The sequence below is a fragment of the Lygodium microphyllum genome, chromosome 15, assembly GCF_053477565.2.
Source record: "Lygodium microphyllum isolate KBCC chromosome 15, Lygodium_microphyllum_v1.1.10, whole genome shotgun sequence".
Lineage (NCBI taxonomy): Eukaryota > Viridiplantae > Streptophyta > Polypodiopsida > Schizaeales > Lygodiaceae > Lygodium > Lygodium microphyllum.
The window spans coordinates 46,348,487-46,420,575 of record NC_141149.1 but is presented as its reverse complement, the minus strand read 5'-3'; the positions used below and the strand labels follow the sequence as shown (position 1 = coordinate 46,420,575).

General features: G+C 40.4%; 1 long non-coding RNA gene across 1 annotated transcript; it reads left to right on the top strand.

Moving 5' to 3' along the window:
* The first annotated feature begins 28,461 nt into the window (after positions 1-28,461).
* On the top strand, positions 28,462-64,334 carry LOC148024484 (uncharacterized). The gene is made up of 3 exons (XR_015693245.1): positions 28,462-29,281; positions 29,536-29,603; positions 64,138-64,334. It is a non-coding gene; the product is annotated as an uncharacterized LOC148024484 (long non-coding RNA).
* The last annotated feature ends 7,755 nt before the right edge of the window (positions 64,335-72,089 follow it).

Genomic DNA, 72,089 nt, shown 5'->3' with positions numbered 1-72,089 from the left:
AGATGGAAACATGTCTCTCTCTCTCTCTCTCTCTCTCTCTCTCTCTCTCTCTCTCTCTCTCTCTCTCTCTCTCTCTCTCTCTCTCTCTTTCATAATCTCATGTTATTCCATGATGTCTCTATGGAGAGGGGAGAAACGCTTTTATTGGACGGGTGAAGGGGGAGGGGAGGGGGTTGGATCATCGAAACATGTGGGAGGGGGTATGCCAAGTCAAATGGTACCTTGATAGGATGCTAGCCTTCCTTATGCACTCCCTTATAACAATACAAATGATGATGATTATTATTATATTTTCCTTGTTATGATTAAAATTATTACTAACATTACTATCTTTTAAAACCTAACCTATGATTTGATCAACTAACCTATCTAACTAGCTTACTAGCTCTTCTAATGATAATATTGGCCTTATTACTATCTAGACATCATTTAACCTGAAATGATATATTAAGATGTTTAGTTAACTTTGTATGTTAAGTACTACATTCCAACTGATAATAGGAGGAGCTTTGTGGACACCCATAAACCTTAGCAAGACTTTTGCAAAAAAAGAGTTCTATGTCTTTTTCAAGTTGCCTACTTGAATATTGTTATACATGTTAAATGAAAAGATTAATGCTAATTCCAAAAACCAATATGCTAAGAACCCTAAATGGAAGACTTAAGGTTACTTCTAAAGTTGATATAATATTTCAAGGAGAAAGGTAGTCTTAAGTATATCATATATTTGGCTATCAACCTAGGGTATATCACATTCTCTTCCCCTTAGTGGAATTGTGATGTCCTTATCTAGATGCGAATTCTAGGAATTGTCTTTGTAAGAGTGATTTCAAGGTGTGTGCATGTGTGTGCGTGTGTGTGTGCGCGCGCACGTGCGCCCTTGTTGTTAAGTATTCTTTAACATGAATCACGAAATTTGATGCTTAAGATTCTACCCCAAGTACATACCTTCTAGATCATATAACTTATTCTAGTGCAGCTTATTGTAGTAACATTAGTAAGAGTAGGTACCTTGTATCTATTACATCTTTGAAGGGTTGATTTGTTTTCTTTCCATTGGAATTGATGTCTAACTCATAGTATGTGTTTCTTTTCTTGGGCTTTGCCCCCTTGCTTGCTTCATGTTTCCTTTACACATGATTTTCAACTTGAATATGTCCAATTTTTTTGCATTGGAAGCATAGATGATTGGAACTTTGCACTTAAAATAGTAAGACCTAATATGTCCCATCTTGAATCACTTAAAGCACTGATAATTGGGACTTTGCAAAAGGTGGAACAAGAGTGAGAGCACCAGCAAAAGTCAAGCAAGAGGAAGTAAGAGCTATGGAGGTCAACAACAAGATAGTATGTGGGAACTCCAATAATCATAATGTGTGAGGTGCCTTCCCTTATTCTATTATCATAGAAAGAATAAAGAATAAAGTGACAATGATGGGCAACCACCACATACAATATACAGGTGTGTAGGCACTGTGTACAAAGTAAATATAGGTAGGCTAGGTACAAGTAGCCTTTAATCCCCAGCAACCTCTCACTTAAAGGCAATTTGCTTGAGTGTGGAGAAAATAAGAAAAAAGTGGCAAAGTACAATGTGTACATGTAAGTACAACAAGATGAGAAACAAGTGTCATCTCATCCTACACCCATCAACTTCCTAAGGAAGACATAACATTCCAATGGGAGACTTTTAGTGAGAAAATTTGTAGGATTCTCATCTATAGAGATCTTACAAGCTCTATCTACTTCTCCTCAATTACCTCTCTGATGAAGTGATAAACGAATCTCAATAGAAATAGGGCCTTAGACTGAGTGAGGTGGCCCAAAGTTGGTCGATGCTAGCCAACTTCATGATGTCAGAGGTGCATGTAGAGGTGTTTTCACATAGTAGATCGTCCGAAAGGGGATCGCCATCTCCTTGATGTTAGCTTGGGTCATTGGGATTGGGATGTTTGGGTGTTGAGTTCTAACATGGTTCTTGTCTGGCTGTGGCCTCGAGGTTAGGGGTGGTTGGGTGCAGGCTTTGGCATGGTTCTTGTCTGGCTTTGGCCTTGGGCCAGAGGTCGAGCATGGTACGATGCTTTGGAGTAGGGTGGCTTGCAAAATCTTGAGACCAAAGTGAGGAATGTTGACCTTCTTCATCTCTTGGGCTACTTGAGCCTGCACTTCATTTGGGATTTGCCACCAGAGAAGGTCGGATTTCATCTTCGAGTCCTAGTTTAGGTCTAGCAACGCTTCTTGAAGAACCTAGATCCACTCCTTTGCCTTAGCATTATGTTGCTCCAGTGTTTGGAAGTGTTCAACCATCATATGCCACTTAGGATTCGTAGAACTAGTGCTAGTGGAGAAATCAAATAAGTTTAGGACCAGTGACTTGGGTGAAGCATCCCCCTTGCTCAGGGTATTGATGGCCTCCTCCGTGGTGATCTGCATCCATCCAAGGCTACTAGCAAAATATTATTTGTCAAATACTATGGCACCTAAAAGAAGGAGAGAACTAGAACCCATCCATGCCAAAGATATCATTCAAGCCAATGATAGCACCATCAAAATAAACAACAAACGAATAAGTGTCATTTCATCATCAAGCTGACAAGTTCAAGTTTTTCATATTGTAGATATATTGTTAAGTTATTGACCTAAGTAACTAGGGTTTTAGATTTGAAAAGGGATTTGGATGGAGAAAGAGGAAAGAAGAAAATGACCAAAATGTAATGCTCTGATACCACTTGTAATGAATGAACCTAAGAGGAGAGAGGAGAATTAGCTGAAGAGATAAGGAAGAAGAAGAAGAAGAAGAAAGACTAGTAGAAGAGGAGAGAGAAAGACAGAAAAGAGGGGAGAAAGAAGGAGGAAGCCATGGAAGCTAGAGATGAAGGTGAAGAGAATGTTCTTAATAATATCTAGATGTTCTAAACTAGGTCTCTTACACCTTATATACCTTGGTTAGTGTCACTGGGTGTCTAACCCCTAGTTCTTGTATCTCGCTCGTTACATTTCAATGCTAGATCACTTATAAAATGTGATAAAACTAAAAATACACCATTTAGTGACATCTAGCTTCCAAACAAGAAAAGCTAACAAGATGCAAAATGATTTGGATCACAGACATTTCCATGCTAGTCTTGCCTTCTATTTTGCAAATCTTTGCCCACCTTCTTTGCTCAAGGGTGAGTTTTTCAAGAATAGTCTCCTTATTGGAATTCCAAACTTCTGAGAAAAAAGGTCTTATGGCCTAGATTGGGCTTCACATCCTTGTGACACTACAATAGAAAACACTAAGTGTTACAGCATCTCTAGACCATAACAAAAACATAGGAAACACCAACCTCCTTGAAATATCCCTATTACTACACACAACTTCTTGAATTGATTTATAACCACATTAAACATTTAAATTTAAGACCAAGTTTTAGACATAAATCCATATTATAATCATCCATAAAACACCACTCTCTTGAAAAATGTCTGTTAGATTACTATCATCATGACCATTCTTGAATGATTAATTGACACAAATAGCATTAGTTTTCAGGAGACCAAGATAGATTGATGGAATTAGGCATAAGCAACCATATCCAGGGAGTGTCCTAAAGATATTATATTTTCTATGACTAAAAGATTTGTAAAGATACAAATGATAATACCCCAAACATGCACCATTGTTTAAGGTGACACGTGTGATGGGGCAGATGGGTGACTAAGTGAGGAGGCGGAGCCTAAATATATAGGACAAAAATATGTCCTCAATATGATCAGGACAACCAACAGTAAATGCTAAATATGAAAAAAATGAAGACCATAAAAAATTCCTAAAATATCCTAAATAATGTGCCCAACCGTTGCATGCATAGACTCACACAAGAGCTCATATATCTGCTAACACCCTCTCTTAGATCATGGGTGATCTGATATAGTACAATGGTACCACCCATGATCAAGCCACTACCAAGGTGCCTCATGATGTCGAGGTCAATCATACTAGCTCCTGAAAATAGAGAAGATCATAGCATATCTCTATGTTTGTCCCAATGTCTCCTCTTAGTAGTTTACATGACTAGCCTTTCAAAAATGCATGTGGAACATATGTGACCATGGATTCCTCGCCAGATTACCAAAGCATCCCCTCATGTGAGCTCATGAGGGGACACTTTGACTAGGAACAAACTCTGTCAAAGAAACAACCCATCATGAACCTAGATGTCAATCCTAGCTCCAAGATTTGAACTTGCCAGACTTCAATTGATGTGTCAGGGAACAAGCTCCATCTCCAAGCTCCAAGCTTCAAGCTACATAGCCACGTGCACGAGAAAAGAGAAGAGAAGAAGAAGAAGATGAAGTGAGGAGAAGAAGAGCTTTTCCATGGTCCCTCACACACACACACACACACACACACACACACACACACACACATACTCTCTCTCTCTCTCTCTCTCTCTCTCTCTCTCTCTCTCTCTCTCTTTGTTTCTCCCTCTCTCATACACAAGAATGAAGCAACAAGCAAGAAACAAGAAGAGAGCAAGTTTGGCCACACACCAAGAAAGAGCTTTGTCATTCACTTTTTGTCCTTTTGCATGTGTTAGCTCCTCCTTGGGCAGCCATCCCCTTTTTGGTCCAGCCTTTGTCCAGCCTTTGTCCATTTCTCCACTCTTTTTCTCCTCCTTTCCTATTAGCATGACTTTAACTCGTGCTTCTTATTCTTTATGACTTCCATGGGAGAGAGTATTGTTCTCTTTTACAAAATAAATTACAATATGCATGATGCTCTTTTTGCAAAAACATTAAGGTATGCTTATTCTTGTGTGCCTCCCTCTTACATTTAGAATTTCTTCTTGCACTTTGTGTCTTCAAAATTCTCTTAGTTTGCCTTTGTTCTCCATCTTCCTCTTACCTTGGGATAGTCTTTTGCCTTCGATTTTTTGGATTTTCTGTCTTGGTCTTTTAAGGGTTAGCATTATCCCCCTCCTAGCTAAGTGTGCCTAGCCAATGGCACTTGATGGTATGGGTTGAAGATATTGAGGGTTGATGTTGTGGAATGGTTCTTGGGGCCTTTGGGGAGGTTGGTCATATTGGAGATGCTATGTGAAGTAGGTTAAGGTTGGTGATATCAAAGATAGATTGATGGTTGAAGAAGCCCTTTGTAGTTGTTGGCTTCTTGTACCGCTACACAATATACCTGAAAAGAAGAATGAGTGCACATCCTAGGGGGTGTGTCTATCTTACAGTGTAGTGCACTTTGAGTGATGATGGAACTAGGAGATGGGTCAAGCCTAAGGTGTTGTCCCACATTTGAGGACCTAGTTCATATAAAGGGAGGTGCTGTGTGTGACTTAGGGAGATAGGTTGACCAAAAATGTCCTGCACTTGATGTGCCCTAAGTTGAAAAGTGGAGGAGGGGCTAGGGTGGTCCCCATGTATTGTGGTTGTGACACTCATAGAGTACAAATGGAGGGATTTAATTTTCTTTTCTTTTTCACTTCTTTTCTATTTTGTTCTTTTCTTTTCTCTCTCTCTTTTTTGGTTACAAGGGAGCATGTTAAGTGGCATCCTATTCATGGACAGGGGCCAAGCCACAAAGAGGCTTGAGGGATTTGCTTAGGAAAGGTTGGCTTTGCATGTAGCGCTTCAAGTTAATTCTTACATTGAGGGATGCGGTGGACAAAAATAGGTGGTTACACCTAGTAAACCTACAATCTCTTATATCTTCTAATAATCTCATACAGAACCCTAGTAAGAGGGTGGATCTCATCATAAGGTGGGTCATTGCACAACTTTCTATCCCTGTATTAATGTCAAAGAAGAGGGGTGGTAACCACTCTTCCTCTGCATCAGCAGTAGGCTCTTGTTTTCAATAAGATCCTCAAGAGATGGAGATAATTAAAAGTGGTGATGAAGGCATGATCTAGGCAAGAAGATAATTCCTTGAGGAAGTGTGCTATGGATGGGTGGAGTGTGGAAAATCAGAGTTTGTAGCAAGAAGAATGTGCACAAGAGGGAGAAGAGAGCTCAAAGTATTAGAACAAAATCTTGCTTACTAAGTTTCTTAGAGTACAACTTGGGTATACTCTCTCACACCTGATAGTGATCCATAGGATGTTTATATAGCCTTTTCCAAGCTAGGGTTAGGGTTTCCCTTGCCCCTTAAAGCCATTCACATACATCTACCCTCATAGACCCTTGCTTAGGGTGGATTCCCATGCCTATATTCTAACACCCCCCCTCAATGCCAGGGTGGCATTGCATCACAAGACATGTTACAATTTCCCCCCTCAATTAAATGGGATGCCTTTATAAATCAGGCTACAAGGATATTCATAGGTAGAGGATGTTACAAGACTCAAACGAGTCGGTCATCTATAGATTGGGAGGAAAAGTTGGCCTCTGATTCCTTAGCTACTTCTGGAACACTGGGACACTTACTGGTGATATGCCCTGTTTTTTTGCATTTATTGGACTTCATTTTGTCAGGATATTTCTTCCAACAATTGCTTACAATATGCTTTTTTTTTTGTGACAGAAGGAGCACTTAGTAGAATTGGTATGGACTAACACTTGCTCACAGGAAGTGAATGCTGAAGTTCCTTCAATATGGTTTCTGTTCTCTTCATCCAAGCAAGACTGGATGGTACTTGCCAAGGTTGGGTTTGGGATATTAGTTAGGGTAGTCACAAGGGTTGGAAAAACCTTCTTCACAAACTTCAGAAGGATATCAATGGCAGCTTCAGCATGAATGGGTGCTTGAACGGAGGCAAGTTGTGCCATAAGCCCCTTCATATGTGAAATAAACTTGCTTAGATCTTCTCCCTGTTTGTATTCCAAGCTGAAAAACTCAATCTTTAGAAAGATCTTGGAGTTCTTTCCTGTAGCACCGTAGAGCCTTTCAAGTTCATCCCACTTCTCCTTGGCAGTGGAGAGTTGGTCAATATGATGAATTAAAGATTCATCTAAATGAAGCATGATGATTGCTTGAGCTCTTTCATCATCTTCTACATCAAGGGGATTGGATAGGTCAATAACTTTTGTCCCTTTTATGAAGGGCCAGTAGCCTCTTTCCATAATTTTGTATTTTACCAGGACTTGCCAAGGATGGAAATCTTTTCCATTGATCTTGTAAATTTTAGGCCTTACATCTCCATAGGCCATGGCCATTATAGGAAGATCTTACCTATTGCCTTAAGCAATGGCAGTGTCTAGTCCTTTACAAGTGGCCAAGTACAAACCAAATAGTAGAACTGATAGCCTTATAAATTATAACCAACTTTTAAAGTTGTAGAGTTGAAAATGGTTGGAAATCATACATATGCAAAATCTCAAGATAGGATTTAGGAGGTCATGTTCTTCGAAAAAACCTTGATTTAAGCTTTATTATTTTCCTAGGTTTCAACAAGATGAGCTTTGATTGGACTTCAGGCTCTTCCCCTCCTTGAGGTTTGGTATACGAGCATTTGGTTGAGCAGGGTCGATTAATGACCTCGACACTCGATGAAGAGTCTGATGAGATTTCAATCACATTAGTATTAATAGGGTAGTAGTATTGATGTCATTAAATGCCTTTTCAATGCTTAGAAGCACTCAACTCAAGATTGAGATGTTTAGGTATTACTTTGTCAAGCTTGGTGAGACACTTGACTTATTTTCAGTATTGAAGTCACGCTTCTCGGTGAACTTATGATGTCCCTCGATGAGTGTTGGAGCTACTCACTGACTAGCAATACACTTCAGAGCATATGCTTTAGTGATTAGAATCACTGTTAATTCTTAGAAGTTGAAAAATCCGAAAAATGGAAAATCTTGAAGCTTTCTGGCTATGGCTACCAGAAGACCCATAGCTAGGCTTTTGAACATAGAAGACTATAGGAGATGAATTAGGAAAAACTCTCTTAGGTGAGGATGGTCTACTGTAGGGACTACAATAGCCCTATGACACCCACCATGATTGTGGCCACTACAGGCCGCACCAAGGAGCTAAATAGGAGGCTGTGAAATCTGCATCAGATTCATGATTTCTACAATGACGTCTTCCTAGCTGCTCAATCTCCGCATTTGAAGTGCCATGCTAAAGCGCCTTGTGCTGGGGATGAAGTATTCAAAAGGAACCTTGAGATGAAATGCTCTCCTTTGACTTCCCCAGGTCCTCCAAGGTCAGGGGGTCAAGGTTTGGCTATGGGGAGGTAAGAAGGAAAAGATGAAGATGATGGAAAATCATGTGCACTTAGTGAAGTTGAGGATAGAGGAAGCTGAAAGGATCAGAGGAGGCTCTGATACCATGTGGAAAATCAGAGTTTTCAGCAGAAGAATGTGCACAAGAGGGAGAAGAGAGATCAAAGTACAAGAACAAAATCTTGCTTACTAAGTTGCTAAGAGTACAACTTGGATACACTCTCTCACACCTGATAGTGACCCATAGGCTGTTTATGTAGCCTCTGTCGAGCTAGGGTTAGGGTTTCCCCTGACCCTTAAGGCCATTCTCATACACCTACCCTCATAGACCCTTGCTTAGGGTGGATTTCCATGCCTATATTCTAACATGGAGGTCCCTCTTTGTGAAGGTCATGCACTCCTCCAAAGGTGCAACATTCACATCATAGATCATAGGAAAATTGTACCTACCATGCACCTTCTAGTTGAAATCAACTCCAATTCTCCTCGAATAGGGTATGTAGGTAGGATTATTTCTCTCATATAGTAGTGTGTTATAGAATGGTATCCAAGCATCTAAGTAAAAGTCCCAAATGTTTCTCCACCACTTTGGTTGTGCTTCATACCCCTCCACTTTCCTGGGCACTTCCATCACCTTGTCCTCCCAATAGTCTACATGCTTCCATTGCCACCTTGTGGGGTGTCCAATTCTCTCCACCGACCATCACTTCCCTAGCCTTGCCAAGAGCTTTATCACTTCCTCCACTACCCTTGGAGACAACACTCTATCTAATGTTCGAGGGAAGGTGAATGTAAATTCAAAGGGTCGGGGCTGTGATTCTCCCATTGCTCCCATACCGCAAGTTCTTGGTTCCAGTTCACAAGATAGCACTCCTCTCCTTGAGCAATGGCCACATTAGGGACTTGTTGCACCTTGGGTTGGAGTTTTCTTTGTGTTAGCTCTACCTATTCTCTCTGCTTGTGCCTCATTTCCACCATTCTCTCAGGGGGGTATGGTTTCTTCACCTTGCTCTTCTATTTGTGCTTATGTTTGCAGTGGGGGGCTTAGTTCATGCTGCTGCTCTTCCTCATCATGTTCTTGCTCAAAGTCCAATCCCTCTTTGTGTATTGGCTCTCTTGACTCCTTAGGGAAAGGTTTCTCTTGGCTCTCAAACCATAGTAATTCAAGTTTTTGCACTGATAATCCAGCCGTGATCAAATGAGCTCTTTGTCTCTCCAGACCTAAACTGGTGCTCGGTTTGGGCACCTTAGCATGGAGTCCATGTTTAAGTGTCTTCTTGCCATTTTTAATCATCCTTGTCTCTAGAGTTTCACCTTTTCTTTTTGCCATAATGCATTTGCTCTTTGAATGTGCTAGGTGGTAAGCTAAATCTTTAATCCTATCATCATTTTTAGCTACCCATTTTTTTGCCTTCCCTTTCATTTACTCCAATCCTTGGTTTTGGTATTGTGCGAGGGTAGTGATTGCTTGCTCTTGCTCTCGCTACAATGTACTCATTTGTTCCTTCTTTTGGTTCCATCACTCTATCTATTCCCTTTTAGGATGGCCTACTCATAGAGTGCCACGTGAAGTTGATTATGTAGCTCAGCCATCTTCTTCATGGTCTCTTCATCTTTTTGCATCTTCGTAGCTTGTAACTCTTGTTTCAACTCCTCTCACTCCTCTTCAACTCCGTGTTTTCTAACTCTAGACATTTATTTTTCTTGTTTCAACTCCGTGTTTTCTAACCTTAGACATTTATTTTTCTTGTTTTAACTCCGTGTTTTCTATTCCCTTTTAGGATGGCCTACTCATAGAGTGCCACGTGAAGTTGATTATGCAGCTCAGCCATCTTCTTCATGGTCTCTTCATCTTTTTGCATCTTTGTAGCATGTAGCTCTTGTTTCAACTCCTCTCTCTCCTCTTCAACTCCGTGTTTTCTAACTCTAGACATTTATTTTTCTTGGAGTTCAAGGCACACAATTGCTCTAAAGCCATATAGCTTTCCCTTTCTTCATTGTAGAGGTATTTTAGAAATTTTTCACTGTGTATTGCCTTCAGGGCCTCTTTTAGAGCTATCACCTCCCTAGTATATATCATCATTTGCATCGTTTTCTCATGTCAAAAAGCTGCAAAAGTCTCATTTTTTGCTTCTAGCTTGATGGGTGCAACTTTTTTTTGTTATATTTTTTTGTGTTGCATGTTGTTGACAGTACCAAAGTGGTAGATACTTCTAGTCTTGGCACTTTTAGACCTTGGTGGGATTCTACATCTACTATTGCTATCGGTCTCTTGGCTTTGAGCATTGGGACTCCTTCTAATGCCATAGGTGACAACTCCTATACTTGGCCCAATAGATATTGCACCCACGCCATCGTGTTGCTTTTATTAACCACCATTTCTATGGCTTCTTATGCTGGGGTGATTGTCAGGGCTTCTAATGCCATAGGTGACAACTCCTATACTTTGCCCAATAGATATTGCACCCATGCCATCACGTTGCTTTTATTAACCACCATTTCTATGGCTTCTTATGTTGCGGTGATTGTCAGGGCCATGAATAGTGAGATTGCATGTATGGAGGCCTTTTCCTTCCCTTCCACCACCTGGTCTTTTCTTAGCCTCCTCTACAGTAGCACTTGTGCTAGGCACATCCTTATGTTGTTATGCGAGTGGTGATAGAGAGCAAGCCTCACTCACAACCCAATAACAAGATGTTAAGGAGTGCTAGTTGGGGTAATTGAATTTGTCCGATGCACAACACAACACAAAAAAATTAAATGTTTCGACAACCACCACACAAACCACACACGAGACCAAACAACACACAATGCCTCTTGTAGCTCAAAACAACTTAAAACCCAAAAGCGGTAGAGCATCACTCCAACACAAAGTTCAAAAACACCAACAATTTGAAAACAAAACCAAGTCAATAGTATTCTCATACCTTGACAACCTTTGGCCCACACTCAGTGCTTCAACTTCCAAGTTCTCCAACTTCACAAGTGTCAAGAGTTCGCTCTCTCGTATGCGACCCTCCTCTCTCCTCACTCACAAGATACAATCAGAATTGAGGGGGAAGGCCCTTAACTCTTCTCTTGCTAATCCTTATATAGTTTTCATAATTTCTCTCACATACATTATGCTTTTTGCTTTCAGCTTTTGGCTTTTGCTTTTCTACTGCTTTTCACTATTTTCGTTTTTTCTACCCTATGCTTGTTTGCAACTTGTTTGGATCATAACTTCATCATAAGAACTCCGAATATAGACATTTGGGTACTCAAAACGATTGGATCGCATCTGGTTGACAAGCCATTGCAAGCAGAATTGCAAAAATCCACAAAAATGGAAAAAATATTGTTTTTTGTAAATCACATACTTTTTTTTCATCTTTTATCTTGGATGACTTATTCCGTTCCTTGGCCTTTTGTTCTTGTAATTGCACACACTTTCACCACAAATGTCCTCTTCTTCTTCTTCAAGAAATACTCATTGACGATGTAAAACTTACGACATTTTCCTTTGATCCTTGAGTCTTCAAAATAAACATTCTCTAGATACAAACCTGTTTTTTATGTAGTGTGCCCTAGTAGGAATATGGTTTTTTGAAATGAACTTCGTGCCCAATCATTCATGATTTGAAAAAATATGCAATGTTGGATCATGGTATGCAACCAATCAATCGATGCTACACACAAAAATAATGTATGCATTGAAGAAAATGTGCCTAGCCTATCTACATGCGATCATGTGTCATGCAAAGTGCAAACAAAGTTCCTTGATTATTTAAATCCTTAGCCTCACCTCTCAACACTCATCAAAGAAAAATGTCATACCCACTCTACCCACCCATAATCTCATCGTCATTTTGGAAATGATGATCCTCAAGATGTTGACTAGATAAGAACAACCCATCTCACAATTGGCGGAGTCCTTTATGACCCTCTTACTCACCTATCCACCTTACATACTCATCCAGAGGTTCCTAACTTTGTGATGAACATCCTAAATATCCTACATGAAGAAATGTGCATGCTCAATGAAGGTTCTCTCTCATGTGCACGTGCATCTAAGATTTACTGCATATAGCTACAACGGGCCTCATACCATGAAGATGCTCAACAATGGTGTAAAATGTGCATAGTCTCAACCCATAACATGGAAGCATTTGAACAATTTAGGAGATGACCCCCGAGTGCAGTGTATCAACAAATGCAACATGAAGTGCTTATGAACCCATAATCCCTGTGATGTGCAAGAGTCTCGACAAGAAAATATACCTTGTTCCACAATGTTTGGTAGCTACTAGCAAACTCCAGCTTCAACATGTCCAAAAAAATACAAAGCTCAACCAAGGCTATCAAGTTTCACACTCAACAAACCAAACAAAATGATAAAAATAAATCCTACACTAGATGGACACAGAAAATCCAACTACAAAACAACAGAGCAATCAGTCATGCAAACAACTAAGCTAGAGTAAATCAAACCTAACTACAATTTGACTAGGGATTTAACATTTTCAGAAAAACGCTTGACAATGTGTAGGGCTCATCATGGCTAGCTCTTGAGATTGAGAGGGTTTCTCCACTGATGTTTTGATAGCCATGGCCACATGCTCCTCCTCCTCTCGTCTTAATCTCTCTTTCTCTTCCTCCTATTTCTTTTTCTGTTTTTCTTCATATCTTTTTGACTCCTCTTTTGCTCTTCGCAAGAGCTCATCTTGTTCCTCCTGTTTCTTTTTGTGTTCTTCTTCCAATCTCCTTGATTCTGCTTGGGTGGCTGCTAGGTCTTTGCCCCCATCTGTTGTGGCTCCAATATTTCTGCTTGGGATTCTCAACATGTTTCTTCTTCTTTCTCCTTGGCTTGATGGCACAGAACCCTATTCCCTTGTTCACTAGTTGTCCTCTCGCTTGAAGTTTCTTGTCATTGAGTTTAGCAGTTGACTTCTCTCTTCTTAGCAACTTGTTCTACCTCCTCTTGCTAAACTCTATTGAATTATTATTTACCCAAATTCCCTATTGAGAATGAAGTGGGAGGGCTCACTGGAGTGGGTGAGCGATGCTCTTCTTGGGTCGGTGATCATTCAAGGGTTTCCTCCACTATTTCTTCTCTTTTCATCTCCCCCATGACTTCCTATATTATGATTGTCAGCACCCTCCAAACCCTATGGTCGACAACTTGGATGCAGTTTTTTCCTCTTTGATTCTACTATTGTAGCTAGATACTCTCCTCTTGTTGCCCTTGGAGCTATTGCTAGCACCTTTGCCGATGCTTGGATTTTTTTGTGGACATAAGCATTTCAATTTTCCTCATCCAATGCATTTTTTCTATAAGGCTTTCAAGTAAAGGCACTTCTATTTTGTTCATAAGGGCATTATATCTTTGACTCAAGAAGAGAGTGTGGACCATCTTTGCTTGCAATCTGATGGTGGGATGAGGAATATCAATGAAGTTGATTCTGCCATTCATGTAAAATTTCTTCTTATCCATTCCCAACATCCCATAAACATCTCTCTTGGCCTCTTTTCTGGCTTGTCCACTAACCCCAAGGCCTTCTCCACAACCTTCGGGCTAAGTTCACAACTTCCACCCTCCTAGTGGCATCTCCTTGTCTGATTGTCACTGTGCCATTATTCTTCTGGACACCAAAATTTTTTAAAAATTTGGTGCATTTGCTATGATATTTGTTTTGGCCTACCTTCTCCAGGCACTTAGTAAGATTGCACTAGTCTATCATATGTTTGACTACCTCTTTTGATGCCATCAACTCCTCTAGGTTATGGATGCTGTGGTATTTGCTATGATATTTTTCCTGGCCTACCTTCTTCAAGAACTTAGTAAGATTGCATTGGTCTATCATATGTTTGACTACCTCTTTTGATGTCACCAACTCATCTAGGTTATGGATGTTGTGGTATTTTAGCTAGTTGAAAGCACGTGTCTCAGTGGCTAAGCAATATTTTTTGTGTTCTTCCTTGAAGAATGGGAGCTTGTTGCTTTTATCTTGTTGCCTTGCCATTTGGATTCTTGTCACTGCACAATAGCCCACAATGAGACCTCTTTAAAGGACATTTCTTGCATAAAAGGTAAGTGATAAGAAAGGAACACTATTAGATGGTGAAATGTATAAATCATAAAATGAAAATTTCCATATCAATTAATCCATACATTCCACGCAAGAACTTCATGGAGAATTTTTACTAAAAGAAGAAGAAAATTCAAATTGTCATTTTCTTTTAAAGTTCAGCTTTTGTTTCTATTTTTCATTCACCTATTTCAAATTTTCATTCACCTTCCACTTTACCCCCTCCCCCTTGGAAATGAGGAAAATCCTTCCTAGGATTGTGGAAGTAAAGGTGTAAGGACTTGCAGTGTGTCCTTGGTGTGTCGCCTCACTCTTTCACAAGAGACAGTTGTAAAAGGTTGGGTTATACTCTAATGTTGCATGATAGTCCATATCCAGTGGACAAATGTCCACAAGTGTGATATAAGTCAATACGTCAGTCAAGAGGTCACCTGAGTTGATTTGGCTTGTAACATGGAGTTCCTCCTCTGTTAGAATCCTATCCAAGTATGGATATAGCATGATATTATCTTCTAATGGTCGATTTCTTATCATTGCTGATACCCTAAATGAAATTGGGGCCACATGTATTGTCATACTTGGAAGTCTTGATAGCATGTCATTGCTCCACATTGGTCATGATTTGATAACCCTCTTGCCCCCATTGAATGTGCAGAGTACACCACTTACATAAGAAATTAGACTCAAATTAAACTAATCATTGGAGCTCATCAAGTTCCTATGGTGGCATGGAAAATTTATTTTTCTTGAAGGATGTGATTAAGTGTTGGCTTAAGGCCTGTTCTCTTGAAATTTCATTGGCAATTAACTCTTATGAAATGGTGGAGGCCTTTATGAAGATGATCTCATATTCTTCCTAAGAACACGACAAGGAATATACCTCATTTGCTATGTGTTCATCAAGTAGGTCCAAGTCCAAGTATTCGTAGCTTCTAGCAAACAATGTGAAAGGTGAAAGTTGAGTCCAATCATCAAATGCATGCTACTATGTTATCTCTTGTGTTTATGGCCATGTTGGAACCCAATACAAGAATGGATTGCCATTGTTGTGATAGCTTAAGGCCTACTAGTAGCTTTGGATTAATAAGACTAGACAAGTTGGTACATGGTGTTTCTACTTTGGGATTCTCATTGGGTTTGGTGAGCATGGTTTAAGAAGTTGATTGGGTTTGCATTTTGGTTGATGCTTTGTCGTTGGATTGTGTAGTGTTGATCACATTAGAGTTATTAGGTGGGATCTCATTGATGATTGGTTGAGCTTTTGGTCGATAAACCATTGGAGCACTCATGGATTGAGCATCCTTCCTCTTGGCTTTTCTCTTACCTTGTTTTGATTTATGTTTTTAGGCATTATTTTTTGGAGCTTGGGATTGAGGGGCATACATGCCACATGATTTTAGGCAGCCACACCAAAGTGCTACCTTCATAGTAACCTTGGGCACACAATAGGGATTTTGGGACCTCGATTGAGGCTAGTCGCATGTGTACCATAGGAGTGCCAACTCCTCTGTTTAAGTCTAGGATGTGAGATATGAAAACTATGAGTTTCTAACAATTGGCTTTTGTGAGGCTGTGGTCTATACATGGGGAAGCACTTGGTTGTCTAATCTATAGCTTTGGGTGTGGTTTTTAGATGCTAGTGGGACTTCACAATGGGTGTACATTGTGGTGCACTATCCCCCTCCTTAGGGTTGACACTAGGGTTAACTATTGGTGGCACTATAGGATTTTGGATGGCTGTGGTGCCTTTGTGCCAAAAGCCATTACTATTCTAACATTTCCTATGGTAAGGTGGATGTGCTGCAAGTCGTAGTCAACATTACAGTGAACTTGTTTTTTGAATACATGACCCAACAGTGATTCCTTACTACCAACACTTTGTTTGTTAGGTAATACATAAAAGATGATGGGTAGGCTCTCAGTCTCAATCAGAACCATTAGTTTGCATTTCCACAAGAGTGGATAAGACTGCCCCCCAAATGGCCTGAGTTTTTCATTGGTTGGTTGTAATTGGGGTTGACCAATAATGGTCCAATGATCATACGTTAAGACATTATTGTCAGCTTCCTCATCAATTAGTGCACCAAAGGTGTATGTCTTTTGAGTGGTTGTTGTTATATGCAGGTAGACTGGTGCTACTACTTCCACATCCCCATCCTCCATTTCAGCGATAGTTGCAACTCTCACATTCATTGGTGGTTTTATCATTGGAGGTTCCTGTAGTGGATGTGATGAAGGGTAATACTTTTTGATGTGACTTCTGCTAAAAAATCCTATGCCCTCCCCATTTAAGGTTTCGAGTTCTACATTGTCTATTCTACTAATGTTCTAAACCTTGAAAGGTTCCAATCCCCTCAATTTAATCTTTTGCTTGTGTCTCTTAATAGAGTACAACAAGACTAAGTCTCCTTGCTCAAAGTACTATTTGACATGCTTGTCAAAACAATAGTTGTGTTGTGCCTTCTCATAGATTAGGGCATGGGTTGCAAGGGGACGAGTCTCAATAGGTATCCTAGCTCTACCAAATGATTTGTCTATGCTTCTTTGCCCTCTTGTCTCACTTGGACTGCTATTCTCAAGCTTGGAACAAGGAATTCTACTGGTAGAATTGCTTTAGTTTCGTAGGTCAATTGGAATGGGGTCTTCATTTTGTAGATTGTCCTATATGCCCATAAAGTTTCCATGAGCTTGTTATTCCAGTCACTGTGTAATGCAAGGACTACCTTTGTTAGGACATTCACTAAGATCTTGTTCCTTGATTCAACTTGACCATTAGCATGAGGATAATATGGTGAGGATTTTCTATGGAAGGCGGATAACAAAGTGAACAATCACTTCATTGATGGAGTGTGTGCCTTGGTCACTAATCAACTCTATGGGATAGGCAAACCATGAGATTACTTACTCTCAAAGGAACTTGGCTATGGTCCTAGCATCATTTTTGCGAGTTGCTCGAGCTTCCACCCACTTGGTGAGATATAGTTTGTGGCAACAATGATGTGCTTGGCTTTTGAGAACTTTGTCGTAGGGCTGATTGGACCAATGAAGTTAATTTTCCATTTCTCAAATGGTTGAAGTGTGATCATTGTGGTCAACTCCATTTTGTCCTTGTGAATAGGGACTTTGGTCTATTGGCACTCATCAAAATGCTTCATAAACTTAGATACATGATAGAATAGCATAGGACACCATAGTTGAGACTGGAGTACCTTGCATGGTGTGGTGTCACTGAAATGTCCTTAAGTAATTGTGCCATGTGATTCTGTGAGCACATCGTGCATTTTTTGTTTCAGAGTCACATCTCCCTAAAAGTCCATCTTGTCCTTAACCGATATAATCAATCGACAATTAAGTGGTAGGATTGGATCTTCAAAATTAGTCTCTTTAACCTAGATTTTTTCATGGGTCATCCATGCAACCCATTCTCTAGATGTGGGCTATATCATTCTTCCAATACAGTGTGATATATGCTCTAAACAAGTCTTGTTTTGCTGGACATTCAAAAAAGATGTGCATCTGATAGGTCATCAATGATGCCCTGTCTAGTCGCTTCACCTGGGTATGTGAGTATATGATTTTCCATATAGTGCTATTTGTCTTTGCATACTACCACAAAGAAGTCAAATTCCAAAAACAAAACTAACCATTGAATAATGTGTCCTATTGCATAGGGTTTGTTCACAAGATAAAGCAATGCGATCTATGAAGAAGATAAAGGGTATCGCTAGAAGATAATGTCTAAACTTCTTTACAACAAACACCATGGATAACCCATTCCTCTTTGTTGTGGAATAGTTCATTTCTGTATCAGTGAGTTGTTTGCTAGCAAAGCTCATTGGATAATCAAGGTTATGCTCACTAGGTTGGCACAACACTACCTCCATGGAAAGCTTTGATGGATCAATGTGCACATGGAAGGTAATGGACCAATTTGGGGCTCTTAAGATAGGAGCTGAAGTTAGAGTCTGTTTAAGCCTTTCATAAGCTCGCTAACATTCTTTGGTCCACTAGAATACTATCAATAGCTTGTACAAAGGTCGAGCAATTAATGCATAGTTTAGTACAAACCGATGGTAGTATCCTTGTGGCCTAAGAAGCATTGGACTCCCTTGAAGTTGGTTGGAGGGGTAAGGTCTACAATTACCCTGAATTTTGAGGAGTCTATGGCTAACCCATTCCTTAACACAATGTGCCCTAAAATATAATCATGCTTCACCCAAAACTGGCACTTTAAGGGGTTTAGTGAGAGGCCGTATTGCCTACACCATTAAAATACTATTTGTAGCTTTTCTAAGTGCTCTTCCTAGTTGGTGTGGATGCACAAGTCATCAACAAATACCTCCAACCATTGTATGAGCATGTCCTTTAAGATGATACATATGAGGCATTGGAAGGTAGTAGGGTCATTGGTTAGCCCAAATGGCATGACTATATAGGCAAACACCCCCCATTCAGTGGCAAATGGTGTCTTGTGCCTATCATCTAGATGGACTTGCACTTGGTTATAGCCTAGGAAGCCATCCACGAAACTGTAGGCTTCCTTTCCTACCAGTCTCTCTAACATATACTCAATGTATGGTAGTGAGTAGTTGTCTCTCTTTGTAGTTGCATTGAACATTTTATAGTTCACACACTCGAATCTTTCCATTCTTTTTCATGACTATCACTATGGGTGGCACCTATTTCATGTTCTCTATCTCGTAAATGAATCCTGCATTTAGTAGCTTATAAATCTCTTCCTTCATTGCATGTGCATGCTTAGGATTCATTATGTATGGTCATTGCTTAATTGGTATTGCATTGGGGGTCATGGGAATATTATGATTCCTTTTAGCTCACGTCGGAGAAATCCCTTAAGGGATTTATGAGATTAGTCTCTTCCTCCTTCATGAAGTTTAAGAAGGGGACAATCCTTGACCTACGTTAGAAAAAATCCTAGGATTTGCCCAAGCACTTCATGAAGTTTAAGAAGGGTGATCGAAGAGTGGTGTTAGTAGCAACCAAGCAAAAAGGGCAAGCAAGTGAATCCATTGAAAGACCAACAAAAGTTAAGAAAGTCAACTTGGCAAGGAAAGGGGACAAGCCTTGACCTATGTTAGAGGTCCATAATCGCTTTTGGCCTTTGAGTCATCCTTCATCATAGCAGAGATGGCATCTAGGTCCACTAGTGAGGTTTTCTAAGTGTCCATCTCTACTTGGATTGCTTCTAATATATTGCCTAAGAATATCAGGCCATTACCCCAATCGTCTATCAGTCGGGCATTCCTCATCCAAGTTCTGTCTATGCGACTGTGCATGTGGTGATGTTGCCTCTCCTACTCTCAAGTACGTGGGAGACACTAGTGGGATCATGGTTGAGAGTTCATTGATCTTGTCCTCAATGATAGGCTCAGCATCTTGCAAGTGAGATTGTGCTCCTTTTATCCATTCTTTGACCTTATCCACAGCCTCTAGTTTTTGCTAGTTGGGTTTAGGCTACTCTCCAACCTTAGCATTTCCCTTCTCCCTTATCCTAGGAGTAGATATTTCTTCTTCTGCATCAATAACCTACTTTCCCTTCGTTAAAGTGGTTGTGCTCTCTGTTTTGAGTGTTATTTTTGCATCAATCCTCTTTCTTCTCCTCTCTTCTTCCCTATAGAGATTGCATCTAGGATGCTAGGTCCATGCAATGAAATATCGGCCCGCTTTGTTTGGGATCATGTCATGACATTTATGGGGATGGGTGTGGCATTGTTGTTAGGTGATTCAACACAAAATCATCGAAGCGGCACAAATGGCACAATCGCTAAACTATGGAGGGTCTTTGTCGAGGGAAATTGGGGAATAGGTGTGTGACTCTGCATTTGAGACACCTAAAGTTAGCCTTCTCTCTATTTGCTTGCTCCTTTTTAGGGCAGTGGGTTGAGATATCCCCTAGATGGCCACATGCCCAATATGCTATGGGCTTATGGTTCTGACCTCCTCCTCGGCTTCTACCTCTCCCTCTGCCTAAAGCAATGATTGGCATAGGCCTAAATTCCATCAACGTGGGATTACTCTCCTCATCATAAGAGATATAAGGGGTCACATATGAGTCTTTCTCTAGTGGTTCCTCTACAAAGTACATTGGAGCATCGCTTGGTGGATGGGTCACTATAGGTCCTAGTGATCTAGGGTTTCCTATTGGGTTGATGCCAATTCTTGGAGTGGTTGTCTTTAAATCATTAGGTGAAGGTAGAGCCAAAGGGGCTCCTCTTTAAAGTTAGGCTACCTAACTCCTAGATGGTATGGCTAAGCATAGGGTTGTTGGTATGGAAACCATCTTGGTAATCAGCAGTGTATACCATCATTCTTGAATCTTTTGTAGTTGACACAAGGCCGAGACCTAGGATCAGGATACTCAGATGACAGGTGGTTTTCTCCACAATGCACATGCTACATGTTGTCAGAGGGGTTTTTGTCAAAAGTTCGTATCCACCGGGGATCAGAGATAGAAGGAAGTAGAGATAGGAGATGAAAGAGAAGAAAAAGAATAGAGAAGAGGTAAAGACGATAAAGACAAAGCACAATGAATCAAACCAATATGTATTGATAGAACCCGAAATCCCTTGTCTGGTACTACTCAGAAGCAATCTCCAAGCATTAGATCTCATGGAGCTCCCTCATAGACCAAAAACGTGTATCAAGCATTAGCTTCTGCTCTATTGCTCGGAACCCAAATCTGATGGTTCCATTGGCTCCGAAAGGGGGGTAAAACTCCAGGATACTTGGTTAGAAGTCTCGTAGATCACTCCTTCTTCTCCTAATTCAAAGTGTTGTTTGCTGCTTGTCAACTGCGATCGTGACGCGCACATTTTTGCCCATCTTTTCTTTTTCATGAAAAATCCAAAACTGGCTGAAAAAGCAACTTGCTTTTTGCATGCCACCCTATTCTAGAAGTTTCCCTAGCTTTTTAGGATATTTACAATAAATAATATTGAAAATATAAAAAATAGGCTAAAATTATTCAAAAATCAAGTATTTTTGAACCATCCATGCCATGGACACTAGTACTAATGACTTAGATGACATTGACTCTCTAGATCAATAAGAAAGTCGGATAACGATGCACTCTAGAGTTTTTCACATTGTGTCCACGTAGTGGCATGACAACGTGAGGTCGCACTAGCCTTCGCAATGACTTCTATAGCTTGGTCACCTTTGATTTTAGATCTCTTTCCTTTATCTTGCTTGCTAGGGGTTGATCATTCACTAAGTGCTATGGTTCTCTTAGCATTTCTAAAGGTGTTGCTCTGTTGATGCGTAGCCCTAGAGCTTCTCTATCTAAGCAAGTTATCCACTTGTAAAGCCTCCTCAAAGACTCTTGCCAAAACATCCCTTTACACATTCAAGTAGCTCATTAAGGCCTTATAGAGTTCTTCATTGCGGATCCCATGGATGAACACAGTGGAGATACTGCTCTCTCATTGGGTCACTTAGCTATTGTAGCTTTCCTCTTCTAAGACTCCTCATGTGAGTGATGTAGTCTTGTATGTCCTCTTTGTCTTTTTGATAGACATTCATCAACTTAACAATGAGGTTGTCAGAGTATCCTATCTCTGAGAATATTTTGATGAAGAGATCCTTTAGATTGTTGAAATTATTGCATTCAGCATTGTCTAGACTAGTAAACCAAGTCCCCGTCCCTTGTCCCCTAAGCAAAGACCGAATGCTTGTGCCTGTTGAGTAGGTTCCATAGGTTGTTAGCCTTGCACACTTGCTCAAACTTCTCAACAAAGCTATAGGGGTTATTGTCTACTTGTTGATATTTGTTGAGTTGCTTGGCAACAATGGGTATATTTGTTTGGCTCCCAGTATTTGGGTGACACCAGCCTAGCTAGCAATGGTGCTGCCAAGGCTGATCCACTTTCCTCGGTATTGGTGTTGTCTAGTAGTCACTTTGTGTGTAGCTCGCTCATTGTAAGATCTGCTTCTATGGCTCTCTCCCTATTGGCATTTTCTTCTGCTCTATTTCTACTTGAGATTACTAGAATCTCGTGAACCTCATTGAGCTCTCTCTCTTAGCATGACCTTTGAGCTTGTTGCTCCTCTATAGTGTGATCCTTCCTAGTCTCCTCTCGTCCTCAAGATCGGCTATGATAAGGTCTTCCATGATTATTAGTCATATTGTGTGATAAGTTACCGAATGTCATTTGAGTATCCTGCTACGTTAAGGTCAAGGTCAAGGTTGAGGTCATTCTGTTTCGAATTGGTACTTGCCATGGTGGTTGTCTCTTGACCCACTAGTATTTCTATGAGGTTGATTAGGACGGCTAAAGATGTGTCTCTAATATTGGTTAGTCCTTCCTTCCCTTAGTGGTCTGATGGTTTTGTCTTTCCTAGATCTTTGTCTCTGACATCTTGGGTCATTCATCCGATTTCCAAGGTTCCACTCCTACTGGTGGGTTCATTTCTTAGCTTAATCTCCTTTAATGTGTTCCTTGTTAATCCAATCAATCTGCAAATGTACACACACTAGCATGCTTGAGTGGTGCAACTCAATGTGAGTTGTGTGAAATCAAGCTTTCTTGTTTTTACAAGCACTTGTCTATGATGCAGGGTGCAACCTTCGATCAAATTAATCATATCCACACTTTCACTAATTAGTTTCGTGTAGTTGCAGCTCTTTCACATGAATCATGATTACTCTTAATAGTCGATTTTGGGTCCCTTATGGGTTTTGATAGGTGGTCTAGTTAGCCCAAGGTAATCAAATTGAGTCTCTACCAGGGGATGAGCAACCGCTAGTTGGTAATTTTAGTCACTCCTGGACTGTGAAGTTAAAGTTCTAGTGACAATTAGCTCTATGGTCTCATCTATAGGTCTAAGTTTCAACCTATATTGCTCGGTAGCTAAATATTGGTCTTAGGAGGTCCTGGAGTGGTCAAAATGGTCAAAAATTGTGTTTTGGACAATTTGGCTAAGTAGCAAGTTTGCTCCTTCGAGTCCCAGACTTGACTATTTGAGTGGGCTCTGCGACCGTCTAAGTGGTCATTGGATGAGGGGTACTCATTCGAGTGTTCGAGTCTACCATCCCAATGTCAATTGAATACCATAAAATAGATGATAAAGAGTTGATGAAGATCCCTTCTCTAATGATTCTCAAGACATCTCCATTCTCAAAGTGAAGAGGTTTAGCCTCAAGACTTAAAACCCTCGAATCAAGGTACCATTGAAGCTATAAGATTGTTGTAGGAGACCCATTTGCCAAAGATTAAGAGCTTTACTTCAAAATTTCTCAAGATTCAAGAAATTCTTGGAAATACCTTGTTGTCCATAGAATCTTGATGAAGAAAATGGCACCAAATGTGGCAAGAAACTCACCTAGTCTTGTAATGGTGGACATGGAAAGTCATCTCCATGACATATGGAGGATGGAAACCTCAAAGCTCCACAAATGAGAAAATTTATCAAATCATCAAAAGTTACAAAAGATACCAAAATGTTATATCTCTTTCCTTTTATATCTAGCCCTAGTTCTCACAACTTATTCTATTTTCTCTAACTAACAATAATGTAATTATGCTCCATCATAATTATTAAAGTTTATTTTCTCAAGAGTATCAGACTTTTCTCTCTTACATATCAAAAAATTTTAAGATGATGTGATTTTTATTATGTTAAAAAAGGATATTTGAGTACAATAGTTTCTTGATCATGGACTTCTTAGAATGGCACAAGTACAAAAGTAGGGGGTTTCTAAGTTATTCTAAGGTCCTATATGCTTTAGGTAAAGAAGAGTATCCTTTGATAGCATTTGGGCATGTCTCTTACATGCCATGGTATGATCATATATCCAATGATGCAAGGTCATCATCTCAACATTAATGGTTATAGTATCATTAGTATTTTTACCTTTAAACATGCAAAAATAGACTAGCTTTAGTTCTTTCATACATGAACTTCTCCTAAGATCCATTCAAAGGTTTCCAACTTGGTCACGATTGATCATAAAAAAGTTACGATAAATTCTCCATGGTATTCCTTACAACCATCCTTGTTGGATTTGGATATAGTGTAGGATGAGAGGGCTCCATATCCCTTCTAACCATTTTGAGCTTTAAAAGATACTCATGCAATGGTGATGGTATCTCAAGGACAACCCAAAATCCAATCATCTAATCTTTGAAGAACTATTGAAGCAACCCACTTGGAAGTGGACAAACCAGATCAACAAAATTTTGATGATCACAATGACCAGGTAGTGGCTTTAATGGAAACAAATACCAAAAAGTGAATAATACAAACAATGAGTTGATTGATTATGACTCAAATGATCAAAGCATTGAGTAAATCCTTGTGGATCCCAAGCTCTTAAAAATAGAAGGACTATTGTTGGATGCTGGATTGATTGGAATAAACGGTGAAATAGAATGGTTGTGGACTATCTTAAGTCTTAGATCATGAACAATTGGTTTATAAGCCTACAAACCTCATTCCTCCCGCATTCCAACTCTTAAAGTCTTTGCAATAGAAGGAGAAAAAGATGAAAACATTGACCTCCCTTAAGAGTTATAAAATTCAAGTTTAAAGTTCGAGTATAGCATTGAAACAAATCTTGAGATTCCTCAACTAGTCAAGGAGCAAAAATGAGGAGAGATATCCCTATTCATTTGAGATGATGAGAGTAGATTAACACTTAGAAGAGTAAAGAATTAGACAAAAAAATTGAAAGAAACCTCAAGTTCTCCTTAAGTGATTCATGTGTTTCAAGAATGGAGATGAAATTATCATGATGCTTGGCTCAAAAAGGCAAGGGAAATCTAGTGGATCCACATCAAGAGACTTATAGAAGTTAAGTAGGTGAATCTTACTATCTAGAGGAAACCTTTGAAACTAGTCTAGCCACCAAAAGGGAGAACTAATAGCTACACTACACTAAGCACATGATTGAGGGATACATCTTCCTAGATGGATTTTCTAGCTATAATCAAGTGCAAGTCCATCTAAATGATACCTTTGTCATCAAATGGGAAGTGTTTGCACACACTGTTATACCTTTTGGGCTGACAAATGCACCCACTACTTTCATGTGGTTAATGTACACTATCTTCAAGAGCATGTTGCAAAAATTGCTTGAGGTGTTTGCGGATGGTCTATGTGACAACTCTGGTTGGAATGAATACCTAGAGAAGCTAATGCTAGTCTTGTAGAAAGTATCAACTCTCTTTGAAGTGCTAGTTCTAGGTAAAACATGGGCTCATCACCCTAGGTCATGTGGTATCCACGAATGGTATCACTACCAACATTATGAAGGTTTATGTCATCATAGAATTAATGCCACTAGAAAACCTTAGGGTATTCAATGTTTCCTAAGCCGCCATACTAGGTACTATGGGCACTTTGTGCTCAAATATGCCTCTATAGTGAGACCCTTAGACAAGCTTCTAATAATTTGGGAATGGAAAGCTGTCAAACAGCCTCTAATAATGGCACCCATATCACAAGCCTTGGATTGGATTGTAATGTTCCATGTATGTATTGATGTATCCAAATGGCCATTGGAGTAGTATTATGCCAACCTAGTGAGCATAATATGCACTTTCCATGAGCTTTGCTTGACAAACGACTAACAAATACATATGAATTACTTCATTACCCAAAGGGAAGAGCCCATATGGTGTATGTTGTACAAAAGTTTCATCACTATTTGCTTGCTATCTCATTCACTTTCTTTGCAGACCATTAAGCTTTGTTCCATCATCTAGTCAACAAGCCCTATGCCATAAGCCATATAGCTCAATAACTTCTACTATTGATCGAATTTGACTTCATGATGATCATGAAAAAAGTAAAATAATAGTATTCAATCTATCCCATGACTTATGTGATGAATTGCAAGAAAGCAATTGGAATTGATGACACTCTCCCCAACTCCCACTTTTATGAAAAGTTAAAGACTTGATGGGGAAAAGCTATACATTCCCTTCCTGGGAGGTCACCCATCCTAGTAATGTACATGCTAGTGTATGCTAAACTAGAATATTTCCACAAATTGGACGAGCCTATTTGTATCCATATTGTGAAGAAAACCTACATCAAGCTTGTTACAAGATACTTCTTTCATTCTTAATCTCTCTTTCTCATTTCCACTTGTTGAGATGAATCTACTTGTTGGAGAGACCTAAGGATTGAATCTTGCCTTGTAATTAGAGTCTTTTGTGAAATGAATGCTGCCCAACTGAAATTAGTAGTTTGATTGCCTTTATCACTGCATGAGGAATGAAGTTAGTCATGGGAAATTTGATCATTTGGTTGATGCTTACTCCTAACATTCCCTTTTGGTGTATTTAATATCCTAAAAGAAATTATTAAAAGATTGTAAAAGGGTAAGTTGGCATCCAATGAGTCATTAGACTAGCAAGATAGCACCTTCTCCCACCAAACCACTGTCCATTCCATGCACTTCATGAAAAGGCCCAAACTCTATTTTCTTACATGAATTTCATGTTGGTTGATTAATTTAAAACATCTTCCATGTTTATTCTAGATGAGAAAAAAGGCTGATACTAGGCGAGGTGGTAAGCCAAAAGAGGAGTGAACATCCCTTACCAGCTAAGACCCTGAAAAAGGGGTGCACCACCTAGCCCAAGGGAAACTTTGCCCCAGTTCTTGGTGATGCAGAGGCCAACATTTGTATGTAGGTCTAGGTATACTCTGTGATTGCTTCATTTTGATTGGAAGATACCCGAATATGAGGCACATGTATTGAATAAGGCATCTATGTATGTCACTTGATATGCATACAATCAATGTGGGATGTATGGCACTAAGGCCTTCATATGTAGTGCTTGCAAAGTAAATTGATAGTAGGATATATCTGAGATCATGATCATTATGTTATATATGTTAGATACCATGATGCTTAGGCTTTTGACCCCATAAGCTATTCACAATATTGAGAAATTGGGCCAGGATGATAGGCAATGTGCTAGTTGTAAGAAACTTGTAATAGTCATAGAAAGCTTGCTACAATAAATTCTTTATTGAGTTTATGAAGAAAACCTATAGATTCTCTCAAAGAGGATATTATCCCCTTTTATTTGAATAAAAAATTTCCCCAATCAGAGTTATGATCTAGGAGATATGACTATTTTTTTGCATAGGGGTCATTGTGGACGGTGTAGACTATTCCAGGACAGTGATAGAGATTGTATTGCAAAATTTTTGATTATTTTATATCATAAAGCTTAATATCTCATCTCTAAGAGGGCATTGTCTTCTGTGATTTGAATAAGAAAAAGTACTCCAATTGGAGCTAGCCACCATAAGTTATGCTCATTTTATTGACAATGGGTCATGCGGACTACATAAGATGGTAGGGCATAAAGGCAGAGCTCTAGAGGGAGAGTAGGACTCCAAGGTATCAATGAATGATGAATCACGCTAAGCCCAAGATTATAATAGTGACATGTAAGAAGAGGTACTCGATATGGACCCTTTCAAATATGCTCAATCACACTTTATGTCAACATGAGCAATGTCACATGGAGTGGCACAATGACATGGTTTCCAACCATCATCACATGCTCTCTAAGATTGACCTAGTGATTGAGAAAACGGACCTCTTAAACTCTAGGACTCAATAGACCTTGGAGCTGGTCACTACTCTTATAACTTAGTTAGCTATTACTTTGGTGCAAGAGAAGGCAAACGAGTCCAAGTGCAAAGCACGATAGCCTCCACCATTGGAGCCAATACATGGCCCATGTGGTATCCTTGGAGCTAAGGGTATTCCACCTAGCATTTATGAGGGCTTTATGCCAACCACCACTCTTGCCATCACATTGTGCTTTTAGTGATGAAGGCAAGTAATGGTGAATGACATCGTATGCCAGATTTTCTTGCAAGACATCCATGATATATGATCACTTTGTTAGTAGTGCATACCAAGATTGAAACTCATAAGCAAATATCATTACTATATTGTGGTTTACTAATAATTGCTCTCTACCTTTGAACCAGCTTCTCTATTATAATTTGGACTCTTTTCAACCTTATAAAAGCCACAACTTAAAAACTCAACTCTCTAAATATGCCAGCCCAGCATAAAGGACACAGCCTCTTCCCCACCAATCACACTGGCCAGGAACTCCTTTTTCTCTCATGAGCGCCATCATCTACGATGACGACATCTCTGAACAGTGACAAGCGGCGTTCCTCCAAGATATAACCATAGCCAGAGTCTCCTGCAAAACATGCTCATCAAGATGACTTCATCAAAGTTGGCCGCCTGCAACTAGGTCAAGTTTTTGTTGCAGGAACTGTCCTACGGCTCAATATGAGAACCTACCCCTCACAGTCTGCGCAGACAGCTTTCCGGCTGATCAGCACTGCTATCAATTGATGAAGACTTGCTTGTTCTTCTTCTTGATGTGATTCCCAAGCTGGTATCTAAGCTATCCAATCTGCTCCCCTATTCGGCCAGCAGTTCAGTTCACTGCCTCAAGCATGGCATGCCTACCTTGACAACATTTCATGTAGACGATAGCGACTCTTCACAAACGGTTTAGGGAGCTAAGGATGATGAGTGCATTACTCGCATGTGAGGCGAAGGGGAAGTGAATCGGTTAATTGTTGTGGCAACAGGCTGGGAGTTTGCATGGAGGCCTATATTCAATGGCTAAGAGAAGGAGAGAAGTGGTATACGTAGGCATGTCTGATCATGCTCGCGTAGATAGCGGTGATCCCATCCTCCAAAAAAAATCCATCATGACTCCTCCCATGGCCAAGGTCTCCTCTTTTCCTAATCATTTCTCTCTTCCCCCCACAAAGCTTGTTTCATGCCACTTAAGCTTTTTCCTAAAAGCATTGCCCAAAAGTACGTAGAACCCCCAAAATCTTGGCTTTCCCCTCTCTCCCCTTCCCCTATAATTTCCTTGTACATAATCACTCACTCTACACGACACATAAAGGTAATACGATATGTGAGAGTAGGTAACGAAGATCTTGTTGCCGCGTTTGCAGGCCTCCACTTCCGAAATCCAAGTGGCTTCTTTGAGAGGACATCCCTTCCACTTGGTGAGATACTCAAGGTAACATTTGTACTCATGGTAATGAAGGATCACTTCTACTTTGATGGGGTTATTGGAATGACGTAATGGGACGTGCCGCCCCCATTGGGTGTTGATGTAAAACCTATGTAGAAGGCATACATGGAATGCATTGTGGACCCCTCTCTCCCCTTCCCCTATAATTTCCTTGTACATAATCACTCACTCGACACGACACGTAAAGGTAATACGATATGTGAGAGTAGGTAACGAAGATCTTGTTGCTCGGTTTGCAGGCCTCCACTTCCGAAATCCAAGTGGCTTCTTTGAGAGGACATTCCTTCCACTTGGTGAGATACTCAAGGTAACATTTGTACTCATGGTAATGAAGGATCACTTCTACTTTGAAGGGGTTATTGGAATGAAGTAATGGAACGTGCCGCCCCCATTGGGTGTCGATGTAAAACCTATGTAGAAGGCATACATGGAATGCATTGTGGACATAGATGCTTTCTCACAGGTCTAGCTTGTAGGTGACCTCATTTAGGACCTAGGTGATGTAGTAGGGTCCATACTGTCGATGCTTTCTCGTAGGTCTAGCTTGTTGGTGACCTCATTCAAGACCTCAATGATGCCGTAGGGTCCATAGTATCGATGGTGGTTGAACATGGGGCTCATATTCTTTGAAAGGGATATATGTTTAGAGTTGACGAGAACCATGTCTCCTTTGGTGAAAAAAACTGCCTTGCATTTTTTGTTGGCTTGTTTGGTCATGGTGATTTTGCTCTTTTCCAAACTCTAATTGGCTATTTTTTTTCTCTCTCTCCATTTCCTCAAGAAGTCTTTTACATCCTGATCTTCGACTTTGGTAGCTCTTGAGGCTAAGGCTAAGGGTGTTATGACTTCTTTCCCTATGGCTAACTCAAAGGGTGTGTAACCTATTTGTTGAATAGATTGAGCTATTGTAGTGAGACTCGAGCACATCAAGATATAAGGCCCAATCTTTTTGGTCCGCCTTGGCATAGCTTCTAAGATAGTCTTCAATGCCTTGGTTCACTCTTTCTGTTTGCCCATTTGTTTTTTAGGTGAAAGGATGATGAGAATCTAAATTGTGTTTCCAAAGTCTTAAAGAGTTCCTTCCACATGTCACTCATGAAGTGACCATCTTGATCTAATACAATAGCTAATGGTAGCCTATGTAACTTGAAGACATGTGTGAAGAAGAGATGATTTACCTCCTTGGCATTCAATGGTGTCTTGGTGGGTATAAAGTGGGCTTATTTGGAAGAATAGTCCACCATTACAAAGATGATGGTATAGCCATGGGATTTTGATAGTTTCACAATAAAATCTCAATAAAATCCATGCTAAGGACATCCCATGGGTAGCTAGGGACTAGCATTCACCGAAGTAAACTAGGCTTCGAGTGTGGCCTTTCACTAGTTGGCAAGTAGGATAAGTCTCGACATAGTCTATGACTCCTCCTTCATGTTTGACCGACCTATTTAGTTTCAAAGGGCCTCGAGTGTCTTGCTTTGGTCCTTGTGTCCCCCTAACTTCCCATCATGCACTTCATGTAGTATGATTTTCTTCAACTCCACATTATTGGGGATGTACAATCTCTTCTCTACAAATGGAATGCCCTCCTCCAAGGTATATATGCCATGTTGTCTCCTTTTCAGCTCACACTTCTTCTATGGTTTTTTGCATTTCCCGGACATGTTCTAAAGCCTCTTTCACTAATTAGAGGAAGTTGATATTTTCCATAATCATTGCTTTCAAATCAGCCTTGTGACTTAATGCATCTGCTATTTTGTTTGTGGACCCTGGTTTGTGTTTGATTTCCAAGTCAAACTTTGCCAAGAAGTCGAGCTATCTGGCTTATTTGGTAGATAACTTGGGTTGGGACTGGAAGTATTTGAGTGAGATGTTGTCGGTGGACACAACTATTTGTTTGTCTTATAAATAGTGCTTCTATTTTCTAAGGTAATTATTTACTATTAGCATCTCCATCTTATGTGTACTCCATCTAGTTTTTGCGTCTATAAACTTCTTGGATTCATAAGCTATAGGGTGCCCATCTTGAAATAACACTCCCCAATGCCATAATTTGATGCATCTATGGAGATTTTGAAGGGCTTGGTAAAGTATGTTACTTTGAATACGGCTCAAATACGGGGATCTGACTCATACACTCTTTCATCAGAGTCAAAGGCGGCTTGTTGCTCTCTCGACTATGTGAAATTTTAATCTCCTTTGGTTACTTGGGGCAATGAGTCTATTACCATGCTATAATCCTTGATGAATCTTCTACAAAACATAGTGAACCCTAGGAATTCCTGAACTTCTCTAATGGCCTTTAGTACTAGCCACTTCTTTACTACGGTGACTTTCTTGGGGTCTACTTTGATGGATTCCTTGCCTACAGTGAACCCTAGGAATTATAACTTTTTCATTGCAAACTCACATTTTTAAGATTTGGCATACAATTTTTGTTGTCTCAGCTTCCCAAAGACTAAGGCTTAGATGTTGCTTGTGTTTCTCTAAGTTTTGCTATACACTAGGAGATCATCTATGTAGATAATGATGAATACATCGATCTCTAGCTGGAATACTCCATCCATTAAGCAACAAAAGGAACCTAGCCCATTGCTCAATCCAAAGCCTAGGATGAGCAACTCAAAGCTTCCATATCTGGTATGAAAAGCTAATTTGGGTATATCTTCTTTAGCTAGATGGGTTTGATGGTAACTTGACCTAAGATCTATGCACCTAAAGTATTTTGCTTTGACTCTATCAAATAGGCCTTCAACTAAGGGCATAGGATATTTGTTCTTGATCTTCAATTAAGGGCAATGGGATATTTGTTCTTGATATCAATCTTTGACTAAGAACATGATTTATTTGTTCTTGATATCAATCTTGTTAAGAGCTGCATAGTCTACACATAATCTAAGCCTCCCATCCTTCTTCTTGAAAAACATCAATGGGACATCGAATAGGGACTTTCTTGGTCAAATAAATCCTTGCTCTTCCAATTCATGGAATTGCTTCTTCAACTCCACCGATTTGGTGTGATTCATGCAATATGGGGCTCTTGGTGGGATTACTCCTATCTTGTGGTGTACCTCCCTTTTGGGGGATAGGCCTTTGGGTAGTTTTGCGGGAATCACATATGCATACTCCTGAAGCATCACTTCCACTTCTTTGTTGACAACTCATGATTTAGGATTCTTGATGACCTCCTACTCCACAGGTTAGTGGATCATGCATAAATACACCATATCTCCTTGCTTTACTATTTTCTCCACTTATTTGGCACTGCAGGTCATGATGTGAGACTTGCTATTTGTGACTTGTTGAGGCCTTACTTGAATTGGAGCTCCTGGTTTACTAGGTCCTAACTTTGTAGTTTGGAAAGAGACTCTAGGCTTGCTCTCCTTCATCTGCACTTTGATTGGCATCCTGTTGGGGAGTTACACCCTCTGTTTGCATATCTGGTAGCATTTCATTAACTCCTTTGCCAAACATTGCAAATGACATACTTCTCATAGAACTCAAGGCCCAAAATGACCTCAAAGTTTCCATGGGCATTATTGGAAAATTGAGGCTGGCCTTCCATTTCCTAGCTTTCACTTATACTGCAACTACTTGCTTTACTTCCTTTGCTTCTCCTTGCACAAGTCACTGTTAATCATTTTGGGGCCTTAGAAAATTGTGAGTGGCTCTTGTATCTACCATGATTGCTTAATCTCCTTCACTAATTCTTCCCTTAAGGTATAAGTATTGTATTGCTGCTACCTGAGCCGCCATGCATTAGGGATGTGCACTAATTGTCCCCACTCTTGGGTGGTCTAGGCTCTCTTCACTTCCACTAGGGATCTCCTTGATGCAGAGGGGTTGTGGCTCCTCTCCTCCATAAGCACTTGTGGCTATTACCTTGGATCCACTTGTTGAGACTATGTTTTCCATGCGGCATCTATTTTGATAGTGTGGTTCCCTGCACTTGAAACATCTAACCCCTATGGTTGAGGCTTGAGGTCTCCACCATGACGTGTTTGATCTCACAAACCCATGAGATGTATTAGGGGTTGGTATATGGGGGTTGATTCCCCACCATCCAGATGCTCCTATTGGTACCAAGACTGTGGCTAGGGTTACTCTTGAGATTTGACTCCAAATATTTGAGATGGGGCCTCTTCTTGGGGGTTTGGGTATTGAGATCCAAGAGTTGGTGGTGAGATTAGTGTTGAATCTAGCTTGACTCCCTTGGATTGTCCTCCTCCCTTCTAAGTCTACTAATCTTTTAGCCATCCGCATAGTATTTGCCAAAATGGTTGGTCCTTGTCTTTCTACGTCTCTCATGGCCGACTCTTGCATGATGAATAGGAATATGTGTAACTTTATTATGTCTATGTCCATGTTGTGTAGTTGTAGCATTAATTATCTATACTTTCTAATGTACTGCTTCATCTTCCCTTATACTTGCTTGATATTTCTCCACTCATCTCTAACTTTGAAATTTTCTATCTTCGGGATGAAGTAATCTTTGAGTTCCTATTCCAATCTATACTTTCTAATATACTGCTCCTATTCCAATAGGTACCAAACTAGGAGCATCCTCCCCCATGGGTAGATGTTGAATCCCTATACCAAGGGGGGTGTTTTTACCACCGCGGAAGCATGGACCGACTTCGATGCCAAGAGGTCTCCCAGCAAGGATCGTATTAAGTAGGAGGTGGATAGGGTGCGAGTGAGGCTCTGGCTAGTGAATCCTTTACGCACCTAGGAACTACTTGGTACTTGGGAAACTTAAAAATGCTAGGTATAGATGGATTTGATCTTGGTGACGTGCAGATGTGCCAGATGAGGCATCACGTGAAATTGTAATTTTTCTCCTATATGGGTAGGAGAACATACATTATGAAACATAATCAATGAATTTGTTTTATTCTGATTATATGTCCGTGGGTAAATTATGCAAATGAAAAACTGTGCATAAAATGATTTTTTAATTAATGAAGTAGTTTTTATATTTTCATGTAACATGGTAGGTAATTAGATTACTAAGAACTTCCATAGAGGGAAGTAATCTCTTTTATTTGACTAAACTTACAATGTTTTTTAAATTGTAATTAAAAAAACTATTTTGTAAGTATAAATAGATAGATGGTTGTCACTTCTCCCTTCCTATCTTCAATGCGCCTAGTATACTTCAAGTATCTATCTACCTTCACGATCCATTTCTTAAAAATCAACCCGTCTCTCTCTTCCTTGTACTTGTTGGATTGAGGCATCTTAAACTTGCCATAGTCATCTTTTGAACTTTCGCTCTTCTCTTCATCCCTATTGCTTTGCCTCTTGTCTTTCTTCTTGTCCTTCTTCTTCTTTCCTATTTTAGCTTCCTTCTCCTTGTCTTTCTTTGTATATTGACCTCTCCTAGATGTTTCCTCCCTAGCTAACCTATGTGCCAATCTATCCACCTCTTCTTGTAGTTTGTGTCTCTTCTCTTCCTCTTTTTGTTGCTATATTGGCCACTCCATGTAAACTTGCTCCTCTTAAAAATCTCTTCTCTTCTCCTCCTCTTCTTCCTTCATTTGCATATTTTTCCAAATTGAGTCTAACAAGCTTGACATCCCCTCCAACTGCCTCTCTAATAATTTGACTACTTTTTCTTCCTGAGCTTCTCTCCATTCTTGACCTCGTCTCCTCTTCCTCTCTTCAACCATTGGGATAGGTGCATTCTCTCCATTGTCCTTCATGTATTTGTAGGGGGCCACACCTTGGCCCTAGTGTTGTCATCACAAGGAAGTTGCATTTTGCCTTAGGATGGTGGTTGTGCGGCCACGAGAAAGCCACATCATATCTTTAGATGGTGGCTTGTGTCAAGTTCATGCTGGGGCTCATTGCATTGCCAAGGGTCATCATGCTCAGATAATCAGACTGATGGATATAACAATGGGGGTTGATGCAACATGGGGTGATACATCGTGGAGTGACACAATGGGGTTGTCACGACATGATTTTGGGGTGACTTGTGTTAAGGTCATTGCATGCTTAGATGGTGACTTGTATCAAGGTTGTTGCATGCTGGGGCTCATTACATTGCCAAGGGTCATCATGCTTAGATAATCAAACTGATGGATATAACAATGGGGGTTGATGCAACGTGGGGTGATACGTCGTGGAGTGACACAATGGGGTTGTCACGACATGATTTTGGGGTGATGGATCTTCTCTCTTACTTCTATGAGCATTCCTTCACTTTGAGAAAGAGTTGCTCTGATATCAAGTGTAATGCACCTACACTCAATCAGTCACTCGACACAACATAGAAATGTAAGACGATGGGACTTGTATCCACAGTAAGGATGATGGGTTGACCATTTGAACAATCAACCCTTTTGAGAGTGGGGGCTGAAATTAACAACTTCTTTAGTTTGCGTACAATGAGAGTATGCTCTTTCCCCCAAGAGAATCTTTGTCCTTTTCTTAATAATTGATAGAGATTTTCGGCTACATGAGAAAAATGTGGTATCCATACGAGATAGAATACACATGCGCCAAGAAATCTTCTCACCTTTGAAATATTTGTGCATTTTTCTTCCATTCTACTGATGGCATCTATCTTGATTGGTGAAGGTTTACGTTCGTAGGGGCCACACAGATGTTTGACCACTAGGACTTCTTCTACTCCAAAATTTGACTTAGTTCCAGAAAGGGTAAGATGTACCTCTTCTAGCCTTGTCAAAATCCTATCACAATCATGAATATGGTTAACTACAAATGTCCTGCAGTCATCTTCGTCAAGCTCCTCATTCTTTTCATTGACTTCACATCCCTTGATAGGTACATCATCAAGAAATGGAAAAGTTGTGGAATAAAGTTTGTTGCACCTTGTGGTAGAGTGCACATGTAGACCAATGCAAGAGGTGTCTTCATTGTGGTAATGTCTCGGCTTTCTAATGAAAGCTGAAATTGGTCATATCTTGAATATAGGTCACCCATAGAATAAATTGCTCTACCGGTAAGAGCTTCAGCAAACTTGTCAACAATTGGAATCAAACTAACATTTCGGATTGTGACACGATTAATAGGCTGTAGATCTTGAATGAATCATAAGGATACATGTTTCTTGGGTACGGTAAACCATCGATTTGAGTAAGGTGCTGAAGAAGGTTCTAAAATCTTCATTCTAATCTTCTCATTTAGAAGTTCCAATAATTTGGGCAAATGCGCTCTTGGAACAGGAATGGGCTTGAGGTTCCAAGGAACACGTGGGACCATAAAAATGACCATAGGAGCCACAATATTTGGATCCACACAGCCTATTTCACTTGGCTGAAATGCAAAAGATTTTCCATGTTTCATTAGCATTTGCATAAAAGAGTGTTTTTCAGTCGGCGCACCTATTTTGAGCTATTTTATACTTTCAGATGTGAACTTGTGACCAATGTTGGAAGTATCACGAAGACTTGGTTGATTTGCTACCCTATCAACCAACCCTTCATTTTCAGGAGGCAGTGGGACTGCCACACGCTTGACTTTCTTATGCACTGTCTTGTAATTTTTCTCCACTTGTGCTTCAGCCTTGTTGAAAAAACTAATGTCTTCCTGTTCAACAAATTCTTGAATTGTTTGATAAAAATCCAATGTACATACTTTGATGGATTGATTTTCAGCTTGATTTTCTATATGAGCAGCTGCATATATTTCAATTTAGCATTTTGTTTGTTTTGTACATCCTTTTTACTTTGTTTAGGCCTTGATCTAGAAGACCATACTGCAAGTTCACCCCTAGTCTTCTTGGAAGTGCTAGGAGCACTATCATCCCTCTTTCATTTCTCATCAAAAATCACAGTGCACAAAGTCTTTGCTAATAAGCATAAATCAAATATATGAACTAGAGAGCCCCATCTCTAATTTGATGCACTTCTCCCTACACTAGACAATCAATTGATTGCACTTTGCCCTTGTTCATAGTCTGTAAAGCAAAAGACCATAGCTCTAACTTGTCTTTTGGTTTCTTCTCAATTTGAACACCATAAGTTGAAGCATCACCTATGGGTACATAAGATGTATGAGTAGACATATCCTTTAAAATATTTCTCATCCAACCCTTCCCAAAGTTTACATCAATAGGGTTGCTTTTCATGGATGCACATATCTTTCCAACTTGCCAAAAAACCAACTTCTTTTTTGCAACATCCCTAAACGAATCATAGTCTCTATGCTCATGATTAAGACTATCACACCATATACATCTTCTCACAGAAGTATTTCTAGGTGAAGCTTGAGAAGGTCCAACTTGCCCAAAATCTTCCCAGTATCCCATTTTAATATACATATTTTTAATATCATGTACTAGTTTTTCAATAACATCATCCTTTCATGAAACAGGTTAGACAACGATTGTGGCCTTGATAAGGCTCCGGGCATAAAGGAGTAGCAACAAAAGTAGAAGCAAGAGAAGTAATAGGAGGAGTAGGTCCATTTTGCAACCCAAATCCCCACATTTGTCTCTTAATCAACATGAAGACTGCATTTTTAGCATTAAAAGTAGAAGCACGAGAAGTAATAAGAGGAATAGGTCCATTTTGTGATCTAAATCTCCACATTTGTCTCTTAATCAATGTAGAGACTACATCCTTAGAATTCTACCCATTCCTTTTAAGCCCCATCAACTTAGTTCTATCCTCTAGAAGTTCCCCTAATTCCACTCACAATGGTGGATCAATAGCCTATAAAAACAATTCAACTTTTTTAGATTGCAAAGGTGTCTACTTTGCAACATCCAAATGATTGAATTTCTCTTCAAAAGTTTATAGCAACTCTGATGCAACTAGCCCTTTATTAGACTTGTAAACCAATTTCCTGAATGTCCTTCTTGTATTGAATCCTAGGTCCTCTAGGAAGTACTCCTCTTTCATTGCTTTCTTGAAAGCATTCCATGTAGCATCTTGCCCATAAAGCTCATTTATGCACATTTTCAATGAAGAGGTCACAATACAAACCAAAAACTGACTCATCAACCATGTGGGGACCCAAAATAAATCCATTTGTGCCTCATATAATTTCAAGTAACTAGAGACATTCTTGCTATCAAATAATTTCCTTTCATTAACCACATCTTCTATAGCTTTCATTCCTGCATTCTCATACTACACATTAGCTTGCATTTGCATATGCTATTGTTGCATATACATATTGAATTTATCCTACAAATTTTGACATGGTTGTTGTTGAGATGGCAAGCTCAACACGTGTGGACATTGATGATGGACCGCCTGGCTAGATGAGTCCGCATGTCTACACTTAGCACATTGGTGGTCATTATGATAATCACATGGCCACTGACTTATCATTTATTATATTTAGTTTGTTAACTTCACATGCAGCTTGGACAATTTTTGAGAGCATGTTTTCAGTAAATACAAATGCACAAAAGATTCAATTCAAGCAAGATTTGAATGCCTTTAAGAAAGGGAAAATGTCTGTCAATGAGTATGTGTTAAAGGTGAGGAGAATTGTAGATGCCTTAGTAGCGATTGATGCAATGCCGGATGATGATGATTTGGTTTCATCCACTCTGAGTGGCCTTAAAATGAGAAGGCATGGAAATCAATTGTTACTTCAGTATATGTACGGAAGCCATTTCCAGATTTTGATGAACTGATCTCTCTCATGATCACTGAAGAGATCAATATGCAAGGTGATTCGTCTGAAAGAAATGGTGAACAGGTCCAAGCATTTTACTCGAGTTCAGGAAGCGGACGTGGTAGATCCTCTTCGAGAGGTCGTGATATGGGACATGCTGGTGATAACTAGCAAAATAGGTTCAATCAACAGTTTGGCGAAATGCAGGTTTTTGGAGGCTGAGGAAATTTTAGAGGGGTTGTTTTGCAGAAGACTTTAATGATAAGTGCAGGCTGGTCGCAAAAGGAAGTAGAGTTGGCCAAATGTTCACTTTAGATGCTAGAATTCTCGCAACGGATGCTACTATGTATGCTAAAGGAAAAGGAGTAGTTGCAGATATTGAAATATGACATAAAAATATTGGACATGAAAATATGCAAAGGCTGAAATTAATGTAGTCCAGAGGATTGGTTAAAGGGCCTTCTTTTAGAGTTGCAGAATTGCATAAAGTCTGTGAAAGCATGCCAGTTTGGTAAGCAGTCGAGACAACCCTTCTTGCATGATAGAGAAGTGAGCAGAAATATACTTGATGTAGTACATACAGATGTTTGGGAGTCTACACAGAATGTATCTCTTGGTGGCAGCAAATACTTTGTCACATTTATTGATGACTACTCAAGGAAGCTATGGGTATACTTCATGAAGGAAAAGAGTGATGTGTTTGAGCACTTCAAATCTTTTAAGGCAACTGTTGAAACAGAAATAGGCTTAAAAGTGAAGTGCTTGAGATCAGATGGAGGGGGAGAGTACCTCTCTAATGAGTTCAGTGGCTTCTTGAGGACTCATGGGATAAAGAGGCAATTTACTTGCAGGTATACCCCACAACAAAATGGTGTTGCAGAAAGAAAAAACAGGCATATTGCAGAAGTTTCACAGGCATTAATGGTGGCTGAAAAGAATATGCCCAAACATTTTTGGTTTGAGGCTATCCATACTGCTGTCTACATTATGAATAGAACTCCCATAGCTGCAGTTCATGGGATGACTCCTGAAGAGTGCTTTACTGGCAAGAAACCCCGATGTATCGCATTTGAAGGTATTTGGATGTGTTGCATATGTTCATGTACCAGATGAGCTAGGGAAGAAGCTTGATCCAAAGGCTGAAAAATGTATTTTTATTGGATACTCTTTAGAGCAGAAAGGGTATTGCTGTTATAACCCTGTCACAGGTAAGTTCAGAGTGAGCAGGGATGTTATCTTTGATGAGATGGGTAGATGGTATGCACCTACTGGTGATGTATTAGATGATGATAATGATCAGGATAGCTATGTGCAAAAAGAAAAACAAGAATCACAGAGTCTTAGTGGACCGTAAACATCATCTGGTACTATACCTATAGTGAGCCCTTGGTCTGGGAGACTAAAGAGTAGTCCCACATCTTCAAGTGGATCTATAAGTGTTGCAGGGAAGGACAAAGGAAAGAAGAAAGTGTTGGATGGTAATGATGCATCTACCAGTCATTTGGGATTTGATGGAGATTCTAGTGGTTCAGAGAGTTTGGATGATGAGCTTGGCATTCCTTCAGTCAGGACACCAGGTGTATAGAGAGCTCACAGTAATGTAAAGGCTCCATTGAGTGATCTAGTGGTATGTAGATCTAGCAGGGTCAGATACCGTGTTAAAAGATTTGGTTTTGAAGGTTATGCAGCTCACCATTATGCTTATATGGTGAAACTAGTTGAGGATGTTGAGCCCACTTGTTTTGAGAATGTTGTTGATCATGCTCATTGGGATGTAGCAATGGATGAGGAGATGGCTGCATTAGAAGCCAATAAGACTTGGGATTTGGTACCCTTACCTAAGGGTAAGAAAGCTATTGGCTGTAAGTGGGTTTACAAAGTCAAGCATAATGCAGATGGTTCAATTAACAGGTATAAAGCTAGGCTGGTTGCAAAAGGCTATGCTCAAACATATGGCATAGATTATGAAGAGACATTCAGTCCAGTTGCTAGGATGGAAACTTTTAGATGTGTGATTGCCTTGTTAGCAGCCAAAGGTTGGAGTTTGCAGCAAATGAATAATAAGAATGCCTTCTTGCATGGTGAATTGTAAGAAGAAGATTATATGGAGTAGCCAACAGGCTATGAGGATTTAGAGCATTCCACATATGTGTGCAGGTTAAAGAAGGCACTCTATGGGCTGAAGCAAGCAACTAGAGCATGGTCTGACAAGATTGGAGAGTATCTTGTCAATATTGGATTTTGTATTTCTGATGCTGATCAATCACTTTATGTGAGAAAGGGAGATGCAGGTTTGGTCATCATAGTCATCTATGTGGATGACTTGATTATTACAGGTGATAGTGATAATGGGATTGCTGAAGTTAAGGACTTCTTGAAGAAGAACTTTGAGAAAAAGAATTTGGGTGAGCTGAGATAATTTCTTAGTATTGAGGTGATCGGATGTGATGATGGTATATGGCTATCCCAAAGGCAGTATGGCTTGGATATGTTATCCAAGTATGGTATGACATCATGTAAGCCTCTTTCAGTACCATTGGAGCAAAATGTGAAGTTGAGTGCTGACGTTGGGGATGAGATAGAAGACCCTACTGGAGGATGATAGGGAGTTTGATTTACATGACTATCACAAGGCCAGACTTGAGCTATGCTTGGCCTTGTCAGCTAGTTTATGCAGATGTCTAGAAAGCCTCATTTGGATGCAGTTAGATGTATATTGAGGTATGTGAAGTCCAATTATATTATGGACTTTTTTATGAGGCAGGTAAGAATGTACATGTCTTTGGATACACAGATGCAGATTGGGCTGGTAGCATGTCAGACAGAAGATCTACAAGTGGATTCATGTTTTCCCTTAGTCGTGCAACAGTTACATGGAGCAGCAAAAAAAGCAACCTATAGTTGCTTTATCGAGTACAGAGGCTGAGTATAGAGGTGTTGCTATGGCAGCATGTGAGGTGGTATGGCTGCAAAAGTTATTAGGTGATTTGGACGTGTAGGGAGATGGTCCAGTTGTCATTCATTGTGACAACATGAGCAACATACAGCTAGCTAGGAATCCAGTGTTCCATGCTAGGACAAAACATATTGAGGTGCACTACCACTTTGTGAGAGAGAAGGTACTTGCAAGAGAGATTGACTTGGTATATGTCAGCACACAGGATTAGATAGATGACATTTTCACAAAGGCATTAGGTGCAGAGAAGCTTTGAAAGTTTCGAAGCTTACTTGGAGTTATAGAGATAGAATTGAGCTTGAGGGGGAGTGTTGAGATGGCAAGCTCAACATGTGCGGACATTGATGATGGACCGCCTCGCTAGATGAGTCCGTACATCTACATTTAGCACGTTGTAGTTTGTTACACCTACCTATAGCTGGCAAATATATAACACCAATCGATTAGTTGGTTATGCACTGTTTGACTTAGAAGGCTACTTTCCTTTATGTTGTATCTTATCTATACTTGGTGTACATTGTATAGTGTGTGAAAGAAGAAGAAGAAACCAACAAGAAAACGTTTTGGCTTCCATCTCTCTTCTTGTGTTCTTGAGTGAGCTTCCTCTTGTGTATACAGTGTGTGTTTGGTGCAGCAGCTCAAGCACATCCCCCCATCACGCGATTCCTGACAGTTGTTTCATGTCAGGTTTACTTGAAATATCAAAGGGTATTGTGACTAGCCAAAAACCATGGAGAATAATAGAGTTGAAGAAAGAAGAGAGAAGAATAGCAATTGTCACCAAGTTTGAGACTCTAAATACAAGTCATTGAGCCCAAAGCATTACATCAATTAACTTTAACAAAGCATAAAATAAGCCCGATATTAAAACTATTGATGGATGGATGAAGTTATTTCAAAGATATCATTGCAACCATTGCCATAAGTTCAGAATGATAACACTTTTGCAATCCAAAAGCGTCAACATCAGTAATACATATACTAAACAATCTCTAGAATATTGGTCCTCTTTTAACTCCACAATCACAATGGTTCCAATCATACTATGATTGTCGCTAATTGAAGACCTCAATTTTTCTCTTTGAGAGCATTAACCTCTTTTACTTTCTAGTCTTCATTAGAAAGCCTTCACAAAAGTACACGACTGAGCATGCTCTAAAGGAGGCAAGCTTAATCAAATTGAAGAGATAATCATGGTGATTATAGGCGTAAAGATAGTATTAAAAAGTAGTCACCAACCTAAATTGGATACATTTGATTTAGAGATGATTATCATTAGCCAATCCACATCAACATAGTGGCATTTTGGGGTCTCTCCGATCAACAGAGCCTCCTTTGATCCAAAAGATGCCTTAGTGCTCCAAGGCTGCCAATCTCAATCATTCGTGTTCCCTGTCAAACATGCTTCTAAATATGCTAGCCCAACACGAAGAACATATTTTCCTCCCCACCAATCACACTAGCCAAGAACTCCTTTTTCTTCAATACCATTGTCTATGACCATGACATCTCTAAATAGTAACCAACATCCTTCCTCCTAGTTATAATCATAGCTAGAGTCTCTTGCAAAACATGCTCATTAAGATGACTTCACCAAAGTTGACGGCTTGCAGCTAGTGCTAAGCTACTCCAATCATAACTTTTTTGTTATAGCAATTGTCATATGGCTCATGAACTTCCCTCACCAAAGTTGATGGCTTGTAGCTAGTGCTATGCGACTCTAATCATCACATTTTTATTATAGCAACTGTCATACGGCTCATGAACTGCCCCTCATAGTCTGCACAAGTAGGTTTCCTAATTAGAGTTGCTATCAATTGATGAAGATATGCTTGGATTACTTGTTGTTCTTCTTGATGTGATTCCCAAGCTAGTATCTGTTGGGAGCTCATGCTCAATTGCCAAGACCCACGGACCGCTTATTGTTTCAAGCATTTCAAGCTGATCACTAATGGCTACCTCTCACATAGCCAACACACTATCTCTCTCTACGAGTGTAGTGAGCTTACCTTGATGCATGATTGAGTACCCTTCTCCCTCATGCACACCGGTAACTCCACAATTCGCAATGCGAGCTCAAGCAACCTCAATCCCTCTCCTTCAAGCTCCATCCTCGATAGCCATGCGAGAGAAGAGAAGAGAAGAGAAGAGAAGAGAAGAGAAGAGAAGAGAAGAGAAGAGAAGAGAAGAGAAGAGAAGAGAAGAGAAGAGAAGAAAAGAAAAGAAGAAGAGAGGAGATGGTGGAGAGCTTCTTCTCTAAGATCCCTCACCCTCACACACTCACTCCCTCACACTCCCACACTCCCTCACTCAAGCACAAGCAAGAAGGCAAGAAGAAGAAGAAGAGGAAGAAGAAGAAGCAGAGATTTTGCCTCACAGCAAAGAATGAGCTCCTCATTCACTTTTCAACTTTATATACAAAACCCTAAATCCCTTTTGGACGGTAATCCCCTTATCCCCCTTTTTACATGGTCGCCCTTTTTCCATTGTCCTCCTATCTTCCTAGCTTCCTTCCTACAGCCCATCTACCTTTATAGTTTTCACAGAAGGGAGCCTGACATTCTTTTACAAAAAGTTTTAGGGGCACCTCACATTTAAAAGTACACTTTTACCTTTGCCTTAGCTTTTGAGACTGCCCTTGCACTTTCAGCCCTTTCCCTTCGTGCTTCTTCTGTTGTGTCCGATTCCCTCTAGGCCACGTCTTTCAGGTCCCACCTTGCGCTTTTTTACTTTTTCCACTTTTTTTCACTTATTCTTGTGCTGAGGTTAACATTACCCCCTCCTAGCCTAGTGCCAGCCCCATGGCATTGATGGAAAGTGATTGGAAGGTGGGATGGGTGTAGCCAAATGGCTTTTTTGAGTTTGTAGACAAGCCCTTGCAGGGATGATGTCGGGTGGATCGACCCTTGAAATTGAATATGGTATTGGGCTTGGTCCTTGTTGCTGACACTGACGATAGGGGGATCTGTCCTTTGAAATTGAAGATAAAGTTGGACGGATTCTTCTTGGAGAATGGTGGATGGATAGTTCTGTTTTTGGAAGTCACAATGGTGTTGGGACAGATGCCTCCTCGTGCTTGCCGTCGAGGGTACTATGGCTTGAGCTTTATATGGCTTCTTCTTATTTTGTTCAAGTTGCCTTACCCCTTCACCTATGCCCATGAAGATTTTCCTACTTGCATAGGAGGAAACCTTTTTCTCATAAAATGAATTACATTGCACCTCGCACTTTCCTTGTTATGAGAGCCTTTGAAGGTTCTCCATTATTCGTGAGAGAGCCTTGCTAGAATATTGGACACTTTCTTTCCTCCTTGAGAGAGCATCCTTCATCCTTGACAAGGCCTCCCTCATCCTTGAGAGGACCTCGCCAAAGTGGTCGGAGCTCCCCCATGTTGTTTTTGAGGCTGCCATTGCCTGTCTATGTTCCTGCTTGAGCAGAATGAGCTTCTTCATTCATTTTTTGACTTGGGCTTCCTTAGTCTTCCTTTGCTTTGCTTTGGCTGCATGGTGACAAGTGCAACAATGGTAGTGTAAGTTGATAATGATGTGGCTGCGGGGGGATTGGTCTTTGGAAGAAACTGATCAACTAGTTGTTGAAGTGGTGGGGGATGAGAGTGTATTGCATGGATGATGGGGCCTTTGAAGTTGGTGGGTTGTAGCATTGGTTTATACCTGAAAAGAAAAGAAGGTGCACTACTTGGGGGTGTGTCTACCTTACCGTGTGGTGCATAGTGCTCCTTTGAGTGTAACTGGGAGTTGGGTCAGGTATTGTCCCACAGTTAAGGACCCAATTTGTGTATTGTTGGAGGTGTGGTGCATGAAATAGGGAGGCATGCCTAGAAGTCCTGCCCTTGAGGTGCCCTAATCGTGAAGTGGGGCATCAAAATGGGCTAGGGGTTAGGGACGGAGCTGGCCAACCGAAGCCATTGAATGCGCCTAACTTGAGAACCCCTACATGCAGTGACTATGACATGTGGAGCTAATTGTTTTTTTTTTTGACACACATTGATCTAGTCATTGCATAGATATCCTTGCCGGCCTTTGAGGTCAAAAAGAGGGGTGGGGGTGGCATTCTAGTTGTAAAACCTCCCATTAAGGAGCCGTGGCTTGCTGTGTTCTTTTAAAACTTGGCCTATGTCTTCAGTCGAGATTTTCCTTTCTCTCCCCTATGCTTTGGTGACTCTGCTTCTTTGGGCCCAACAATTTGCATTTGGACTGTAGCCCATACTGTAGGGCCCTGTGAGGGGTGATCACCAGCTTTTTCCTTAAGAACTTGATGGCCTCCTCTTCCTCAAATTGCATGGCATCCAAGAGAGTGCAGATGAAGGCATGTTGTTGGGCTTCCAAGGTCACCCATGTGGCCTTTGCCCTGCTCTCTGCTAGCACTTTGTTGCCTTCTACAAGGGCTAGTCGGTGCGCTAAGGCGCTCACTTTTTCTTCCCTCTTGTTCACATAGTCATATGCTTTTTTCTTCATTTCTTCTAGGCTTTCATTGTGCTTGTAGGCTAATGCCCTTAGCCTCTGCTCCAGCTCTTTGATTTCTCTTTCCAAGCATTGTTGTTCTTTGAGCTCCAAGAGTAGCCTTTGTTCCACACATGCTATATGCTTTTGGTGCCGTCGGCTTCTCTCTTCTTCTACTGCTGTTAGCTGCTCTGCGGCATCTCGGATTTTTTCATTTTCTTTTTGCAAATCCTTGTATAGTGCCACCATCTCATCAAAATTGCATTGTAGGCTCGTGAGGCTGTGTGTTTTTGCCTGGAGTTTTGCTTGCCATCTCTCATCTCCTTCTCCTTTGGTCTTGAGCTTCGCCTTTAGCTCCTTGATCTCTCTTTGATACATGGCCACTAGACACGGGTTATCTCTAACTAAGAGACTACTATCGTCTCCTTTTCAGCCTCAAGCTTGGCTATAGCTATCTTCTTATCTTCCTTTTCCCATTCCAGCTATGGTAATAGTTCCTACACATAGGCATCGTAGGTTGTGGACAACGGCAGTGCAGAGGGACCAATGGTTTTAGATGCCTCTATCTTCAGTTGTTTGAGGTCCCGTCTAGACTTCGTGTCCATAGCTTCCTATCTTCTTGCTTTTGTCATAGGGGTTCTTGCACTTATGCCTTGAGTTGCCTCTTTGTTGACTAGGAATTGCACCCATGCCACAAGATCACTAACATCTACTGCGGTGGAGTCTTGGGTGGGTGCAGTGACTAGGGTGGCACGTAGTAGCATGGGTGGATCAAACCCTTGCCCATTCCCTTGGTCATAATTGGGGGCGGTAGGCCTTTGGGTGTCTTGGAACTGGTGCTTGGACCTTCGTGTCAGGGTGGGCTCATGGCTGCCAACTGTTCTTGTTTTGAAGGTTGCTCCATAGAGAGGCGGATAGCGAGAGCTATGTATTCTTCCTCTTTCTTCCTGAGCTCTACCTCTACCTCTTCTTCTCTTTCTCTCTTCCTCATCTCTTCTAGATTCCTCCTTTATTCTCTTTGCGTCATCCCTTTCTTCTTTCTTTTGTCATTCTTTCGTGCTTTTGGACTCACTTTGTGCTCTGTGTCTTCTTCCTCTCTCCTTGGACCTTCTTTTGCTACGGAGTCTCTTTCTTTTAATTCTTGGCCCTTCCTTAGCTAGATTGTGCTTCTTTCTCTCCTTTTTCCTCACTCACGGTCCTTTTGCTGGACTTCTCTTGTCCTTGATGTGGAGGGGACTTGTTCGGCATCTCCCATCGACTACCACGTCATCTTGTGCTTCCTAGTGCCTCTCTTATGATGTATGCCAAGATTCCTTCAAAGCCAATGGTGGAGGCCTTTGAGGATGATGATTTCCTAGCTTTGGAGGCTAGGGACTCCCCCCCGTGGGTTTTCTGCTAGTGGTTGGCCAATGCTTTTGCCAATGTCTCTATCGTCTTCCTCACGAAGCCATTGAGGTTTGCCTCATCGAAGGACTGGGCAGCAATGCTCTCCAGCATTGGTACATTGATTTTGTTCATCAAGGCATTGTTGACTAGAGAATAGAGCATGCACCATTTTGTCCTAGATTTGAACATCGGGTTCGGGGATGTTGGCTAGGCTGATGCTATCGTTGGTGTGGACCATCACTTTGTCCATCTCCAGCATGTCGTACACATCCTGTTTTGGCCATTTTTCCACTTTGTTTGGTAGGCTCAATGCTTTCTATATGAGCTCAGGGCTTAGCTCAATTTGTACTTGGTGGACTTCATTTTCTATGTGCACTGTGATAGTGCCTCGGTTTTTGTTGAAGGTCTGAAGGAACTCGGCACACTTCTCATGGTCGATGGCTTGGACCACCTTCTCCATGTACTTCTGCAACCTGCGTTGCTTCACCAGCTACTGGATGACTGGTTCTTCCTTGATGATGTCTTCTAGATTCAGGATATACCTGAATTTGAATTGATTATAATCCCTCGTCTCCAACAAGAGGCCATACTTTTCTTTCTCCTCTTTTGAGAATGGAATTTTGCTACTTTTATCTTGACCTACCATAGTGGGTACCTATCATAATGCCATAGTTCACCATTAGTGTCCTTAAGGAAATTTCTTGCTGAATGGTAAGCAGAAATTGATTATGCTTTCTTGGAAAGAATAACAAGCTTAAATACAAAAAGAGCATTTTTCCTTCAAGCAGTCCATTCATTCCAAAGACTTTATGGCTTGCTCCTTAGTCACAAGTTGATCTTTATCTGCTCCCTTCCGCGGACATTGATGGATGTTTTATCCGCACATTTCATTCACCTTACTTATTTAGCATTAAGGTTTGGGAGGTCAAGGGCATTTAGCACTGGCTTGTAGTGCTTTACTTTTGCATAAGCCAATCATAAAATTCAGATTATATTCTAGGTGTGCATAGTGGTCCATATCGAAAGGGTGGATGCCGACTTGAGTGATGTAGGTGAGAACATCCGTGAGGAGGTCACCGGAGTCGATCTTGCTAGCAACCCATAGCTCTTCCTCAGTTAGAATTCAATCTAAGTATGGGTGGGTCGCGATGTGCTCTTCTAGGGGGGTCAGTCACGAATGGTGGTTAACACCCTATAGGGGCTGGAGCTACATAAGCGGGATCATACTTGGAGGTCTTCATGGCACGTCGCTGCTCAGCATACTGGTCATGATTTGGCAATCTTCTTGTTCCCACTGCAGTCTGAGAGCATACCACTTCCTCAAGAAAGATGAGCCATTATCGGCTAGCTTGCGGAGCTCGTCTAGTTCTCATCTTGTGGTAGTAACTCTGCTTTTGCTATAGGAGGTGATCAACCATTGTTTGAGGGCTTGGCCTTGAGACATCTCGGCACTGGTGATCAACTCTTTTTCAATCATGGGGGTTTTCACTGTCACAAATTTATATTCTTCCCAGGTGCATGTCATGGAGCGGCGACCTTCAATGCTAAGGATGGATCAAGCAAACCTAGGTCCAAGTGCTCACATAGCTCTTAGTAGCGAGTAAGGTGAACGTGGCACCAATGTGAGGATCGATCGTCATTCGTAGGATGGATTAAGACCTTGTTGGCAGGTAGGGTTTGACTGAACTAGATAATTTGGCATAATGGTTGCGACTTTGGTTGCTCTTGAGAGTGTGGTTGAGCTTCTTGTGTGATGGGCTTGGTTAGAGTCAGGGATACCGTGCTACTAGACATTAGTGAGATCATAGGGGCGCAAATAGGATTGGGCTGAGGTGAGGCTGAGGTAGTGTGTGAGTAGTAGGGTGTGGCTTTGGTCGATAGACTTGTTGCATATATCGCCTATTCTGCAGCCTCTTAGCTCTTAGGTGTGATTCTTTTGCATTGCGAGGTCGTGTGTGCCTACTTCTAGGAGGTGAGCCTTTGTGCTTAGGCATCTAGTTGAGATATGGTTCATGGGCCTTGGCTTTGATTTTTGTGGTTTGCTGGGATTGAGGTTTGGTGGGTTGTGACAAGTTGCAATCTCCCTTCTTAGGCTCCATATAGTGGGTTACTCTATCGGTGGCTTGGTAGGCTGTGATGGAGCTCAACTACCCTTGCTAAAAGCCGTTACTATCCTAAGATTGCCAATGGCAAGGTGAATGTGTTACGAGTCATAGTCAATCTTGTAGTGTGCTTGTTTCTTGAATGCACGTCTCAACAACAATTCCTTACTGGCGGCCTTAGTGTTAGACATCACATAGAAGATCATAGGTAGGCTTTCAGTCTTGATAAAGACCATTAACTTGCATTTTCCTAGCAGTGAGTAGGACTGACCTCCAAATGGATTGAGCTTAGTATCGGTAGGCTGCACTTTGGGTTGACCAATGAGAGTCCAATGTTCATGCGTAAGGATGTTACAGCCAGCTCCCTCTTAAATGAGTGTGTCAAAGACATGCATCCTTTGGTTAGTCATCGTTGATAAGCATAGGTAGGCAGGTGCCACCACTTCCTCATCTTCCTCTTCAATTTTTGTGATGGTGGCCACTCATACCATGACAGGGTTGGGTTGTCTCTGCAAGCTTTTGGCCATCATGCAGACTGGAAATAAGGGTGCATCTCTAGGCTTATCAGCTTGCTCATACTCCTCACTGTCTAAGAATGGCATATCTATCGTGGCAAGCACATGTATCCAATCTTGCTCATCCTCGGGACATGTGATATATTTGGTTAGTGGCTCATCCTCGCGACATGTGATATATTTGGTTAATGGCTCATAAGATTTCCTAATCTGTGCGTCATCCTTTAGTATGGTGGAGATGGCATCCAAGTCAACAGGTGTGGTTTTCCATGTATCCATATCTACTCTTACTGCTTCCATTTGATTTCCTAAGAAGATCATGCTGTTGCCCCAGTCTTATATGTCTCTTGCATTGCATATCTAGGGACAGCCTAACAGGATGTCATAGTCCACTCCCTTCATGACTAAAAATTCAACACATAATTGGGTTCTTGCGATCTTCAAGGGCCAGCTCTTTAACACTCCAAATGGCCATACTTTCATTCCATTGGCTAGGGTGACATTGAACCTAGCATTTTCAATAGGCGGGTTACCTCAGTCCTGGAGTAGTACGTGGCTCAACACACTAACTCCTGCTCCCATATCCACAATTTCCTTTCTTATGGTGTCTCCTAGAGCCAGGACCGATAAGATTGCATGCATTTTGGTGCCTTCCCAAAAAGCATTAACGTGTAAGGACTTTGGCACTGAGTGTAGTGTCAGGTTGGGTATCTGAGTTATTGTATCACAATCATGTAGATCAGCTACCCAATGCTCCATTGGTCCTTCAACCCACTGCTTCAGTTCCTGCCATAGAGTCAACTGCTGCCTAAGTAGGTCTCCTAGGCTTACAATCACTAGGGTGGTCACTAGCGTGGTGAGGAGGTTGTTGACTGCTTGCCTCTCTCGTAACTTTGCATTCCTTGGCCAATAGCCTTGACTGGTTTGCTGGCCCATAGCATGTAAGCTCTCTTTAAGTGGCACTATTTGTGATACAGCCACATTCCTTGACTTTGGTTGTGGAAGCGAGGCTGGCATGCTTACGCTTGAGAGATCATCGATCTCATCCTCTAATATGGGCTCAACATCCTTCAAGTGCTCCTGGGCTTGTTTTACCCACTCCTTCACCTTTTCGATGGCCTCGAGTTGGCGCTTTGGGTTGGGGTACTCCCCGACCTTTGCACTCCCCTTCTCAGCTGTCTTTGGAGCCGATGTTTCTGCTTCTACGTCTTTCATCTTTTTTCCGGTAGGCAGTGTTGTGGCACTCTTGGTTTTCAGCATGACCTTTTGCATCACCTCTCTTTCTTCTTCGCCTATGGCTCTTCTTTCCGATTGAGGCTACATCTAAGTTGTTGGGACCAAACATGGTCTGCTTTGTCTGTAAGGGGGTCATGACATGCAACGGGATGGGTGTGTCCTCTCCATTAAATGTCTCAACTCCAAACAACCCCAATGGTACAGATGGCTCATTTTCTGCACTAGAGGGTGGTTTTCGTCCATGGCATTTGGCAAATAGGTGAGTGATTCCACACTTTGGGCATCTAAGATCGACCTTTTCTCGATTAGTCTGCTCCTGTTTGGGGCAGTGTGAGGAGATGTGTCCTGGATGTCCACAAGTCCAACACAAGATTGGTTCTTAGGTCTGCCCTCCAAAGCCTTTGCCTCTACCTCTACCTAACACCATCACCGGTATAGGTAAGTAATCCATAAGGATTGCATTGTTCTCTTCGTCATACAACACGTAGGGGTGCACGTAAGGATCTTCGTTATTCGGCTCCTCTACATAGTGGACTCACTCAATGTATGGGTTACGTAGGGTACAGGTGGTCTAGGTATGCTTGTGGGGTTTATCTCCATCCTAGGAATGGACGACTTGGTATCATTAGGTGGTGGGAGAGCCAATGGGGCTCCCCTTCAGAAAAAGTTTTGTGGCCTATTTGCTAGGTAAGGCTGTCTGTATGGATGCGAGTATGAGAGTCTCCTGGATAGTCTGCAATGTATGACATTGTGACCAAACCTACCGCACTTGGCGTAAGGTCTAGGACCTTGGGTCCTGACACTCGGTTGGCAGTTGGTTTCCACCACAATACACACATTGGATGTGAGGGCGTGTTGGTTGCCTCATCATTTATTGTAATTTGGCTAGCTTTGTCTTCATCTCCGCTAGCTCCTGACTTGTTTCCTTTATCTTGAGTACTTGGGCATGATCTTTCACTTGACATTGAAACTCTCTCAAAGTTTCTAGCGCTGGTCTTCTCTCGGGTCGAGCTCTTGGAGCTTCTCTCTTTGAGCTGGTCGTACACTCTGATTGCCTCATCAAAGACCCTAGCTAGCACATCTCACTGCAAGCTTGGATTTCCTGTCAAGGCCTTGTAGACTTCCTCACTTCGTATCCCATTGATGAAGATTGTGGAGATAGCTCTTTCGATAGGTCACTCACCGATTGGGATCCTCTTGAAAAGACTTTGCACGTGGGTAATCAATTGCACCAGAAGGTTATTGGAGTATCCAAGCTTAGAGAATCTCTTGATGAAGAGACTCTTGAGGTTGTTGAAGTCAGTGCGCTCACAGCAACATCCAGACTCATGTACCAAGTCCTACCCTTATCTCCTAAGAATAGACTGAAAGCTTGTGAGTGCAAAGTAAGATCGGTGAGGCTGTTGGCCTCGCAAACTTTCTTGAACTACTCTATGAAACTATATGGGTCATTGTTTAGTTGGTACTTGTCTAGCTGCTTAGCCATGATAGGGATTCTTGATTGGCTCTTAGAGTGGTTAACCCCTAATCCTGCAAGCAATGAGGTTGCCATTGCAGCAGCGCTCTACTCTGTTGATGTGTTGTCTAGCAATTGCTTCGTAAGAAGCTCGCTCAACGTGAAATCACCTTCCAATGCTCTTTCCCTTTCTGCATCATGTCTTATCCTATTTCTTCTTGCTAGGGCTAGCACTCATGCATTTCAATGCTCTATCGCAAGCTTCTGACTTGTTGTTTGTGATTGTATGCCGCTATGCTCTGTAGAGCTTTCCACGCTAGTTTTCTCTCCTCTTTGAGATTTGCTATGATATCCTCGGATGGCCTATTATGGTGGTCCATCTGAGTTTGCAAGTCGTACTTGCTCACCACTTATCGAATTTCATTTGGGGAAATCCCACAAATTGAGCTCTTCATTATGTATGTGGTTTGTGCTGGTCTATGCCATATCTATAGCCTCTTATTCCACCAAGGTGTCGATGAGGCTGATTAAGGTAGATTCATGCATGTAATGATGTTGGGTCTCCGATTCCTCTAGCTCCTGTGGCATGTCTTCCTCTTAGTCCTACCACTTGAGGTTCTCGATTACCCGTCCAAGTTTCAATGTCTTCTCCTAATGGTGGGTTCGTTCAGTTTCTTGAGTCTGAGTGAGTTCCTTATGATTTATAGACAATTCTCAATTTAAGTTCACTTGGTGTGTGTGGTGCTCTTTTTCTACACTGTGTGAAATCAACCTTTCGGCTTTTCAGTGCACTTCAAGTGATAAAATCAATGTGGGGTGTGAATGCAGAATGGAAAATGCAGCTCATGCTATTCCCCTTTTCGTTCACAGCCTAATATGGCTCTAGTACGTTCTCTGGCTGCTCCTAAGAATTGTTTAGGGTCTTTACTGCTCATCTTTATTCGGTCAGGTGGAATTAGGGTTTATGAGTTGGTTTTGGCTCTAAGTGGGATTGGGCTCTCGACTAGGCTACTAGAGGTTGCCTCTAGGCCATAGGTCACAATTTTCCGTGTTCTTGAATTTTGTAAGCTGGGTCATTTATCTTGGAGGGTTTCATGGTTTGGTTTAGTTGGTTCTTGTCAAAGGCTGGACAAATTTTCCCTGTTTTTGTTTTGTCCTATTGGTCCGGTCCCGACTCTTGGAGTCAAATGGTTTGAGTCTGATTTGGTATGTTCGATCGGACCAAGGTGGTTCGATTTCCAAGTTTGGTCCAATTGGGGGTTGTTAGACTAGTGGTTCGTTCGATTGGATTGCCCCTATTTTTGTTCTACCCTGTTGGTTTGATTCCCAAAATGGTCAGATTCTGGGTATGGGTGGTCCGAATCTGGGAGTCAAATGGTTTAAGTTCGATTGGGTATGTTCGATCGGACCAAGGTGGTTCGATTTCCAAGCCGATTGGGGGTTGTCTGTCTGATTGGATTGTCCAATCGGTTCGCTGCCACCGACTAGGCTGGTCCAACTGACTAGTCAGATGGTTCGATTCTACCAGCCAGACTATCCAACTAGTTCGACTCTGGGAGTTGGACATCGACAAGTGGTCCGACTGTGGGGCGTAAACACAGATGCTGGGCTTAATCGATGCTAAGGGTCCCTAGGGTTTACGGCATAACCTATAACCTTCCAGAACAAGCAAATAGAGCATAAGGAAGGCCTAGAGGTACCTGGAATGAAAGATGGACCCGAAATCAACACGTTCGATTCATTCTATACATGTAGCTCTCTCTATCTCTCAAGCTCTCTCTCTCACATTGAAGTGCAAAAATGAGCTCTCCCCTATTGGTTTTGGGCTTTCAGGGTCCTGGTGTCTTGCCATCCTTAACTTTCCAACTCCATGTTTTGCATGCATTAACCCCCAAAACTAAAATTTTTCCTTTTATTTTCCCTGTTCTGCCTATTTCATAGCATCAAAGCCCTACTATTTCCCTGCAAGTTCTTGGTCCTAATCTACCTAAATGCAACAAAAAATCACAAAGTAATCCATGGGATGAAGTAATCTACTTACACTCATCAAAATCTCCAAACACTTACTTGTTTTGAAGATCAAAGTTCCTGAATCTCCTATCTATATCAAGCATCGGTTCGGGGGTGAAACCCTACTTCAATGCTCGATTTGAAGCGTGCAAGCACTCAAGGCTCAAATCCGTTGGTCCCAACGATGGAACCAAAATGTTGGGAGCTCACACTCAACCACCAAGACCCACGGACTACTTATTGTTTCAAGCATTTCAGGCCGAGCACTAATGGCTACCTCTCACATAGCCGATGTGCTATCTCTCTTTACAAGTGTAGTGAGCTTACCTCGATGTTCAATTGAGTATCCTCCTCCCTCGTGCACGCCGATAACTCCATGATTTGTGATGCGAGCTCGAGCAACCTCAATCCCTCTCTTTCAAGCTCCATTCTCCATAGCCACGCGAGAGAAGAGAAGAGAAGAAGAAGAGAGGAGACGATGGAGAGCTTTTTCTCCAAGATCCCTCACCCTCACACACTCACTCCCTCACACTCCCACACTCCCTCACTCAAGCACAAGCAAGAAGGCAAGAAGAAGAAGAAGAAATTTTGCCACACACCAAAGAATGAGCTCCTCATTCACTTTTCAACTTTATATACAAAACCCTTTATACCTTTCGGGCGGTCATCCCCTTATCCCCTTTTTTACATAGCTGAACATGGCCTAGGCCCTTTTTCCTATTGTCCTCCTATCTTCCTAGCTTCCTTCCTACTACCCATCTACCTTTACAGTTTGCATAGGAGGGAGCTTGATACACTTTTACAAAAAGTTTTAGGGGCACCTCGCATTTAAAAGTGGGCTTTTGCATTTTTCTTAGCTTTTGAGACTACCCTTGTGCTCTCGGCCATTTCCCTTCCTACTTCTTCCGTTGTGTTCGATCCCCTTTTGGGCCACCTCTTTTAGGTCTTGCCTTGGGTTTTCCCACTTTTTTTTGCTTTTTCTTGTATTGAGGTTAACATTACCACCCTCCTAGCCTAGTGCCAGTCCCATGGACTGATGAAAAGTGATTGGAAGGTGGAATGGGTGTAGGCTTTTTTGAGTTTGTAGACAAGCCCTTGTGGGGGATGGTGTCGGGTGGATCGACCCTTGAAATTGAATATGGTGTTGGACTTGGTCCTTGCTAACACTGATGATAGGGGGATCTGTCCTTTGAAATTGAAGATAAGTTGGATGGATCCTTCTTGGAGAATGGTGGATGGATAGCTCCATTTTTGGAAGTCACAATGGTGTTGGACAGATGCCTCCTCACGTTTGCCACTGAGGGTGCTATGGCTTGAGCTTTGTATGGCTTCTTCTTATTTCATTCAAGTTGCCTTACCCCTTCACCTATGCCCATGAAGATTTTCCTACTTGCATAGGAGGAAACCTTTTTCTCATAAAATGAATTACATTGCACCTCACACTTTCCTTGTGAGAGCCTTCGGAGGTTCTTCGTTATCCATGAGAGAGTCTTGCTAGCATATCAGGTGCTTTCTTTCCTCCTTGAGAGAGAATCCTTCATCCTAGACAGGATCTCCCTCATCCTTGACAGGACCTCGCCAAAGTAGTCAGAGCTCCCCCATGTTGTTTTTGAGGTTGCCATTGCCTATCTGTGTTCTTGCTTGAGTAGAATGAGCTTCTTCATTCACTTTTTGACTTGGGCTTCCTTGGTCTTCCTTTTCTTCACTTTGGTTGCATGGTGACAAGTGCAACAGTGGTAGTGTAAGTTGATGATGATGTGGTTTGGGGGTACTGGTCTTTGGAAGAAACCAATCAACCGGTTGAAGTGGTGGGGACCGAGGGTGTATTGAATGGATGATGGGGCCTCCGAAGTTGGTGGGTTGCAACATTTGTTTGTACTTGAAAAGAAAAGAAGGTGCACTACTTGGGGGTGTGTCTACCTTACCATGTGGTGCATAGTGCTCGTGCAGACCCAATTTGTGTATCGTTGGAGGTGCGGTAAATGACATAGGGAGGCATGCCTAGAAGTCTTTACCCGGTTCCCTAAGCGTGAAGTGGGTCATCAAAATGGGCTAGGGGGTTAGGGATGGAGCTGGCCGACCGAAGCCACCGAACGTGCCTAACTTGAGAACCCCTAGGTGCAATGACTATGGCATGTGGAGCTAACTACTTTTTTTTTTGCCACACATTGATCTAGTCATTGCACATATATCCTTGTCGGCATTTGAGGTCAAAAAGAGGGTTGGGGAGCGGCATCCTGGTTGTGAAACCTCCCACTAAGGAGCCGTGGCTTACTGCGTCCTTTCAAGACTTGGCCCTATGTCTTCAGTTAGTCTTTGCCTCTCTCTCCCCTGTGCTTTGGTGGCTTTGCTTTTGTGGGCCCGACAATTTGCATTTGGACATGTAGCCCATGCCGTAGGGCCTTACGGGGGGTGGTCGCCATCTTTTTCCGTAAGGACTTGACGGCCTCTTCTTCCTGAGATTAAGTGGTGGCATCCAAGAGAGTGCGAAGGAAGGCATGTTGTTGGGCTTCCAAGGTCACTTGTGTGGCCTCTGCCCCCTACTCTCTACTAGCATTTTATCGCCTTCTGCAAGGGCTAGTTGATGTGCTAATGCACTCACTTTTTCTTCACTCCTGTTCACATTGTCATTTACTTTTTTTTTCATTTCTTCTAGGCTTTCATTGTGCCTATAGGCTAATGCCCTTAGTCTCTTCTCATGTTCTTCAATTTCTCTTTCCAACTGCTATTGTTCTTCAAGCTCTGAGGCTAGCCTTTGTTCCAGATATGCTATATGCTTTTGGTGTTGTCAGCTTCTCTCTTGTTCTAATGCTACTAGCTGCTTTGCGGCATCTCGAATTTTTTCTTTTTTCTTTTTGCAAATCCTTGTATAGTGCCCCCAGCTCATCAAAATTGTGTTGTAGGCTCATAAGACTATGTGTTTCTGCCGTGAGTTTTGCTTGCCATCTCTCGTCTTCTCCTCCTTTGACATTGAGCTTCACTTTTAGCTCCTTGATCTCTCTTTGATAGATGGCTAGTTGACATGTTCTTTCTAACTGAGAGGCTGCCATCGTCTCCTTTTCACCTCAAGCTCTCTATCTTCTTAGCATATTTAATATCCTATTTAGTCATGTAGTACCACCTACATTATCAATGAGATTATTACACCTTTCATATACCTTTCAGAGTCCTTGCCTTAGCATTAAGAGATCTCCATCTATCATTGTTCACCTAATGTATGGGAAATAAAATAGAAAATAGGTACAAGCTACCACATTTGACAATCCACAGAATCTACTAGTGACACTGAATTTGACTACTCTAGACGTTTGACCCACATCCATCCTCAAGGTTTTTGGAGAGTGGATGTGTAGTGTCATGACAACAAAGGAACACTTGTTGGAATCTTTCGCTAATTAACTATCATAGCTTCAAGAATTTTTGAATCATATGGTTTTGCTACTACTTATGGAATAATGTACTCATAATCCAAGTCCTCTTTCTCTTTATCTCTTGCAACATTTGAAGTATCAACATCATGGTCATCAATTGTTTCATTCTCTATAGGAATGGGAGTACTCTCCTATGTGTCTATTTGGTGGAACATCATTCATCTCATTTTTCTTCACAATCCTTTACATAGTGCTCTTTCTTTTCCTTCCATGACTTGAACTTGAAGAAGCCCTTCTTTTGACCACGTCTAAAAACGAAAACAACGGAGGTCTCCATATACTTGTGTAATGATGATATGATTGATTATGTCTAGGCTTGGAATTGAGAAATTCCAGTTCAAGGTTAGGCTCACCAGCGTTGGCTCACATGTTGCCTCCCTACACAGTCCCTTGGTTTTGATGCACAACATCATGGTAATTGTTTCAATTTAGCACTTTGCCTAATTTCCCTTTCAATGCAATGGGTTAGTTCCTAAAGTCTTGGGTGATTAAGATATTTCTGAATGCTACTCCTAGGCAGCTTATCTTCAATCAATTGTGCCAAGTGCCTGGGTGGGTGGTAGCCCTGGTGGTCTAGGCCTATGTGAATTCCACCTAGGTATGTTGTGAGAGTCTACTGAATAGAACCTAAGGTCTTGATGGCTCTAATGGTGAGGTTTAGTAGTTGCGCCTACCCTACATGTGTGGTGTAAGAGGCTTCAGGTGCAAGCACTAGGAAATCCTTGAGAATTCCTAAGGTATGTAGTGAGGTGATAACCTAGAGGTCTAAGGGCTAAGGTGTTGTGCCTAACTATGATGGGGGAGTGCACCACTGATGTTGGATCTAGAGGGTGCGACCTAAATAATAGATGACCCTAATCAAAGTGCTTCTAATGAGAAAGTGATTCTAAGAGATGGGGCATGTCCTAAGGCAATGGTACTCTAAGGAGGTAGATGCATGCCCTAAGGTGACTGTACTCTATCCTAGAGTTGTTGGCAAGACGCTAAGCATGCCAATGACAAAAATCTAGGAATACTCAAAGTGTGAACTAACCATACCTAGGGTGGGAGGCTAAGAGTGGGGTTCCCTAAGTTGATGTGAGCTTAGATAATGGTGTGCTAGAGGCATGCACAATGATCTATGTGGATGTTTACTTCCTACCCTACTAAGGTGCTTGAGTACCTAACTAGCTCAATGCAAGTAACTATCAATGTGTGATTAAATGTCTAAGTGTGATCTATTAAGTGCACAAGTGCTTGCGGGTGTGTTCAGTGAGTGGCCAAGAGATGTAATGGATAGTGCATACGAGGGCTAGGTTGCTATGGGTATGTGCCATAGGGAGTCATTTTTCATGTCCTACTATAGGGAAGGCCATGCATAGATGAATACCTAGTGGTTTAAGGGAGTGTGCCTTCATGACCTAATGGTGTCCCTAACTATGTGTGAGTCTACAAGGCTAAGTGTGCAATATCTATGATGCACAGGAATTCGCTAGTTTGAGGCTAGTTCCTAGCTCAGTGATGGCATGCTAGTGATCCTAGGAAGTGTTGTGATACATCGTACCCTAACGTGCATACTAATCCTTTCGGAGTGCATGCTTGATGTGGTCTAAATGTGAGCATGATGTGAAGGTAAGGAATGCCTAAGTGTGTAAGTGGGGCCAGAATGAGGCATTTTGTGTGCGATTACCCTTATACACGCCCCACAAACTTGTGCCTAACATGGCCTAAAGGCCATGCTTAGGCATCTAGGGTTGGAGTGATGATGTGTTAGTGACTTAACATGTCTCCCTTCTAAGTAGGGTGTACCTTAGGTTTGTGCCTAGTGTGCCATGCACTAGTGCTAATAGGATATGTGTATCCTAAAGTGGTGAGTTTGACCACCTATACACACTTTTCATGTCCAACATACATACACCACTAAGCATCTGCATATGGGTGCAAAAGTGAGCGACTAGTGATTGATTATGTGTGTACACAAGTGCCGCGAGTGTATGAGTGCTAATTTCTATGTGTAAAAGTTATTAATTTAAGTGCATGATCGTGTGTGGTCCCTAGTAGACGTGTGTGTGCATGCGGATGGGACCTAGATTATGAATGGGAGTCATATCATACTTCTTCACGGTTTGTTATGTAGTTCTTATGTGCTTAACTCATTGTGTGAGAGGATTATGCAATCAACAAGTGGTATTTTTGCCAAGTTAGAGAGGGCTTCATGGCTACTTGAATCTATGAATCTTGAGCGTTGGGACCTAGATGGGTTCTCTTGTTGCTCTACATTATCCTTCTTAGTCACAAGTATCAATGCAATCATGTTGGGATTAGATTACATTGTGTAGCATTGTGAGCATGTTTGATATGTTAGTATTTAGCACTCAACTTGCAAGGATGTGCATGACCTTGATGAAGGAGACATATAAGGTAACTAAAAGTATTGTTAAAATGCATAATCTCTTTCTTATAACACTTTCACAAAGCATGTACAATACCAAGGTATCTTGTTAAGTGCATAATCATATTATTATTGCTTTGAAAGAGGGAGATACAGTAACCAACAACTTGTTGAAGCATAAAATTGCTCATTTCAATATTGTCTTTTTGTTTTAGTACTTGCAATGGGCTTATAAGTAGCCGACATCTTATTAAATCACATAATCTTTTATTTAAATACTTCTACTCTTGACAATACTATAATGTAACATCCATCCCTTATTTAGCAAGGGGATCAACAAAACGAAGTCCAAGGAATAAAGAGAAAATAACGGAAATGCACAAGAATTAGCGGCTATATAAAGGGATCAACAAAATGTGGTCTAGGGAATAAAGAGAAAATAAGAGCAATGCAGGAGAATTAGGGGCTATATAAAATAAAGATGAGAGGTAGACATTTCATCTCTTATTCTCTAAGGGAATTAACACAATGTGAGCGGAGGGAATAAAGAGAAAACAGGAGCAATGCACAAGAATTATGGGCTACACAAAATATGTGAGTGGATGAGAGATGCAACTTTATAGTGGGCCATAAAATACAAATGAGAAGATGACATGCCACTGTAGTGGGCTATATAAGACAAGTGAGAAGATGGGATGCCAATAGAGCACCAGCTTAACAAAATAAATCATCGATAGAATGTGGGTGTGTGTCCCTTGGATACAACCGTACAAGTCTTATTCTTCTTATAAAGTTTATATATTATTAGGTGGCAATTTAGAAAAAAATTATTATTCGCAAGGTGCAGGTGTGGTTGTTCTCATCCCAAGGAGGATGTGGAAGTCCCACAATGATATGCCTTTTCCAAGTTCAAGGTAAAGGTATCATGTGGGTGGGCATATAGAGACACATAGGTGTACTATATTATACAAATATTTATATATACTATATACACATATAATGTTCCTATATATATAAAATTATGTGTACATTATATGATACACATATAATATTATTAAAATCAATTTAGATATGTTATACGCGCGTGCACACACACACACAAGGTTGCTAAGCTTAAGGTCGTTCTTTAAAGGGGTGGTGTAGGGCGTAAGAGCACGTGTTTGCTTGCTTGGATTGATTGGGGTTGGGGGGAGGAAAATGGATGTAACGGCATGACGACATCAATCACATGACAGCTCGGTCGGTGACTGTTCCCATTTAAATCCCGCAAAGACTCTTCGGCCGCCCACACGCCAAAATCCCAAAAAGGCACAATTGAAATAACAACCCCTCCCATGCATGACATGCCAAGTTCCAACCTGCCTCGTTCCTATCCACACCCCATTCATTCCATCCCGCCTTATAAGTTATGATCCATCCCTCCTTGTCGTTTCTTTGGGAAAAAAGCTCCCCATGTCCCATCTTATAAACACCTACACAACAACATTTGTCCCTAGCTCTCTCCAACTTTGTGCCACATACAACTTTATCCCATGATATTGACTTGAGAGGATTGATACCTCCCATGCCCCCCATGCCCTTGCTTGTGAGTAAGACTTTGCCCCCTTGACAATCAAGTCTTTTAACCTCGAGACACCATTGATGACTATAGCATGATTCCTGGAGACACCATTGATGACTATAGCATGATTCTCATCGATCATACACCAATGTAATGCTAGCCACCATTTATCCATAATTTAACAAGTACTCTTTCACTATCAATTTGAAAAGGAAGAGAGCATACTAGGCACTACGTAGTAGTTAGGCTCTACTTATAAAATATCTTATGGCATGGCATTTAACACTTCTAAAGATAGTTTTTCCTTCTCTCAAAGTGAATTCTTCATTATACGACACGAAGTCGTGTGGGGAGTCGAAAAAACTCTGTGGACTTATCTACAACTATAGGTTGGAGAAGTTTGCTTAGAGCATGGAACTCTTAGAAATAGGCACATAGATTTGCCAAAGAAACAATAAACATAGGATTGTAGGGATAAGGAAGGTGACAACTTGCAAACACCTCCCAAATCTACCCATTATATAATAGTATTGTCTTCTTACTCGAGAGGGGTGTGGGAATAATTCATCAAGGCATGACCTTGAAAAGATTTTGCATCTAGACAAAGAAATCAAATGTTGGTGATTGTTTAAATGATCAATCAAAATTTCATAAGTTACAAGTGTTTTTGTATGGTTATATTATTTGATTGTTTTGTGGTTTCCCAAGTTGCATATGTCTTTAATTTGATAGTATTATCAGACTATTCCATGATTTGGGCCCATTTCAACCTTTTTCATCTTCAAGGTGAACGAAGAGAACAAATGCTCAATCTAGCAATTGAACTTATGGCATTGACTAGTGAATAGTTTCATTCTAATATGTAGAGCCACCATTTGTTAGAGTGTTGCTCCATGCAAAATGGCCCCTCTATAGCCTAAAAGAGGCATGCTTAATCAATAGAATTATCCCCCCTTTGGCCCCTCCTATTAGCCAGGACTTAGCTTGTAAAGATAACAGAGATTCACCTTTCGACATTTACATTTGTTCATTACTATCCATAGGCTATCATTTTTAACACTTGCGTTTGCTATCATATTTCTTAATCATAACCCCAATGGGTAAGGCTTTTAGATCAACCATATGCATCGAATTCAACTCTGCTAAGAATTAGCATTCTTTCAATATTATCTTATTGAAGTAGCTTGGCAATGTGAAATCATATACACCCTTGCTCTTGTCAATCCTTCACATTGAAGTAGTTTGGCAAGCTAAAATCATATGGGTCATATAAAAAATGAAGTAGAACCCTTGCTCTCCTTTACCCATATAATCAATGAATGGGTAGCCATTGGCCAAGTTAGATGATCATTTAACAACCTTGCTAATGAATTGTTGATTTGAATTCACCACTTACTTGAACCTTCATTCTTATATTGAAGAAGACTTTATTGTGGTGGTAAAACCTAAGATATGAAATGGTTGCATTTATAGTGGTCCACCAACACTTAGTTAGTCTTTCTTTTTGAGATTGGAAAAACTTGCACTATGATGACATCTAATATACTCCATTGAGGAAATGCATTGCATGAAAAGTGCCTTGGACATGTTGCATTATCATATATGGATCTAATATGAACAATTAGAAGTAAAAGTTGCTTGTCTTTGGGTAAGTGTGCATGGATGTGTTAAAAGCTAACAAAATAAACAAGTTGAAATATAATATCATTTTTTACAAATCCTATACCCACATGTGTTTAAACTATTTCTTTTTATAGGGACATGCAACAATGTGTTCCCATTGAAAGTTGATTACGATACAAGTATGCAACTCCTTATCGAAAAGATGTTTGTTGAAAAGACTAAAAGAATTTGTTGGGTCCAAAAGCCTCAAAGATTCTCTCCTATTAAATTCAACTCCCATATTGATCAAGTGTACCACTACTAGAAGGTGTATATCATAGCGTGGCCTACCTGGCCATGTTTGTACCTCCATTATATCCAATATGATGACCTATTCAAATGGTTCTATAGTCTTATCTGGGTCCACATCAATCGCTAAAACTCTTTGGCAGAAACATTCACCATTCTTGAACCAATATTGTTTCAACATTAAAAACTTTATTTATTGTACATGGCCAATGACAACGAATTCACACAAAGTTAATGGGATTATGTATATTTTAAATGTAAATTTGGAAAAATAATTATAGACATAATGAAGAATATCTTTTGAAATTGAGTGATCAAGCTTAAGGATTAACCAATTTAAACCTTTTCGCAAATGCTTAAGTACTAACCAGCTTAAACCTTTTAGCACATGTTATACTCTGCTTGCATGGTTATGCAATTAATTCCTTATGTACACAAAGGACGATAACTATTGATAGTCTTGTATTTTGAAATCCTTCTCTTAGTTTGGTCTAGTTAACTTTCAAAATGCTTTCACATCATCTATTATTATTGTTGTCATTGTTATAAATTATTGTTACTAAAATTTGTTCACATAAAACTTCAATGCACGTTAGATAAAGGAGAATGGACGAAGAAAACAATGAACATGGTTGAATTACAAGGATTTAGCATAGATTAGGGAATGCCATATTGTAGATTTTTCCTACTCTATTTGAAACTTAAGTATGTTACTTACTATTATCAATGCTTATCCCAATAATGTTTGTCAATTCAATGATGGTGAAACAAATATGGCATAAGTGGAAACAATCATGCCCTCCCCACATGGATCACTTTACGGGCATAGAAAATAGAATCTACTTAGTACTCAAGCTCTGGACAATTCAAAGAACTTAAATTATAGACTATTATATCAAGAACCTTTCAAGGGATTAGAATCATAATTCATAATCAATTTAACATTAGACATCTCACATGAGTAAACTTCAACCCAAAGAGTAAAAAGCTTTTATTTTTGACTTTGTATGAATTTCAGAGGTATCATAGTAGCTAGAACAAGTTAAACATTTGTTGACATCTTGTCATCCTACTTTTATGTCACATGCTATGTAATGGCCACCACCTTCTTATATCTATATAAACTAGAATACTAGATTGAGAGCTGACAAGAATTAGAGAGCGAGATATGCAACTGAAATCAAATGTATAATTATTACCATCAAGATGATCACAATGAATATATAATAGAGAAAAAGACAAATGAGAGAGAGAGAGAGAGAGAGAGAGAGAGAGAGAGAGAGAGAGAGAGAGAGAGAGAGAGAGAGAGAGAGAGAGAGAGAGAGAGAGAGAGAGAGAGAGAGAGAGAGAGAGAGAGAGAGAGAGAGAGAGAGAGAGAGAGAGAGAGAGAGAGTGTGTGTGTGTGAGTGAGTCAGTGAGTCAGTGAGTGAGTGTGCACATGAGTCCATGCTAGTTTGTCCTTATGGGTTAGGAGTGTGTGTTTGTGTGGGGGGCATAGGTACTATGTGCATGTGTGCATGTGGGAATCCACACATGTGTGTGTGCACAAACATGTACGTGTCACCCACATAATTTGGATGCACCTATTATTGTTCTTAGTGAAATAAAGAGTTCTTTAGAAAATGATACTAGTTGTTTGAATTTGTTGAATAGTTGATTAATGTAGTAAATGCATTCATTCACCACACTTGGTATAAATATTTTTGTAATATGGTCTTTCATTAAGTGAAAATATTCGAAACCCATTGGAAGATATCTAACTCATAAAGAGTTGCATAGCTTACTTGCATTAATCTTAATAATATCAATACTTTTGCTTCATAGATATCTCAAGGGCACCTAAAAATGATCAACAAGCTTGGTCATGGTCCTTTCAACTCCTTTGAAAACAACATTGTTTCATGATTCCCAAATTTGAATAGTGTGACATGCCTAAAAAGAATGCAAACTTAGTGAAACCAAAAATTCATTCTCCCTTTGAATACATAAGATCATGCATGCAAACCTATCATAAAATTGAGCTTTTGATGACCCACTTTTGAATCTTCTTCTAGGAAGTTTCCGCAATGCATTGGTCCACGCGCAAGACAAAAAAATGTGATAAGGAAGTTCTTCATAAACTTGGAAAAAGGGACAAGTTGGGGGCATAATAAGCCATCTAGAAGTCCTATCTCTAGTTGGTGGTTTCCCCATTGTCAACCTCCAAAGAAACAAGTCATATCTACTAAAAGGAGTAGGTCTACAACCTATATCAGTATCCTTCTTAATGGCTCTTTCATTTGGATATCTATCAACTTGATCCCACTTCTCTTTAGCTTTGGAAAAACAAATTGAGGTATTGAAAATCTTGGCCTTGTGCCAAGAGACATCCCCATGCAGTAGTAGAATTATGACTGAAGAGAGACAAAGCATTTTCATTCTTGACATGGTTTGCTACAATCAACCCATTTTTTCTCTTATAAGTTTTGCTTTCATCCCAAATATCTTTCTAGTAGGATGTTTCTTTCTCTTTGGTTTCCAACTTAGCATTTCTTTTTCAAACATTGAAGATGCATAATGTAGGAAATTTGCCCATAAATTTTTGTATTAAAGCTGGAAGAGAAACCTTAATTTGGAGGCCTTAGGGGTTAGTATAAAAGGAGAACAAGGTGCCAATGTAAGAACTTTTTGGGTTCATTTGACAAATTCCAAAGTACTTTCTGCTTAACTCTGGTTTTAACATTAGTTGTCATCTTGTATTTGCCGCAACAACCATGGTTCCATTGTGTCATGGATTAATGGAAGAATTACTCCATGATATGGCCATATTTAGCAGTTTTTGTTCAGTTTTCATGCTTTCTAGCATTAATTATTAGATTAATTTCAAATAGAGTAGTCCTTCTATTCATTGGTTTCAGAGCATTAGGTTAGATCATGTTTGTGGTTATTGTTGTCAACCATGGATTTAGTTGCAAAGACTAGGACATAGGACTATAGTTAGATTTTAGTCACATGCTTGGTTAATTCCTATAACCATAACTAGCTAGGGTCTACTAAGCAAAGTGTGATCATTTTGGTAGTCACTGACAAGATTCTTGAAGAAATGGCAATCTTCTTATATTCTAGCAAGTCGTCATCAAATTGAAGCCATTTTTGGATGTCTTCTTGTCAAAAGTGAAAGGGACTAGAGTTGGAGATAGCTAAAGTACCTGTTCTTTTGAGAGTTAGGGTTTCACTTTACCTTCTTCTTAGGCTGAAGCTTCCATGGATTCTCCTTGGTCTTGATATTTATTCCTTCACCTGATCTCTCTCTAGAGACCTCAAAGCTTGATTCTCCTCTTCCCCAAGACCGTGAAGAGCACCATTCTTGCTAGACTTGGACAACCATGCCACGTGGAGTTGATGTAGGAAATCAGCTCAATTTTCAACAACAAAAGGCCATGATCTGGTACAAAAGGTAGCTCCTCTTTAGCATATGATGCTTAAGGGTCGTCTTCTATCACTCAAGAATGAAGTTACAACAAGTATCTTGATTCATTTTAAGCATTATATGTTAGTAACAAAGCTTCTCCTCCTCCATATGTGGAATCTCTTGGACAACAAATAGACATTCATGGACTAAAGCCATTTCAAGCATTTCAAGCTTGCTTTCTTTGGCATTAAGGCATCTCTGAGCCTTCATCAGAGCCCTACTCTACTTCTACACCATTGAAGCTTGATTCTTCTTTCCCCATGGTTGTAATAAATAGGGTAGCATGAGTTTTGGTTGAAATTTTGGCTTAATCTTGGTTATTTCAAGGGGCTTTTGGAGTTCAGTCACTTTAGGGATCATCATTTTCATTATGCTTCAAGATTAAGCAAAGATTCCATCATAGCACCAAGATTGGATGATATTTTTCTCTCTCGGACTCCATTATAGTAGGGTACCATGAAATGTATCTAAAATCTTGGTCCATTGTGGTTCTATTCACGGGGCTTTTGTTCTATTCCACTATGAGGATGGACAACATGCATTATTCAAGAATTTCATCAAACTTTTGATACTTCTTCATCAATAAAGCTTGTATCAAGGATTTGGATGCTACACTAGCAAGCATTGAAGGCTTTACTTAAGGATTCTACTCTTTATTAGTGAAATTGATTAGTCATGATCATCTACAGCATGGGGCATTTACATATAAGTGATTAATCAAGGATGGATTGATAATTTAAGCTTCAACAACCATAGTCATCAACTATAAAGATACAATTAAGACCTACACTCTTTAATCTCTCTTCAATCCTCTTGCTTGGCCTCTCCAATTGTTGCTGAAAGAGTGATCAGGAGTAATCCTTGATTAAATTTCATGTTGGGCAGCATATATGATCCACCTAGGGTTGATTGAGGTAATACTTTCATTTCCCTTACCCTACCCATGCAATGCCTGAATCCATTTGATTTATTACATTGATTGAAAGCTGCCATTTTATGCTCTAGAGGCAGAATCTCCTTAAATGGCTGATCATTGATGTATTAAATGAGAAGAGCATATTGTTAGTAAGTGGGAAAAATATTTATAATGCAGTGAGTCAATGAAAAAGGGTAAAATCCCTATCCCTTTCATTCTACTTCAGTCCATTTCCTATTCCCACTTGTATCTCATTGAAAGGAACAAGTTTAATTTCTACCCTTGCATATCACTACTCTTTGATTAGTCTAGCTTGCAATTTCTATGTCAAGATACCCATGAGGAAAAGTGGATATTGGGTGAGATGTGAGACAAAAGAGAGGCGACCCTCCCTTACATCGAAAATCCCAAAGGTGCAAAACTCGGCTTGGGAAGGAAATTTGTACACCCCCAGGTCTTGAAGCCTGTATAAGTGCTCGTCCTAAGATGGTATCAATGTAGTGGATTTGGGTCTCATTTTTGCATCCTTAGAGAGATTTCATTTAACCTTAGCAGCATTATAGGTTTTATAGGGTTATCTCAGCTTAATATAGCAAAAAAAAGGCATTTAATGTAGTTTGAAAGGGTATGAAACATTGGTACATGCGTTTACAAGTTATCTTTATCCTTTACAAGTGGATTCCAATCAAACAAGGATAAAGAAGGAATTTTAGATAGATATTTAAGACTTGTACAAGTACTTACATGTATTTCTACCACTCTTGGTACTATAGGTCATACAAGTACCCTGTAAGTGCTATTCAATGCTATATTGGGTTTGTGGCACAAGAAAGTCCACTTACAGGTGGACTTACAAGTGTGAACATGATTTAGATAGGTGCATGAATAGTTCTAGACAGGCAACTAAATTTGGTTCTAAGATTAGTAAAAGTCATTCTAACAAAAAATAATGATCATACTAGATAGGGAACTTTGTTGCCAAGGTTTCAAGACAAAAATCACTTCATTTGGACATTACAATCTTTTTTTTTTTGCATATTTTGTGTCTCTTGGTCACTAAAGCAACACAATTACCATGGCCAAAAACAAGAAGAAAGACCCTATTTTGGAGACAATATAAGAAGAAACGAGGACTTATAATCAAAACCATAACCTTATGCATGATGCACTAAATTAAGACTTGTAGAAGGTGAATCAAGTGCTACAAATGGTCAAAGATTACATGAGGTAGATGTTAAAATGGCACAAGATGTGAAACATGTTGATGGGACACATGTTGACTATGCTTCATTCAATTCAAATAGTTATCAACAAATAGCTACTAATACGAAGGGTCATAAGGATAGCATTATTTACCTCACCATCAACCTTGATTCCAAGTGGGACAAATTTCTTGAAGAACACGGGACATAATTCCAATTTTCATAAGGTGATGACTTTGCTGAGTGAAAGGTTGGTTCCTATAGCAAACCACATTATGTGAGATTCTCCTATTCAAGAAGTTCCAACCCCTAGGACTAATGCTCAGAAAATGGGAGTTGTGTTTGAGGTTGGGGAGCCTTCCAAAGTCAAGGAATTCAGTAAGCCATATCAGTCAAAGTATAAGAAAAAGGGTCTTATCAATTCAAGATCTAATGATCTGTTTGAAAGGATTCATGGAAGTCAAAGGCAAGATGAAAACTTTCATGGGTGTGATCCCTTTTACAGGTCATTTTATGGACAACACGGACAATAGTCAAGTACTCCTAGAAGAGTTGATTCTAATTATCAATATCCACATGAGGAAAGATGTGAAGAAAGGAGATTGCTTGCCAATGACTATTTTTAGGGCCATTATTAAATTAGAAGGTAGACAATTGTGCATAGGGAGAGAGAGATTTAGAACATTACTTGAGGAGTATAAAAGGGAGCCTTGGTTGCATTGTAGATACTATTTGCTCATTTGAAAAACCATCAAGAGCTATTTTAGTATTAGCTATAGCATGAGCATTAGTTGTCTTCTTCATTGTATCTTGTAGTAGCCATGTATTCATGGAGATTTATCAATGGAAGTTTATCAATTTTTGTTCCATTTCTTGTTTCTTAGTCATTAAATGTTAGTTTGTTACAATCATATCTAAGAAATGTATCTTTTTATTCTATTTCCTTCCTACTTATAGTACTTTAGGGTCATAGGGACCATGAGCCACTTCGAATGTCTTATCCTAGGGAGACCATGGCCTAAGAAGTAGCCAATTGAAAAAGGCATCCTTTGCATTATTTCCTCTAATTAGAGTCATTTCAATCACTATTTGAATAGTAAAGCCCATTGATGTTGAGACAAGTCCAACTACAACAACTAGAGCGTCACTCGAAATTCACAACTAGGTTTAATAATAGTGGTAATGTGGCTCCATCCTATGGGATGCCAACATCTAAAGTGAACACCTTTAGATCAAATGAAAACTATGAACAACTTGTCAAGTAAATTCCAATAACTTTTGCTAATGAAATGAGAATACAATGTAGCCCAAAAAATTCAGGCACTTGGAGTATCATGCTGTAGTCTAATTAGTTTTACCTTCTCAATATCAACCTTAGAAACAAAAGAACTAGCTAAAACATCATACAACTCAAAGATATCATATTGTCTATATTTCTTCTTGAACATTAGAATTTTCACCTACAAACATATTTCTATTGATTATTGATTCATTGGCTAAAGGAAGACTAGAAACAAATGCCATGTAATCCACATCTCTTAGTCAAGGATGAAAAATCATATCAAACAAAAGAGGGGCTAATGCGAAACCGTGCCTTATATACCTCTTAACTAAAAATTCTCTCAATAATACCTATTCAAACATAAGCTTGTTGTAGCAGATCTTATGGAAGACTATCCTAGATATACCATCCTTTAAAGAATATCCAAAATAAAGTACCATCTAACTCTATTGTAATCCTTAATGCTAGTGCATTGGTCAGCACCTTATAAGAAACATAAAGCATTGCAAGAGGCCTCCAATCTCCTTAGATGTTTGCATGTGGGAAGATTAAGGGATGATATTAATAATGCCAATGTCAACTTTAGTTAATGATGAATGAGAGATTTTTAACATAAAGTAAAAGCTTGCAAAGATCAAACCCATGTTAAACCTAAAACTCTTGAAATAACTCTTTTGATGGACCGCCTTCTTTTTTGGATCAATGAGCCTTGGAAGATGCTCTGAAAAGTAATTTATCCTCTTAATATATGGGTCAATATAACAGGCTCATAGACAAGAAACTATTAATCCTCTTAATATATCAGTCAATATAATAGGCTCAGAAACACTTCACAATGTCTTTGTTGTGCTTTATGAGCTCAATTGATGGGACATGGATCAAATACTCCTATTCTTTCAAGATTTCACTCTCTCTTGGCACATTCACCTCTTACATGAATGGCTCTA